This window comes from Melanotaenia boesemani, chromosome 18, assembly GCF_017639745.1.
Source record: "Melanotaenia boesemani isolate fMelBoe1 chromosome 18, fMelBoe1.pri, whole genome shotgun sequence".
NCBI lineage: Eukaryota > Metazoa > Chordata > Actinopteri > Atheriniformes > Melanotaeniidae > Melanotaenia > Melanotaenia boesemani.
Genome location: NC_055699.1, coordinates 26,404,560 through 26,476,648, shown reverse-complemented (window position 1 = coordinate 26,476,648; position 72,089 = coordinate 26,404,560). Strand labels below are relative to the sequence as shown.

General features: G+C 41.4%; 1 protein-coding gene across 1 annotated transcript; it reads right to left on the bottom strand.

Annotated features, from left to right (window-relative positions):
* Positions 1–25,604: 25,604 nt before the first annotated feature.
* On the bottom strand, positions 25,605–58,546 carry LOC121629264 (vegetative cell wall protein gp1-like). The gene is made up of 2 exons (XM_041968897.1): positions 58,402–58,546; positions 25,605–26,098 (listed from the first exon to the last, which is right to left on the bottom strand). Exons 1-2 carry the CDS (start codon positions 58,544–58,546, stop codon positions 25,605–25,607), a joined length of 639 nt encoding a protein of 212 aa, XP_041824831.1.
* Between the last annotated feature and the right edge of the window lie 13,543 nt (positions 58,547–72,089).

Genomic DNA, 72,089 nt, shown 5'->3' with positions numbered 1-72,089 from the left:
TTTAGTTTTACTGTCCTGTAGGTTCATTGTCTTGTCTGGTTTCCTGTTTTATTTTTTAGTTCCTTCCCTGGTGTGTTGCATTCTGTTTTACTTTCCTGTTCAACCTGGTTTGATTTGCTTGTTAGGTTCACCTGCTCACGGTTAGTTCATCTCTGTGTATATATATCTTGGTTTCACTTATATCCTTCCAGTTCAATATAGTCTTTATGTTGTTATTCTTCTTGTATTGTACCTGTCATGTTTCCCGTGTTCTCCAGTGCTTCGTTATTAACTTATCTTCTGCACCGGTCTGCCTTCTGTCTCTTCGTCTGCCTCAACCCATGACAGATTCAAACTATCGTGGCACTGATGCTACGATGGGGCATTCTTCCTAAAGCTCAGGCTAGGTTGAATCGAATTTATCTGATAGAATTCAGTTTGTTTATGTTAATGATGAGTTTTCCTTACATACCAGAGTAAGTCTAACTCTTCCTCAGGGATCTGTACTTGGACCAATAATTTTCACATTATATGTGTTTCCCTTTGGTCAGGGGTCTGTAGCTTTTACAGTCCAAAGAGCCATTTTCCCCTCAGCCCAGCTAAATAAAACTTGTTTAGAGCTGCAAATGTTACAAGACCTTTTGAAAAAATTTATAAATTTTGATAAATATCTACTACAGGACATTTGTTGTCATTTTTGAAGAACCACATTTTTATTTCTATTTTCAGGTTTTAAAATGAAGAAAAACATAAAACTTTTGCAAAAAGAGGATAGACAGACTTTCTTCTATCGGATGCAGATATTTCTGGAAAATTATGTAAAAAAAAAAGAAAAAAAGCCCATATTTCCAATATTTCCTAATGACAAGAAAAACAGATAAAATATATTACTGATACTTTTAGTATCATTATGTTGTGGAAATTCAATGCAATTAATCCATTAAAAAAATAAAAATATTACTAAAAAATCATTATTTGTTATTATTTCTATATTTAAAACATTAGTTTTTTAATAGAATAGAATTTAGGATTCTTCTCTTTTCCTCACATATAAAACTCTTAGTGACCAAGATGTTCTGGAAAGAGCTCAGAGTTCCAGATTTTCCCATCAGATCTTTACTCTCAGATTGCAGGTTTACTGGTGGTTCCTGGAGGTTCTAAAAGTAGAATAGGAAGCAGAACCTCCAGTTATCAAACCCCTCTTGGTGGAACCAGCTCCCAGTTCGGCTCCAGGAAGTAGAACCTCCAGTTATCAAACCCCTCTTGGTGGAACCAGCTCCCAGTTCGGGTCCAGGAAGCAGACCCTTCAGTTACCAGACCCCTCTCAGTGGAATCAGCTCATTGTTTGCCTTTAAGATGCAGACCCCCTCTCTACCTTCTGAAACTTTCGTTCCAGATAAATCTTATAGCAGGTCTTGTTTGGTGACCCTGATCCATCCTTTAGTCCTGCTGCTTTAGGCCGAGGCTGCTGGAAGATGTCCCATGATGCACTGGGCTCCTCTCTGCTCTCTTTACTCTCATATAGAAATGTTGTCATTCATCTGTGTTTTTCTTCTTCTTTCTCAGAAGGAATCTGGATTACAGTTGTGCTGCTGGTTGACCCTTCTTTCCTGTCCTCTCCACCCCTAACCGGTCCAGAAAGATGGTATTCCTTCCTGGTTCTGGTCCTTATGGAGGTTTTCTTTCCTGACTGTGGTCCTGATGGTGGTTTTCCTTCCTGGTCCTGATAGTGGTTTTCCTTCCTGGTTTTAGTCCTGATGGTGGTTTTCCTTTCTGGTTGTGGTCCTGATGGAGGTTTTCCTTCCTGGTCCTGATAGTGGTTTTCCTTCCTGGTTTTAGTCCTGACGGTGGTTTTCCTTCCTGATTGTGGTCCTGATGGAGGTTTTTCTTTCTGGCCCTGATGAAGGCTTTCCTGTGCCTGTAAAAGTGTCTTGAGACTTTGTTGTAAACTGGTGCAGTATAAATAAAGCTGAACCGAATTGAAAAGATATTTTGTTGATGCTGGTGGACGTTGCTGAAACTTTGGTCTCAAGTCCGTTAAATTCACATGCTGGAGGAAGTTGTTTTACTTGTGATCCCCATCGAACCCACCCTGTGCTCTGTGGATGGGGGCAGAAAAGCTTCCATCAGGGAAGAAAATTTCATTGCGGGATAAAGGTGATCTCTCAGAGCAGCTTTCAATTGATTTGCAGTGACCCCCTCCCTTTAAGAGGATCCAAACTATGCCAGAAAAATGTCTCTGCACCATAACAGAACACTGCAGAGGTCAAACACTCAGGATTTTCTTTAACTTGCCACCAGTCCGTATGTCTTAAGCAATAGAATGTATATTCATGTCCAAGCCTCGGAGTTTATCTCCTCTAATACTTCTCCCATGTTTTTGTTTTCTGTGGGATATAATTTGTCTGCGGTCCATTTCCAGCCCTCTGAGGTCAATAGATAAAGGCTGCACCTACACACACATATTATTTATCCCATGTGGCCGCCCCCCTCCCGCTCGTGGCTGTCGCTGCCTGAGCCAGATGGCATTTCTCAACACAAGCAAACCCGCCGACGAACGCACCGCCATAACACGACAGAGAGAAAATACTGACCGTCCCAGTGTGATGTCTCTGAATAAATCATGGGCGAGAGAACAAAGACTTCCAGCAGTTTGATCAACAAAGCTCATTTAAATCTCTTTTTAATGCGCTGAGACCTGCAGAAGGCAACAACCTGGCTGCATTAAACTCAGCTTAACATTTACAATGACGGGGACTTTGTCTCAGGGAGCTCTTAATTCCTCATTTATTCTCTGGAAAAGGACACTCTCTAAGGTGTGCTGACTTAATCTTTATTAGTTGATGACACTGGGTTTTTCTCTTGTATTTATCTGACTACAGACTAGTGATGCAGGTAGCAAGGCTTTCATCTGAATTTTACATTTTAGCCTAAAAGGAGGCACATGCGGTGAAATATGGAGAAAATACTAGAGGAGATCATGCCCAAGTCTAAAGCCCAAAGGTACAAACACCTAGACAGGAAGGTGGTGCTTAAACTGATCAGCTAAAAAGAATAAGTAGAATATTGAAATTTTAATTAACTAAATAATACTGACCTGAAACTGGTGGCAGGAAAGCAGAATCCTGGATCTTCTGGTGAAGACCTGAAACAAGACGAGTGATCCTTGAATTTTCTTAAAAGCACCATGCAGTGGAGGTTGTTATAAGTTAAGGCCTTGAGGATTATCTGACTGATTGGCTTAAAATTTGATGCTAAATGATTAAATATCCTGCTAATGAATTCCTCTATGCTAATTAATAAATGCTATCATGCTAACATGCTAAACTTAAACAGGCTCTTTTTGAAACTACGTAGAATACTAACAGTATGTACTGGTTTGGTAAAAAATAGTAAGCATGGATGTTCATTTCATTTCAAGATGGCGCGGTATGAGTAGACGCAGGAGACGGAAAGCAGTTTCAGACAAACAAGGTGACGATGGAGATCATGATTCTGTTCATGTTTTAGAAAGAGACATAAAAAGAGGCAGCGCAGGTGACGGTGGTGGTCTGTGAGGACATTAAATACATCACAGCTTCTTCATTTCTTTCACAGGCCACATATCAGTTATACTGCTCCAAACTGCCCCCACAGTTTCCAGTGGTGCTGCTCTGTTTGCTCTGCCAGGGAACAAGGGTCCCAAAATCAGACCAAATTATGCAGGTAAATGATGCAGAAGATGGACGAAATGCTCCATATTCGTCTGCAGTGTAGAGCATAAATGGGCCTTAAGGCTAGTTTGAAAAAAAACATCAGATTTGGATCAGATTTAGGACCCAGATAAAAGTCATCCGAAAAAGTCTGATTTGTGCTGCCCAGAGTGTCATGATGAGCCAGATATGGGTCACATATATACAAAAAACTGGATTTGGTTCACTTTCACCTGCAGTGTTGATGTAGTCAAAAAAATTCATCATTTTTTCTATCCAACGAAATTCAGCATCTCTGTCTGGGCTGAGTTCTCCTCCGGTAACAACTATAGAACACAAGCGAGGATATGAACAACAACACAGATGATGGAGCTGATTGGCTACGAGAACACAAGGTTAAAAAGGAAGTTCATTCTTGTCTTTATTACTTTTTATTTATTCATTTTGTTCTTATTTGACAGGATGGTTACTCTTCTAGATGTTCAGTCAAGCCTCACCCCTCTGTCACAAAAGTAAATATTATTGTTTTATGATACAGATTAACATATGTAATATTTCACCTTTAAACATTAAAGCTAAACACAACAATGCTATTTTTATATCTGATTTTATAAACAGGAAGCTGGCAGAAAATGCCAAAGCATGCTACGAAATGAGACGCTTATTAGCTTGCGTCCTACTTGCTAGCAACAAAGTGGTAAGCAGCATGTACTGAAGACTGTTTACTACCCACTATGCATTAGGGGAGGGAAACTTCTGACACATCATCATCCGATTCAGACGACCGCATTGCGATTAGAAAACTATTATTGATGCATCTTTTCTGCCAGTGTGACTATTTTACTACTAGTTTTTGCTATTTACCACATTAGAGTAAAACATGGAGCTGCATCTGATCCTAGCAGTCCTGGGTGGATGATTTATATCAGAACTTTCCTTGTCCCCACGTCTGCTCGAAAGACATTTCACTGTCCAGAGCCGCCTGTAGAGCTCAATCATCCTCCAACTGGAGGGCTGGCGGTCTGAATCCGGGCATCTCAAAAGCTCTGTCAAAGTGGTAATTAGCAGGTGGTTGTCAAACATAAGCGCAGCATGTTTACAGTCAGAGGTGCGTCAAAATGTTAAATAGGCCATTTAACTGATGGCTGCATCTTTTCTAATTCCACAGCCTCCATTTGTTATTTCAGGTGTGATTATTGTGACTTGTCGTTCGTTCTGCTGGCATCCTGAAATCTGCAGTACAGGTGAAAGTTAAGCAGTCGTGAGATTAATGAAGTTGGCCTTCATCTTTTCAGAGCTGCACGGTCTGACTCGCATCGACTCTTCTTTCTGTTTAATCAGCTCTTTTCTGACAAAGGTCATCCGGAAACATCCAGACTGCACCACAAATATCAGCCCACATGTATTGAAGCCCCTTCCTGCCACTTGTAACTTAAAAATCCTTACAAATCTATCAAAATTATGAGATTTAAAATCAAAATTATTACATAAATTAAGCAGATTTTCTGTATTTCCTCTAGATGGGTAACGTAATTTGACTTGGACATCACTACCAATATTATCTTATAACTATGAATTTGTATCTCACAATTACTGCTTTCAATCTCATAATTATGATTTTTAATCTTATATTTATGACTTTGAATCTCATAATTGTTATTTTTTATCCCATAATTATGATTTTGAATCTCAGTATTATGAGATATTTTTAATTGAAAAGTGATGGAAATGAGCTTCCATACATTTGTGGTCAGACAGTCCTCATCCTAAACATTTTTTTACTTTTTGCAATCAGCCGTCGACCTTTTCAAGAACTGAATCTGAATTTGACAAACTGAGGCCGGGGATCATGTTTTCAGGAAAACCGGGCTCAGAGATGTGGAAATCTGGGTCAGGTCCAGTCTGCCAGACCGTTAGTGCTTATTATTGAACGCTTCCTTCCTCTGACTGTCTCTCGTTCTACCAGCGGATCCTCTCTCATATTGACTGCATGCATTACAGGGCTCGTGGAACATGGCTACAGAAGTCCCTCATTAGAAGTTTGGGTTTCTGTGAGCATAATGGGAGGAGGTGCAGTATTGATTCCTGCAAGATAGCTAACTGGAAAACACTTCCCATCGGAGCCGACTGAAGCCCCTAGGACGGGTGCTGCTGCCAAGCTGGAGAGTATTTCACATCTGGTTATTGGACCCGGGGCAGCAGTGAATACAGTGTGTTTCTCCTGCAGTCAGGAAACTCTGGGAAATCTATATGTGGTAATCACAAATTCACGCCACCACTGTGAAAACTGAAGACTTGGCATCATTATAAAGTAATGGATGCATTAGAGGGAAGTTTGCAGCGATGATTTCCTCCTCGTACCAGTATCTTCAGCACAAATCTAATATTATCCTCTCACATGACAAAATGGATGCTTCTCTGAATTAAAAAAAACAACAAAACTAAACAAAACAAAAAAATAGTATATATGTCCAGAACTGGAAGACAGCACCAGAGATATTTTACTGGGGTCAAAGTAATTCTTGTACTTTGCTTACCAAGCTCATTACCTCAAGGAAGCTTTTTATGTCTCCCCCACAATAGCCTATTTGTACATGAGAATGTAAAATATGCTACGACTTGCACCCATTCTCTCCATGTGTAATCTAATTACCTCACAAGCTGTAACTCCCACTATGATTTCATAAATATTCATGCAAATCCAGCAATTCACAAGTGGCACATATTCTCTATCAAGTCTGAAGTGGCATGTGTGCTTTATGGGAAGAAATATCCTGACTCCATGTTTGATATTGGACATGAATGGCTGTGCTATTCCCACTGCTGACAGGGTGAGACAATGGATATAGGTCATGAAGAATGAGGTCCACTTAAAAAGTGCTCATCGTACTGGAAGGCACACTCATTATTTTTCAGCAGTGGGCATCGAGATGAAAGGCCAGCATCAGCTTTCATAGAGAGCATTTTTACAAATCTTCTCCAGCCTATTTTACCATCATTGACGGCCTTTAATCAATGATGGTCCCGTGTCTGCCTGTTTGAAAGGAAGCAGTGTTTTCATTTGTCATTAAGGATATCGCTGCAGACTTTGTTTTCCAAACATGAAAGCATCTCTGTTTCTTCTGTCGCCGTGAAGACAGACATGCAGAAACGCTCAGATAAACAAACTGTCGTTTACATCACTGTTCTCACCACATTTCGCTGCAGTTAAATAGTCACGACTCGACTGGGAGACTGAACACGGGGAAGAAATCATTTCCACCACCTTGTGTTGTTATTCTCCAACTATTGAAGAATCTGTGTCCCTGGCAGAAATAACAAAAACATAAAAACATTTTTTGATTTTGCAACACTTACTTGACACCAAAAGGAATTTCTAAAAAAAAAAATAAAAAATCAATTATTGTTTTTATTATATAAAGTTTTGTTTTGTATGACATATTTTTGCTATGTTTCCTTTGCCCTGAGCCAGAGTTTGTTTTTTCCAAAGACACAAAAATGCCTCATTTTTATTAAATGTATCACATGTTTGCAAGATATTTGAGTATTTTATGTATTTGTCACAAAAAAAGCACCTGTCTCATGGTGTCGCTGTAATTTCCACCAAACACCACAAATGTAAAACATGTTTGCATACTTGCAACCACAGGAAGGGTCATGTGACACAACAGAGTTAGCTTCATGGATGACGGCGAAACAGAAACAAAAATCAAGGTAAATCTTTGTAATATTGGTCATATTTTCCAAACAGCTGTTATTTAAATTAAATGTACAAACAATAAGAAAAAATACCATTTTTAACTGTGTATTGTGTGTATATTTAATGCTAAGTATAAAACTGAGATTAGCATGCTAACGTGGTGGAAAAGACAAAGCAGATGTTCCATAAACACACGTGTGTTTACGTTTACTTATAAAAACTTGAAGACATGGTTAAAAGTTATCTATTGCTTGGTAATTTATTGTCACATGTGTTTTCCACCCCTTAATGTAAACTCCAACACATGTTGCACAAAATTCATACAAAATACAACATTCACTAATAATATTTTAAAATTTAGAAAGCAAAGCATTTATGGTCAGAATTTATTTTTGTATGATTGCATCATAAGAACTTGACTGAAAGGCTTAAATAAAACAATTAAATTGTCATCTAAACAACTGGAAACTATTATCTTCAAAATGCTTAAAAAATATGTTATATGTACATTTGATTAAAAACACGGATTATGTTTGTAATTTTCTTTAAAAAAGACTTTTTATATGCTGAGATGTAAGTGACGCTTCCTTTTAAAATAATAATGTATTTATATATACATATATATATATATATATATATATATATATAATTGCAATAACTTTGTTATAACCACAATCAGAAAGTTTTTTACACAAGTAAAATATTTAAAAATATTTATAAAAATAATATTTAGATTTTCTCAACCAAATTTGACATAGTTGGAGAATGACCTGTAATTTAATGCTATGAAGTCGACTAGCATTTGTTAGCATGTATGAGCCACCTCTTCCTTCTGCTGCTGGTCCTTTCTATCCATCCTGCAACACTGCATACGAATTGAGACTCAGTCATGTGGAAATGAGGAAGGAGGGAGGTGACTGGATGGTATTTGTTCTGGCCATGCTCCATGAAGCTGCTAATTGTCCTTGGCCATGTAAAGCAAACCACCACGTCCTCTTCTTTTCTTCAGCATCACTGCTATGCCGTCTCTTTTTTTTTTTTACCAACCCACCTCCACAGCAAAAGGCCACTGATGAAACAGACTTCACAGAAAGGGAGCTCTTTGTGTCTGACTTTGAGAATGAATGCAGTGGTATTGGCAGTGATATGCTCTTACAGCACCTTCTGTTACACACAACTGGTCATTCAATCTTGGGAATAAAGCTTTTATATAAACATGTTGTCCTTATAGTGTAAAGGAAAGTTATGTCTGACCTCTTCTCTCCTTGGGCAATGGACGTCCAACTGTTTATTTCTCTTTCTGTAACTGGTATGAAGTCCTTTGTACAGCCACTAACATCTGGCATCTGGCTTTCGGATAAAGTAAAGGTTTAATCAGTATTTCACAGATATACCTTTGCAGGCTGCAAAAGTGGGCACAGCTCAGGTTTCCTTTACAGAAATACACTTTCACCAACTGTATTGTCTCACATGTAGGCTGTAAAACCAACAGCTGCAACCCAAGTCATCCTTGTTAGAAAGTTAGAAACCTTGTCTCCTGTGATGGAGTTGTAGTTTTTGGATGGGTTCTGAAAACATTAATGGTAAACCAAACTTTAAATGAGACATTAAAGATGCATATCTGTCTACTGGATGGCTGTGGCTCAGGAGGAAGAGCCTGACAACCTGAAAGTCGGTGGATCGACTCCAGGGAAGAACTGAACCCCACGTTGCCTCCTGATGTGCCTTTTGGGGTGTGACCGTGTAAGATATGAGCACTCTATAATAGAAGTGCTGTACAAGTGTGTGCATAAATGGATTAATGTGACATGCGGTGTAAAGCGCTTTGAGTGGTCATGATGTCCATTACAGTCCATTTATAAAATGATAGGAGAAAAAGAAAAATATAGAGGGAGGATACAGCCTTCTCCAGCACATCCCAAAGACTCTCCATGGGGTTCAGGTCTGGAATCTGTGGTGGCCAATCCATGTGCAAAAATGATGCCTCCTGTTCCCTGAACCACTCTTTCACAGTTGTACAGTAGCACTAGGCATGATGGCTGCATCCCCTCATCTGCCTCTCTTCTTACCCTGATGCTCCCATCACTCTGGAACAGGGTAAATCTGGACTCATCAGACCACATGACCTTCTTCCATTGCTCCAGAGTCCAGTCTTTATGCTCCCTAGCAACCTGAAGCCTTTTTCTCCTGTTAGCCTCACTGATGAGTGGTTTTCTTATGGCTACACAGCTGTTCAGTCCCAATCCCTTGAGTTCCTTCATATCGTTCATGTGGAAATGTTCTTACTTTCACTATTAAACATAGTCCTGACTTCTATTGTTGTTTTTTTTCCATCTGATTTCACCAAACGTTTAAGTGATCACCGGTCACTATCATTCAGGATGTTTTTCTGACCACATTTCTTCCTGGAAGACGATCAGTTGGGGTTGAATAACTCGTTAAAGCTAAAACATAATCACCCTCCAGGAATTATTCAATATGAGGCTCCTAAAAGACTTCTAAAAACCATCAACCTGCTGCTAAATTAGCAAAGTGTAAGATAAAAATTGATGCCATAGAAGTAAGAGAAGCCTGTATATTAATACACTCCTCTGACCCATGCACCAAAACCACTCTGTCCATTAACCCCTGACTGATAAGCCAGTAAAAGTCTAAGAATTTCTGGCCTTAGCCCCTATGCTGGAATATTCTTTAGCTCTAGCTTAATCTGTACTTTGACTGTGGGACGTGACAGATACAGGTGCAGCTTATTTAAAATTTCCTACAGAATATTTTGGCTGCACCAGCAGATTAAGGCTCACATTTAGCATGATGTGCACTAATGCATAGCGTAGTGAAAATGTCTAAATCTGACGGCATCACTGGCGCCCTTCATTTTTCAGTCTAATGGCTGTAGCATTAACAGCTGCTAGTCGTTGTCTTACAGTCATTTATTACCACCCATGTTATCCTAGTCTGCCATTTTACTACCATAGAGCTATAAATCAGGGGGCAAGGGGGCCAGCACCCCCATCCATGACTGCCTGAGGAGAGAAATATGGAGTCATGTGAAAGCTGTGCACCTCAAACTGAAGTGGATATAACATCTGAAAAGTAGCATTAAAAGTCAGTCATGGATTTTATTTTGCCTTCTGGTCAAATACTTTGCATTACACAACGATCTGTGTGGAACTACTCTGATATTATTGGGCTAATGTTACCTCAGTGTGATGATTAATCATGTTGAATAGGCTCAATTGGCTGGAGATGGATTTATTATATGAGCTACTTTTCTAGTATTCAAAAATAAGTCAATCTATCTTTCCAGAGAGGTCAATTTGCCTGTAAATACTGGGGGGCACTGGAAATGTTCTGGCTACAACAGCTCAGGTAAATATATCCCTGTTTGGGCTGTTTGCTGCTGTGTGGCATGCCAGCACACTGCATTTAATTTACTAGTGGCTCGACTAAATCTACCAGGGGAGGCTCTCCATAATTCATGAAGAAAGAGAAAGGGAGGTAAAAAAGGGACATGATGAATTTATGTTTGCTATAATTCATGTATCCTCCCTCCTGAAATTTCAGTTGTTAATGGGTGGAGACAAAAGACGAAAAAGAAGGCTGAGATACAGATCTGAGGTTGTAGCTGCAAGGTGGATGTGTTTGTGTGGAGCAAATGTAAAGAAATCCACAGCATGAGGAAGAGAAAGTCCTTACGTTACATTAATCACCAGCTGCTCTGTTCCTGACCAGTTTCTTATCTCCATAATTAAGTAATTAACTGTTCTTGGTGACAGTTAGCGCCACAGGAACAGGAACACCGAATCACTCAACTTAAACCAGGACAGTCAAGCTCATTTCAGTTTAGGGCTCGGACCAGTTAAATAACAGCATGATAACCTAGAAAGAATAAAAACTCCACAGTTTTCCTGTTTTAGTACATTATCATCATGTTTACATTTAATGAACAAGTTTAAGGAGGAAAAATTGTGTTTTTCAACAATATTTTGCTTAAGTTACACATTTCCATCCATCCATCCATCCATCCATCCATCCATCCATCCATCCTTCCATCCATCCATCCATCCATCCATTCATCCATCCATCCATCCATCCATCCATCCATCCAACCAACCATCCATCCTTCCATCCATCCATCCATCCAACCAACCATCCATCCATCCATCCATCCATCCATCCATCCAACCAACCATCCATCCATCCTTCCATCCATCCATCCTTCCATCCATTCATCCATCCATCCATCCATCCATCCATCCATCCATCCATCCATCCATCCATCCATCCATCCAACCAACCATCCATCCTTCCATCCATCCATCCTTCCATCCATCCATCCATCCTTCCATCCATCCATCCATCCATCCATCCATCCATCCTTCCATCCATCCATCCATCCATCCATCCATCCATCCATCCATCCAACCAACCATCCATCCATCCATCCATCCATCCTTCCATCCATCCATCCATCCATCCATCCATCCATCCTTCCATCCATCCATCCATCCATCCATCCTTCCATCCATCCATCCTTCCATCCATCCATCCATCCATCCTTCCATCCATCCATCCATCCATCCATCCATCCTTCCATCCATCCATCCATCCATCCATCCATCCATCCATCCATCCATCCATCCATCCAACCAACCATCCATCCATCCATCCATCCATCCATCCATCCATCCATCCAACCAACCATCCATCCATCCATCCATCCATCCATCCATCCATCATCCATCCATCCTTCCATCCATCCATCCATCCATCCATCCTTCCATCCATCCATCCATCCATCCATCCATCCATCCAAAAGACAAAAGCAGAAATGTGAACAAAGGACAATCTCCTTATTGAAAACTGCGTGCAGTGCTGTAGGAATTTCTTCCTTCCTCACCTCCTGATGTTCCCATCTGTTGGGCCACAAATTCTCATCCACATCACAACAAATATCTTCTGTTGCGATGCAGCGTGGAAAGACTCTTTTAGCTTCTTATCTGCCACGAAGCCTCACTCCTCCTCTTCTTCTCTGGCTGTTGAACCCATCCAACTCCTCGTCCTTCCAGTGTCAGACATTCTAACATTGTATTGTGCTCCAGCTATAAGTTGATGGATCTATTTCAGAAACCTGGTTGATCATTTGTTAATTTAATGCTTCACACATTTCCCTTCATTGGAGAAATTCAAGAAAATATAAGCCTATTGGAAATGTGAAGAATGACAACTTGTTAAACCATTCAGCATGTAAAGACTCATCCGATGAACTGAGGCGTAAATGATGTGAGACTATTCTACACGGACACATTAAAATGCATTTTGATCAACATGACATGAGCAACTGATGATGTAGGATACAGCAGAGAATTTGCATGTATTTCCCAAAGCATACGTAGCTGTAGCTCAGGAGTAAGAGCAGAAAGTCAGTGGCTCGATTCCAGGCTTGCCCTGACTGTATGCCTAAGTGTCCTTGAGCAAGACACTGAACTCTGCATTGCCTCCTCATGTATCTATCTGGGTGTGAGTGTGTGTGAATGGGTGAATGTGACATGCAATGTGAAGGGCTTTGAGTGGTCAAGCTGGTGAGAAAAGTGCTGTATAAGTACAGTCAATTCACCATTTACCAGAGAACTTGCCTGGATGTCCCAGTGCATTTGCAGCTTGTTCAAAGAACAGAGAAACGGATTGGAGAAAAACTGTAAATGTACACACGTGTACATTTCCACATGTGTGTAGCAATCCTGACCACCTGAACTGACTCACCTCATCGTACAAACTGAAGCCACATCTATGAAGTCAGAAAGATGGAAAAGATGGAACAAGTTCTCCTCCTGACCTGGAAATGTTTTACATTTACAAAGAAAAATGAAACCTCACCTGGAAACATTAGAGATTACAGTTACTTTTATCATATTACAGTTACTTCTATTAAAATATTACAGTTATATCTCCTGTATTATATTCATATTTACCACATTCATCCTTGGGCCTGATTGGACCCTCTGGAGGGCCTGTTTTGGCCCCCTGGCCGTATGTTTGACACTGGAAACTGCGTGATGGTAATAAAGGATTAAAAGTAGAAAGCGGAGAAACAGATATATGAAGAAATCTTCTCACACTCCTGCATGCACACACATGCACACTCTAACAAACACAAACTAATCTCAGAGATGAAAAATGACCAGAGGCATTTTCACACACTCTGCATGCCGACACCTGCGTTCATGCCCCCCCTCCCCACACACACACACCACACACACACACACACACCACACACACGCGCAGACCTGACCTGTAAATCAACACTTGACAGGAAGAAATTTATTACAGATCTTTGCATTTTTTGGCCCCACATGGGAATGCCTTCAAATGCTACGGTGTTGTGGTGATATATGGCCGAGGCTTTACCCCACGTTTATGACAAACACTGAGTCAAGTAAAGGAGACAGTAAAAGATGGAAGTCAGTTAAAGCTGAGGTGGAATTAATGTTTGTTTTAGGAAAGAAATCAGTAAATCCTTATGTGTTTGTTTCCTGAGCTGCTTGTGTGGGTATTCTCTAGGTGGAATAAGCTGATTTGCAGAATGTGCATTTGGTTTGTATCTGACTCAACTTAATGGCTAATTTAAAGTTTTCTGATCTAACATGATTGCTGTGAGTTTTGATAAAGTGGCTCCTCTGAAGGTCGGCTAACACTAGTTCCAGTTAACAAGGAAAATGATGAGAGTTCAAATGTGATGTAAATCAAACAGTGACAATGGGAACAAATCCAGATGAAAGATGGGCAGAATTTTACCAATCTGAGACAAACTGAATCTAAAAAATAGAGAAAAAAAGACTGAATATCCACCTTCTACAGTGTAGAATATAATCTGAAGATTCTCTGTGTGCTTAGGACAAGGCTGGATGTTGGTGATCTTCTGCATTAAAAGCAGACATGATTCTCTACTGGAAGCCACTGACCAAAACTCTTTTAAAATGGTCTGAGGCAAAGTGGAAACCTGGATGAAAATGTGAACTAGTTTTTGGAAAGCATGGACGGCGTGTCCTGCAGACTAAAGAGGAGAGGGAGCATCCAGCTTGTTATCAGTGGACAGGTGAAAAGCTGCATCTCTGATGGGATGGGGCTGCATTAGTGCCTATGACGTGAGCAGCTTCCACATCTGTGAAGCTCCATCAATGCTGAAAAGTACATGGAGGTTTTAGAGCAACATCTGCTCCCATCCAGACAACGTCTCTTTCAGGGAAGATCTTGCATATTTCAGCAAGACAATGCTGAACCACATCCTGCATCCATCACAACAGCATGACTTCACAGGAGAAGAGTCCGGCTGCTGAACTGGCCTGCCTGCAGTCCAGATCTTTCACCAATACTAAACATCTGGAGCATCATGGAAGCAGAAATCCAGCAACCAAAGTCCAGGACTGTAGAGCAGCTAGAATCCTGCATCAGACCAGAATGGAACAAAATTCCTCTCCTAAAACTCCAGCAACTGGTCTCCTCACTTCCCAGACGTTTCCAGACATGTTAGAAGAAGAAGAGATGCTACATCATGCTGAACATCACCCTGGAACTACTTCAGGGATTAGGGTTGTAAATTTCTGTGATATTTTTTTCCCCTCATCTAAACAATCTAGGAGCGGTGTGGCTCAGTGGGTAGAGCGGTCCTCTTTTAGCCTGAGGGTTCGACCCTGTGAGCCTGTGGCATGGTTAGCGCCTTGCATGGCGCCATCAATGGGTGAATGTGATGTATAATGTAAAGCGCCTTGTGTATCATTCCAGGTACAATGAAGCACTATATAAATACAGACCATTTACCATTTAAAACACTCCTGTGACTTCACTGCCATCTCTCCATGCGAAGCTCCTTTCACCTCACAGTGATGCAGTTTAGAGTAATTTATGATCTTACACAAATCTATAAAAGTTTACATCTATAAATGTTTACCAGCTTGCTGTTAAACCAGGTGTTGACATTTATAAGGTCTCTGTGTCCCTCTATGTTGCACAGAGAGTCCATGATGCATCGGTCATCCTAGGACCAGGTCTTTTCTTTGATCTGTTAAAGCTGTTAATAATGATTCTCTATTAGTGGCGCAGTCCATACCTTTTCCCGTGGGAGTGATGCACACCCACAAACAGGCTCTTCATTCCCATCACGAGCCGAACGTCCTGTAGATTAAAACACATCTCAGTGGGCTGGTCCTGGAGCTGCAGCCTTTGTCATGTAACTGTAGAGATGGTTTATTCCAGTGTGCTGCTAGACAACGTAGCCGAGCATGTCCTCTGATTTGGAGGCCTTGTTCTAATCTGGCTCCAATCGACGAGTTTCTGCTGATTTTCTCACCTCAGATGAGCGATCGCTGGGAGACAGCCGGACATGCCTGCCAAGCCTGGATCACACGTGTTGAAAAATCACACCAGCTCACGCTGAAATGACCAACTGTGTGTGTTTCTGTGTGTGATGCCAAGCTGCGATGGTAGATGTAAATGTTCACACCGACCTGCAGTTTCAGGAGAGTTTGCAGGTTGTACGGTACACATTCACACACACAGATGCTCTCAGGTTCTGCAGCGCTGTGATATTATGTCGTTTGAAGTGGGCGTCTCATAAGACGACATAAAACCGCTGCAGTGGGAAGAACAACCTGCTGCTTCCATTGAAGTGCACCTGTCAATGGCGACCTGCCAGATCAAAACAACCACAGAGCCACCCCCGTGGCTTGTAAACCTTTGTCGTTTCCTTTAGAAGACACATTGTTAGACATTCAAAAGGGAAGTGGAAGAGGTTATTACTTTGTCAGGGAATATTTCTAGCTGACAACAGATGAGAAATATTCTTCTGCTCCCAGTAGCAAGCCAGCCGAAGTGTGAGAGGGAGAGTGTAACCTTGGTGGTTGGCGCTGCACTGACCTGGGTCACTTTGTCTGATGTATGATGCACCATCACGGGACATACGGCACATTTATTAGACTGCGTAATGATAAAAAGATAGCTGGGAAAATGGATGATGGTTGAATTGGAGCCCAAGCATAGAGACGAGGCTGCTACTTGCAGTCTCCTGGCGGTAATATCATAAAGCAGACGAGAAAAGAGGCTCCTCGGGAATACAAATGCTGCCTTTAAGGTGGAAAAGTGTGGCCTGAGATGTGCCACCATATTGAAGGAGGGGTGAGGAGGGGGATTTAACTCTTTAGCCGATTAATCTTTGCCATCATTTTGGCATTGTGGAGAAGCAATTTAGATGGTAAATACAGTTTGTATTCCATATATCATTTGGCTGGTGTCGTGGCATGCTCAAGTTTGGCTGCACATTTAGGGCCTAAGCAGGATTTATGCAAAATAAATGGTCCCATGTGTCATTGAGATTTTATATTTCTTGTTATGGCATCAAGAGGAAGATTTTACAACTACACATTAACATTTCATCACCTGTAGAAAAAGTTGAACGTGTGGGACAAACTGCCTTTATATGTTAGCAGAGGGAGGAAGGAGGTGAAGTATGCAGGGAAAACAGGAATGGATCAACAAAATAAATGTTTAGTTAATTTTATAGACAATGCAAAGACTTTGAACGTGGCATGGTTGTTGGTCGGAGTATTTACTGGGATTTTTTCCCACAACCATCTCCAGGGTTTCCAGAGAATGGTCTGAAGAAGAGAAAATGTCCAGTGAGCAGCAGTTGTCTGGATCCAGTGTTGTGGTAGTTACTCTATAAAAGGAATTAGTTACTAGTTACTCATTACTTCTGTAAATTGTAATGAAATTACTTTACTCGTTACTGCATTTGAAAAGTAACTACACTACTTATTACTTTACTTTACCATTTCTTAATTCACCTTGTAGACATGGACAAACATCTTAGCCGAGTCATCACCGCCTGTCTGCATAGTGTTTACTGTATACTTTAAACAAAATGACTTTAAAACCGTAACAACAACATCCCTGTCTGTGGGAAGAAATGGACACACTTGTCTTATAATCATTTTATCTAGTATTTTTTAAACCTGGGCGATTCAATAGTCGACAGGGGCAGCATGTCTCCTACAATAAATCTGCAACTAGCTTGTTTTACTGGCTGCAGCGCTCCAGGAAATGTTGAAAAAAAACTTAGCTTGTTTAGGCGGGTCGGCTGCTTGTTTAGGCGGGTCGGCTGCTTGTTTAGGCAGGTCGGCTGCTGAAGAACTCCTTCCACTGACCAGCGAGCAGGATTTATCGCCACAAGTTTGGACTGAAACTGGGCTAAACTGAAAATAATGCGAATATCGCCACTGACCAAAAGCCCGTATCTCCAGTTCTCCAGCTTATTTTTTTCTCTATTTAGTTGGCGCAAATCAGCTAAGTCATGCAAATCGATCTCTATAGCAACGTGTCCAGGCAAGCACAAGCAGCAGCATGCGCGCACCACTTAAAACAGATCAGAACTTTACACATTGGCAAATATGGCTAGAGCAACGCAGAAAAACACGTTACTATAGTCCAGTAAAGTCATTTCGTTACCAATATTTTAAGTGTAACGCACTACTTTACTCCGTTACCCTAAAAAATAATATCGTTACTGTAACGCGTTACTCCCAACACTGTGTGGACCAGGATGCAGCAGAAGACCACACCGGGTGCCTCCTGTCAGCTAAGAACAGGAAACTGGGGCTACAACTCACACAGACTCACCAACACTGGACAATAAAAGATGGAGAAACGTTGCTGGTCTGATGAGTCTCCATTTCAGCTCCACATTAAGATGCTAGGCTCAGAATTTGGTGGAAACATCATGAAAACATGGATCCATCCTGCCTTGGATCAACAGTTAACCACCACAGCCTACCTGAGTATTGTTGCTGACCTTGTCCATCCCTTTATGACCACAGTGGAGCATCTTCTGATGCTACTTCCAGCAGGATAATACACCATGTCACAAAGCTCAGATCATCTCCACCTGCTTTTTAGAACATGACAATGAGTTCACTGGACTCCAACGGCCTCCACAGTCACCTGATCTCAGTCCAGTAGAGCAGCTTTGGGATGTGGTGGAACGAGAGATTCTCATCATGGATGCAGCCGACAAACCTGCAGCAACTGTGCGATGCTGTCATGTCTATATGGAGCAAAACCTCTGAGGAAGGTTTCCACCACCTGTTTCCATCTATCACACCAAGAATTTAACATGGCCGACCCGGTACCAGAAGGTGGACCTGATGAGGAGGATTTTACTGTAAGTTTAAAATGATCTGTGATGTTTTCTCTAGTAGAGCTCTGTCTCTGACTAATGTCTACATAACTAAACTGAAGGCTACACAGCATGACACCATGATGCCTATTAGTCTTTCAACATATGTCATAACCACCTTCACAGAACTGCACTGGGAGGATTTTTCTCCGAGCCGCTACAGCCCGTCTGGCTTTCCTCACATCTTACTTTTAATGAGCAAAATATTTCTGGAGTCCATCCAAACAGTGAAGCTGCTTCAGTGCAGTCCTCTGGAATGAGATGATCTATCCATGAGCTGCTGAAGACTGTGGGAAGAGGCTTGTATGGAAATTACCAAGCAGTCCTACCTCTCCCTCGACTGTAATGTATGAGATCTACTGCCTTAATATCTCTGTTTAAAAACCATAAAGTCTGCCTCTTTATAAGTCTTGAGAAAACTCCTGCTTCACTTCACTGGCCCGGTGACAGGAGAGGCTTGATACGGAAGGCGTGTTTCATATTCAGTAGTCAATGGGGTGAGTAGTGAATTATGCTCCAGTCTGGCAGCAAAGCATACAGATCGTCCCTCTGTGTGCATAACAAATGCAAAACAATTTTACATACGGTATTCATATGACATCTGGAGCTAATGGAAAAGATATAAAACACAGTTTCACACTGGGTGATGGGATTTTAAATGGTGTTCCACACATGAACGCCTCCGAGGGTGACCATCCGACCCCAGACGCACCTCTATGGTAAATACAGAACATGGAGGATTTTTGGGGCAAAACTGCAAGAAAAACAGAAAATGAAAGAAATAGAAATGAAGTTTTCCTTGTGTTGTTTTTTCTTTCTTCATCCATGTTATCCCCAGATACCAAGAGGGTGATGTCATCTTCAGACGGCACATACATTGACCTTAGATCCCTGCAGCCGAGTGAAGCCCAAACTGGAGTGAGCACAGCTTCGGATAATTGACACTAGAGCAGCTTTGAAATGCTGATTAGGCACAACCTGCCCCCCGAAGCCCCCCTCAGACTGAAAGCTCTGCATGTGGAGGAGGAGGCTTTTGACATGGAGTTACAGTATCACCGCGCATCAGAATTCAGGGCCGCTTCTCCGGAGATGCTCATGTAAAAGGAGGAAGATGTGAAGAGCATTTATTAGGGCATCAGCGCTTCATTAAAACCTCCTTTCTGGGTTAATATTTCCTGGGTAGCTGCGTGGGATTCCTGTCACACTGCTGCAGCTGCTGCTATCAGCACTGAGATAGCACTGCTCGCCCAGATTAGGATCGCATTTGGAATTAAAATTTCAGGCCTCATTAATTTTTAAATCAGCCTTTACACGCCGGCATGTGTTAACACGATCAGGACAGTTTACAAATTTAAAAAAACTTCAATCAAACAACATGGACGCAGATTTTTTTAATTTATTACCCTCTCACGTCATTAGAGGACAAAAAAGACCTCTCTTGAAAACTGCTGTAAAAAAATGACACAGTAATATTTTTTTTGTGTTTTTTTTGCTTTGATCTGTCAGTCAACTCCAGTTGTTATGAAAACAACCAAATATGAAATTATTCAAATTATTTTAACCCTTTAGATGCAAGTTTGATAACTTGATGTTCCTGTTTTTATAAGAGAAAAACAAAAAAATGCATTATTTTACATATAGAATTCATGTGGCTGGTGATTTTATTTAAAGATTAATATTAAATGTATTATAAATTAGAACAAAATTAATTTTGATGTGTTGTTAGCTTTATTTTAAAGACAATGGACAAATAAACCCTCTCTCCAAAACTGCTATGAAAAAAAAATCACAAATTGATATATTTTAGTTGTTCTTTGCTCATATCACTCAGTTAGTTTTCATCCTAATCAGTGTCAAATGTAATTATTTAAATTATTTTGAAATCAAGTTTAATGATAAAATGTCACCAATGGTGTGGAAAAGAAATCAAGTAATCAAATGAGCAATTAAAGATTAAAATAATTTGAATAAAAGTTTTGATAATATTTATCAGGACATAAGTTGATTCAATTAAGTCCAATTAAGCTTTTTTGATTGAGCACAAATTCACAGCAAAAGCATCTCAAGGCACTTTTACAGGCATAACCAAATCAAGCCAATTCATCGTGTTCCAATTCAAACTGATCCACATTAGTTCAATTTATAACCGTGTTCAAATCAGCAGTTAGAGGGAAAAAAGTGGAAAAAAATATTCATCTGTTATGGTTTTATAGCAGTTTTTGGGAAAGGACGTTTTTGTCCTCTAATGACCTTAAATGGTAGTAAATTTGCTCCACCCTTACAGAAAAATCCAAATGTTACCCACATGCTATAAAAAATACACATGTGGATCGCATGTGTTTTAAATGTGGAAACATGGAGTCATGTTTTTTTTAAATACTTTTACATGTGTGTCATGTGATCCAGATGTGGTCACGTTTAAAGCACTAGTAGAAATATGGTTTTGGGACATGTGGATCACATCCACATGTGAAGGACATGTGAAAACATTTCTTTTTTTTTTTCTAGATTGTCAGTGTCCTGTTGAGCTTAAAGAAAAACTGAAATTGGAATATTAAAGTTCTTTAAGAGAAACTCTTTCTTAGAAAAAATTCTATGTTATGACGCAACCAGACTGGAGGGAAAACTGAGCGAAAAAGTCCACAAGGGTTAAGGAATGTAGTTCAGTCAAATACAGCAAAGTCACTGCTCCGGAGGACATTTGTCCCCCTTCAGCCATCAACACATGATGAGAAATATTGACCAGGAAGCTGGGAGGAACCAGGGAAGTGTCAAAGCAGAACTTTTTCACTCTGACATATAAGCGAGGCAGAACAGTGAGAGGATTAAAGGACTGGGCGCTATCACTCAGGATGAAGGATTGGGAGGTTACTCCACGGCTATTTGCGCTCAACCTTTTTTTTCCGGGTATATAGTCAGTGGCAACAGACTGGAAACCCATAGGTCAACTTCTACTCAACAAAAACGATGACTTACCCTCGTTTTGTCTCACTCGGGGGATGGACAAATTTGTCCTCTGGGAGCAGAGAGACCTTCTAACATAACTCAGTCTTTTGACCTTTCAACCTAAATGGGGCCTTTCCAGCTGTGATGGATGGCTTTTTGTCCATCTTGTATGATTTACAGAGAGCTGCAATCATTGACTTTTTTCCCCCTCTTCCTCATCTTCATCTCTGCTTTTAATGGAAGCAGCTCTCCTCATTCACATGTTCATCTTTTCTTATCAAGTAGCTTCTTTCCAGAGGAGGCTGTGACGCTATATGAGGCAGCCTGACGTGGGGTTACAGATGGATATGGTAATCATGACAGAAGCTCCCCCTCTCGCTGATGTTTCTTCACCGGGTAATTTTTCACTTTTTTAATATCCATGTGCCAGAATGTACGTTTAATGGCTTCCCCGGGGCTGCAGGCTCAAATGTATTTTGTGTCAAAGTGCTGTACCCCAAGTGTCATGGGAAACTCCCATGGTGAGGTAACCTTTCCATTAGGGATATGAATAGCCTGTCTATCTGTCTTAGTTTTGACACAAACCCTAAACTCTTGTTCCATCAGACTAGGTCGATCTATCCAGAAGCTGATGTAGCTGGTCAGTATCCAGCAGGTAAAGAGGGGACTGATCCCCAAGCTACTAATCCACTGGGTTTATATTATGTAGACCTCAGCAGTCAGTGAGAGCCGCTTTAAAAATTATTCAACAATTTATAGAATAAAATGTCATTTTTCTGCAGTGAAGGAACTTTTACTGATTTACTTTTGCTGTTGGGATTCTCAGTTTTTAACCTCTGGGTGCTCGCAGCCAGAATCAGAGATCATGTCTTATGCTGTTTTATGGAAGACTACTTTTTTCATTTTTACTCATTTCTAGGATTACTTTACAGATTTAACCTTTGACTGGATCAAAAGCGTTCCATGCTAACGCATCTATCGTCTCACTTAGTCCCGCCTTCATCAACTGCCACCCTGGAGGACTCTGGGGAGTCCTGAGACGATCACCTGTAGATCTCTGCAGGTTCTCCAGTCTCAAAAAAAAAATAAAAATAAAAATAAAAATTAGGAAACAAACTTTCTCTCGTCTTAATGAACTTATTGTAAGCATAGCAGCTAGTTGCCGGTAACCATGGTAACCAGATCTAAAAGGCCTGCATGATTTTATCAGTTTGAAGCAGTTTTTGATGATGTGAAACACAATTGTTATTTCCTGGTGTAGATTACACAATCCACAAGCCACACCATTAAATGAGCCCGTTGATCTCTAAATTCATATAAATATGATCATATTTGATAGATAGGATTTCCCCTTAAACATAGCAGCATGCTAGCTGTGGGAGTTAAGCACCTGGGTGATGAAGATGAAGAACCATACGCTGTTCTCCTTTGCAGCATTTTTTTTTTTGTTCTCTTTTCTTTTGCTTTAGCTCATTTTTCTCCCTTCATGAAAACATGTTGTCTGAAAAATACTAAATTTGGATACAGTTCGGCTCCAATAATGTCAGCTCTCTTCGTCCTCATGCTGTTTCAGCCGCAGCCTGAGATGTTTTTCTGTTTTCTGTTTCATATCCTGTCAGTTTCTCCTGCAGTCACAGGTAACCCATGAGCTGCATGGGCTGGGTGGAAAAGTACAGGCAGGAATAGTGTATGGGGTGAAGTAGGCCAATGTGTTACATAATAAACTGACAGGTTAGAACAGTGCAAGCAGCTACCTGCAGATCAGTGACCCAGAAATATAAGCAGCAGGTTTATGGCACATACTATGTTACATACAGTAGAGTTCTCACTTTCACGCTGGCAGGCTGGCTGGCTTCCTGCCTCTCCGCTGCACGCACTGCCTGTTCCCGCCAAGAATGCAAACCGTCTTTAGCGAAGGCACATTTTTAACTGTTACATCGACTTGTGGTAGAAAGTTGGCAAAAATTCATTATTTAAAACTCTTTTTTTCATCCTTTTAATTTAAAGGTTGCACTGAAAAATGCATGGATCTTAATATTTCTGGAGGGATTCCAGTAGATGTGTTCCACATTTTCTTTCCTGCACACATTGTTCATGTCCACAGAAGCAGGTCAACACTTCTTAGACTAGGAGCACATTCACACCAGCCTTTTTAATTCCAGTCCTGGTTCGTTTGCTGGGAAAGTCGCTTTGTTTGGGGGATTATGAATGCACAAACAAACTGATTCAGATAAAAAAAGCTTTTGATGCTTAAAATTTCAACAAATCCCACCATCATTACAGCCGTATTGGTTGGTCACAGCCTTAAATATGACCTTAAATATAAGGGAGAAGCAGCAGGAGGAACATATGACTCACACAGGAGATAGTCACTCTCAGTTTTTACTTTAATGAGCCATAACATCCTTACTTTGTGCCAGATGACGTGATATGCACCACACTTTTAATCCGTCCTGTCTGCAGATTCATGATCAACATGAAGACAGTTCGCCTTCATTGATGCATTTTCTGGTTGTTATGGTTACGTGTAAACACAACAGACTATGATCAAATTTTACCAGTTGGTCAGGAAGCAAGTTTGATAAAGACCATCACAACAGTCACCATCATGGACTTTAATAAATGTTCTATAAATATACAGAAAGGGGGGGAAAAAAAAAACTCAGGACGAATCTGAATGAAGTCAAATCTCAAACAAACCATCAGTGACTCCCAACTGAAATCCTTGCTTCCAGCAGTCTGTAATGTTCATAATTTTGACTTGTTTTTATTTATCCACACACACAAAGGTTTTCCCATGAACTATCAAGATACAGAAGCAGGAAAAGAGGAAAGAAAACAGAATAATTAGAGCGATCAGAGAAGGAGATCCGTTGCTGGAGGTCATGCGACTGATAAACGATGCGCTCGCCTGCTATGCATGTTAAATGAGCATTGCTGTAATTATCCGTCCTGCATCCGTACCAATGTGTGTAATGTCACGGCCTTTCTTCCCTCGCTTGCCTCAGGCATTGTCCTTTCTCGTCAGACATCCACTGAAGGTCACTTGACCAACAAAAAAAAAAAAAGGTCAAGGGCAGGACGGGGTCCACGGCGAACCGATCGGCCCACTGCCACTGGATGAGGAATTTAATTAAGATTGAGAGTGACATTTTCTTCTCTCATCTCTTCGTTCCTGCCTCCCAGTGAGCGAGGTTCTGATTATCAATTTTTCTGAAAGAATAAGCCCTTCAATCAAATGAGGAGGGAACCTCCTGAGGGGATGTATGAAGATTTATAGGCTTATTTTTTTCTCTTTTTGAGCTGAAACTTTCAGGAAAATCACTCACCAGATATTCTCTTTCTACCTCATCGTGGAGGTTGAGAAGTTCATGTGTAACACAGGGCTTAGAAATGTGTGCATAATCTTCATTAAAACATCAAAAACCTTCTCCAGGATCCAGGCAGCGACTCATCCGAGGCAGACCTTCGTCTACAACGAGGAGGAGTCGCTGCCATGACAGTCTGTGCTTGCTTTGCAGATTCTCTGCAACCGATGGGGGGCCGAGTGCAATAAAAAAGAGGCCTTCCTGAAGGTTTGGCGGCATGTTTCTGTGGGCGACATGCAGGAGATCAAGGCAGCGAGAGAACTGACTGGGCAGGCCTGGAGCCGCCTCCCTCTCCAGGGACGCCTTGCTTTAATCACAGTGCAGAAAGCAAAGTGATGGTGAACTCCACATGCCTTTGGTCTCCCTCTACTCTCCTCAGTTTTCTCTGTCCTCACCTCCCCCTGCTCACTCCGTAAAGTTCTACCCTCAAGGATTTGGTTGTAAATAAAAAAATAATAATAAAAAAAAAAACTGCAGCTGACAAGCATTTCTTTATATTACCACCACAAAGTAAATACACAATGTTCCAGAGAGGTGTTAATCATGGGAAGAAAAGTTGCTGCTAAGCAGGGAAGATGGTCTCCAGCAGCTCTTATTGAGGCGTGGACGTGTCCCTGGTCGGAGAGCCTCTGGAGGACAGCTGCCATAAAACCAGTGCTGGGAGTCATTACTGCTCAGGGAAACATATGGTGTCAGGTAGCTTCAAACTGATCTGGAGGGATGGAAAGATGGAGGGATGGGGAGCTTGAGGGATGGGGGGCTGAAGGAATGTGGAGATGGAGGGGCAGGGAGATGTAAGGACGGGGGCTGAAGGGCTGTGGAGATGGAAAGACAGGGAGCTGGTAAGGAAGGGGGCTGGAGGGATGGAAAGTTGGAGTTGGAGCTTGAGGGACGGGGGGGCTGAAGGGATGTGGAGATGGAGGGACAGGGAGATGGAAACATGTGGAGCTGGAAAGGAAGGAGGCTGGAGGGATGGTGAGATTGAAGGACAGGGGAGCTGGAAGGATGGGGGCTGGAGGGACAGGGGGCTGGAAGGACGGGGAGCTGGCAGGATGGGGGCTGGAGGGACAGGGGGCTGGAAGGACGGGGGGATGGAAGGATGGGGGCCAGGGGCACATGGAGCTGGAAGGTTGGGGAGCTGGAAGGAGGGGCAGCTGGAGGGATGGGGGGTTGGAGAAGCGGGGAGCTGGAGGAACAGGAAGCAAATTATTTTATTTATTTAATATATTTATTCATTCAATTGTTCATGTATTAACACTTTTAATTAATATGTATTTAATAATAAATTTTAATTTTATAATGGTATTTATACCTGTGTGAAACTTTTTGTACCACATATTTTATTTACAGTCTCGGTTCCCGTAGATTGATCTCACCTCCACTTTGGTCGTTGCTGCCCTGCTTTACCTCCTCATTCGAGCTGCCCTTTGCTCATCCAGCAGCAGGTAAACAAAGTATGATCCATCATGCAACAGAGTTGATGGGAAATGTAGTGAATGAACTGATGGATAAAGAACTGAAATAATTTGATTCCTTTCTGACCTTCTGAACTGGACAGCAATAGACCTGAATCCATCATCGTATGCATCTTCATCAAACGATGGTCACCATGTTGGTCCAAACTGAAAGGTTTTACAAATTGTTGAACTTCATGTTCCTCAGAGGATAAATCCTAATAAGTTTTCTAGCTGTCTAACCCCACTTTGGTTTGGCTTACTATTTCAGCTGGGCTTGAGCTGAAAAAGGTGTAAAATATGAATAATTGCAGCTTTGAACAGATTTCCTCAGTGTAGCTTCGTCTTTGTGAGAACTGTGCCCAAGGAATATGGAAGCTGCCTCGTACTTTATGTTTAGAGATGCTAAAACCTTCATGCCTGATTCACTTTCATTTCCTCCTACAACACCCAATTATTTCCCAGAATTGTGCAGCTCTGAATTTAACCGGGCCCAGAAATTGAAAGTGTTCACTCTGCAGATCCTCAGCTGCGTTTCACTTCCCAGCATGACTCTCACACAGCAGGACTCCCTGCTGCAGCCACATTCCTGTCAGAGTTGGCCCTGAGCTCCTGGCAGCATCTTCACATTCCCAGAATGTTTCTTAAGGCGAATCTGTAAAGTGAGAGCAAGTGAAGGGTTCGTTCCTCTACAACAGCACAGATTTGGGCTAGAGTACATGTATCAGTGCTTTCATAATACGTTTTCATTGTTTGTGGTGAGTTATGAAGCATTAGCATCTTAGCGCCTAGCCTTCCTGTTCTGTAAAATGCTGCAGAAAATAAAATTGTCAGTCAGTCCTTATCTGGTCTCTGATGCCTCTGTTGCTGTGCAGACGTCAAAAACAAATAAGGGCTGAAACGGCGTCTCTATTTTGAAACTCATTTCCTCATCTGTGTGCGGGGGGAGGAGAGGAATGTTACTAAGGTTACTATGGTGATTCAATTTCACCAACCCTCCCCCTCCTCCATCCCCCAGCTTCCCTCTGCCTCTCTCTCTCTTTCATTTCCTCGCTAGGAGAAAAAAAAGTTAATCTTTCTGAGAGGAATTCCCTCAGAAGCAGCAACGGGTTTCACCCACTGGTCAGACCAAGGTTCGGTGAATTGCAGCTTACGTAACAGCCTTCTTCTCTGGAAATTTAAGCCAAATTTCAGCCTGGAAAAGAAGAAGTTGGTGTTTTCTGTAGATCTGTAAGAATTTTTGGATCAAAAAAGGTCATTTTACTCATATAATTTAACGGTGAATCTGACGGAAGCAACATGTCTGGAAAAAGTTGGAACAGGAGCAACAAAAGGCTGGAAAAGTAACTGGTACAAATTAGAAACACCAAGAGGAGCATTTGAGAACTAATCAGGTTAACTGACAACAGGTCAGTAACATGACTGGATATAAAAGGAGCATTTCAGAGAGGCAGAGTCTCTCAGATGGAAAGATGGACAGAGATTCACCAATGTGAGACAAACTGGTTCTAAAACTGTGGAACAATTTCTCAGAAATGTTCCTCAGACTTTGAAGATCCACCATCTACAATGTAGAATATCTTCAGAAGATTCAGAGAATCAGGAGGAATCTCTGTGTGCATAGGACAAGGCTGGATGCTGGTGATCTTTTGCATTAAAAGCAGACATGATTCTGGAAACCACTGCATGGACTCAGGAAGCAGAAACCACTCTCTGTGAACACAGTTCACCCTGAAATCCACAAATGCAGGTTAAAGCTCCATCATGCAAAGAAGAAGCCAGATGTGAACAGGATCCAGAAACCTAAAACTCCAGCAACTGTTCTCCTCACTTCCCAGATGTTTTCCCCTATCATCTCATATTTTCCATCAGATGATGAAATGTCTCATTTTCATCATCTGAGATGTTGTTGATCTAATGGGAATAAAACATGAGTTGATGATGTTCTGGTTTTATTTCTTTATTTTTAACATGGCTTCCTGACTCTTTTGGAACTGGGATTGTAACCCCTTAAACAAATCACTGGTGTAAAGGCAGATACATGTTAACAGCTGTTTGAGGAGGTTGAGGAGTTTCAGGAGAAGCTCCACTGGATGTGTGAGCTTGTTTTTTATTTCATGTCTAACCTCTCCTGTCTTCAGTTTAACCCTCTGACTGTCTCATTCTCCATCTGGCATGTTGGAAACCTGCCCTCAAACGGAGAGCTGAAAGCTGACTGGAGATCTGAACATATACTGGACCTCTCCATATTCCATCTCTTTAGAAGGGGGTCAGTGATCGTGCTGGCCTGTAAATCAGATTTCATAAATTATAAATTTATGTTTGAAGTCCAGTCTGGCAAGGAGCCATGTAACCCATGTCCGTGGTTTTCCTAAGCTGATGCTAGCGTAGCGGGGTAATCAGATCCGCCACATGTTGGGGTGGGAGTGAAAGAGTAGGAGGAGTGGGGGGAAGCCCCACAGCTATGCCAGGGAAGCTTGACAGTAATCTACATGACTCTGTGGTTGTCACTGGTCCGAAGAGGGAATCCCTTCCTGTTTCCCCTGTTTGGTTGGTGTGTTGGCATAGCAACAGTGTGTTTACTGTACAGACTCAACTGGCAACCGCTCAGCAGCGAGTGGATGACGGTCTCGCAGGGTGGCGTCTATTTATAAGTTTCAGCTGTGGCTGTGAGCGGGAAGACTACAGCTGCTGGTCAGATGACGAATAACAAGTTTAAATGAAGAAGGAGAGAAATGTCAGAGTCATGAGGAAACTAAGTTGGCATGGCAACGGTATCATAACAGACTGTTTAACCCTTAAACTGACCTAGATCACAGGCAGAATCTCTTCTACCATCAATAATCTCTCAGGAGCAGTAGTGTGTAGCTCTGTGGGGTAAACTGTGATGGATATTTTACCTTTTAGGTGATCTACGGAAGTTTTCCAGGCATTTCTATCCCATCCAGGAGGTTTACAATCCAGCCACTAAATGTAGTTTTATTCAAAGACTCTATCTGGTAAATCCACAATGATCCATGGTAACAACATTATTTATCACATTTCATCATAAAAAGATCACTATCACTACTATGTTGCTAAGAGACCTCTATTTAGACCTGGACATGACGATGAAGCCACTTCCTGTCAAACTTTCCACCAATCAGAGAGCTTAAATGGATGGAAAGGTTGAGATTCTACAGGCTGGCTTAGATAAAGAAAAAAGGAAAAATAGAAAGAAATGTTTTGGAGTTTTGACCTTTACGATTCATGAAAGCTGAGTAAGATCTTCAGGTTTTTCTTTGGGGAAACATGAATTAGTCATTTTTTTTTTTTTTTTCTTTCAATCAAAATCTAAAATAATGAGAGATATTCCTGCCACTAGTGAAAAGGACCACCAGATAGTAAAGCTCTGTAGAGCTCAATTAGAAGTCATCTCTATCATTAACTCAACCTATAAACTATTAATGCTCTCCAGTCATTTTTCATAATAAGGATCCCACATCTGAAAAATCCTCATTAAGTCCTAAATTAGGGAGCTCTGGTAGATCAAATAAGGTCTCATCTGTTTTTTAAAAATTCCTAAATAAAGATTTAATGACATTCCTCCATATATTTCTTTCATTTCACTGCCTTTGCACAAATATGTATCTGTATATCAGGATGTGTATGAATAGAAAGGTGTCCTTTAATGAATGCATACAAAGCAGTCATTAACTATAAACCTAATTCCTAAAAAGCCGGAACATAAAGAAAATAAAAATAGAATCCAATGAATTGCAAATCTCATGAATCCATCCTCAAACACAGTCCTGGACCTTGGTTGCTGGATTTCTGCTTCCATGATGCTCCAGATGTTTAGTATTGGTGAAAGGTCTGGACTGCAGGCAGGCCAGTTCAGCAGCCGGACTCTTCTCCTGTGAAGCCATGCTGCTGTGATGGATGCAGGATGTGGTTCAGCATTGTCTTGCTGAAATCTGCAAGGTCTTCCCTGAAAGAGACGTTGTCTGGATGGGAGCAGATGTTGCTCTAAAACCTCCATGTACTTTTCAGCATTGATGGAGCTTCACAGATGTGGAAGCTGCCCACGTCATAGACACTAATGCAGCCCCATCCCATCAGAGATGCAGCTTTTCACCTGTCCACTGATAACAAGCTGGATGCTCCCTCTCCTCTTTAGTCTGCAGGACACGCCGTCCATGCTTTCCAGAAACTAGTTCACATTTTCATCCAGGTTTCCACTTTGCCTCAGACCATTTTAAATAAGCTTTGGTCCAGAGAAGACGACGCTGTTTCTGGATCCTGTTCACATCTGGCTTCTTCTTTACATGATGGAGCTTTAACCTGCATTTGTGGATTTCAGGGTGAACTGTGTTCACAGACAGAGATTTCCATGGAGACAGAGAGTCCATGGAGTGGTTTCCAGTAGAGAATCATGTATGCTTTCATCAGCATCCAGCCTTGTCCTATGCACACAGAGATTCCTCCTGATTCTCTGAATCTTCTGATGATATTCTACATTGTAGATGGTGGATCTTCAAAGTCTGAGGAATTGGTGAACCTCTGTCCATCTTTCCATCTGAGAGACTCTCCCTCTCTGAAATGCTCCTGTTATACTCAGTCATGTTACTGAACCTGTTGCCGTTAAACGTGATTAGTTGTCAAATGCTCCTCCAGGTGTTTCTGATTTGTACCAGTTACATTTCCAGCCTTTTGTTGCTCCTGTTCCAACTTTTTCCAGATGTGTTGCTGCCATCAGATTCGCTATCAACTCATATTTTCCATTACATGGTAAAATGTCTCTGTTTCATCATCTGATATATTGTTTATCTTCTACTGGGAGTAAAATGTGAGTTGATGGGAATTATGAATCATCACATTCTGGGTTCACTTACAATTTACACAACATCCCAGTTTATTTGGAATTGGGGTGATATGAGCTCATAAAGTCGACGCTGGACATGTTCTCTTCCTGTTTTACCTTCAGTTTTGTACAGAATACATAACATTTTCTCTCCTAAAAAATCAGATTTTTCCATCAGAACATTAGTGTGGATATATAGAAAAATCTGCCACCTTTCCCTGAAATTTAAGCAGCTCCATAGGAATAAAATGAAAGCGATGTAAAAATTAATATTACATTTCCGTGACTTCCCATCCTGTTTAAAAAGTAATGAGAGTGAATAAAAAAGCACTCAAGTTAATAGCCTTGAAATAAAGTGCCCCTGACATTTCATCTGCATTTCCAGGAAGCAGACTGTGTTGAAACAGTCGCCAATAAGTGGCCTTTTACATAAAACTTGTGTCCCTTTCATAACTTAATTGTTGGCTGCATTAGGAGGAAGCTTTTAAAAGTATTCAGGCAAGCAACTGGAGGATGACCAGGAGACGTCTGAAAGTTGACAAATATTAGCCAAACAGAGTTTTTAGAAGCAGAGAATATAAACAGAAAGCTGCAGACGGTGAGATAATCCTGAGTGTATGCACACTCCCATCTCAAACACACTAAACTCCCCCCTTCATCCTTTGGAGGAGGACGAGTGGGGATATCCCTCCATGGTTTCCAGAGGTCTGAATCACAGCCAGTGTCAGGAACACTCTGTCCTCCCTGAGGAAGCTTTCTGAGAGGAAACGCCTTCAGCAAGTTCACTGCAAACATTTTACACACAGTGACTTCACTTCAACAGCTTTTCTGAGATCGTGCTTTACTAAAAATGCATGTAGCTGCAGCAGCAACTTTGGTAACCCGTTTAATCCCAGTATAAACCAATCTGTAGCAGCTGAAGGTTTGAATGCCAGTATAAACCAGTCTGTAGCAGCTGAAGCTTTTAATCCCAGTATAAACCAGTCTGTAGCAACTGAAGCGTATAATTCCAGTATAAACCAGTCTGAAGTAGCTGAAGCTTTTAATCCCAGTATAAACCAGTCTGTAGCAGCTGATTATGAGGCTAAAATGATGTAAAATGAATGTATGAATAGATTTAGCAGCATAAAGGGCGACCAGAAGAAGAAAACAGAATTTATTACTAACAGAACTTTGTAGAAATAACACACAGATCAACAGTGACCAAGTCTTCTCTCATCTGCATCATTCTCTCAAGTCTTGGCTTTCAGGAGACAAAATATTCACATTGAAACAAAACTACAACAGAAACTACTTCCATGTTTCCACTTTTTCCTCATTTCCTCTTCTGCACCATACAGCAGTAGCCTGCAACAAGAACAGATTAATCAATTGATCAGTTATTTGACACATGGCCATGGTGAAAATGGCATGAAATTAAGATTTTCCATGAGGAAAGGTGGTGGTGGTGGTGGGGGTGGGGGCATCCCCTTAGTTCGCTTCTGTCTCTGCCAATCTGGAGCAAAGGTTTATCTAATTTTAGTCAGTGGCTTTGTGATGGACTGGAAACCCTCACTCACCAGCAACCCTGCCAATGTCTCTTAAATTCTCTTTCTTCCTCATTCTGATTCTCTCTCTTTGAAGCCATGTCTACATCACAACACACTGCCATGTGATTGGCTGGTTAGGTTTTTGTGTTAACAGGAAATTAGGTGTAGCAAATGATGAGGATGCTCAGTTTGAATCACATACTGCAGAATATTAATGAGATTATTTCTTTTGTATTTAAACTGCCTGCAAACAGTCAGTTTCTGTTATTTCTGGAGCTCCACATCTTTACTGCAGCAACAAACCAAAGGCTGGATTTCTGTAACTGAAACATCTGGATGTAATTTAGACCTTTTTGGTCCCGTAATCATGAAAACCATAACAAGTTATCTGCTCAATTACATGAAGAGAAAAAAAGATCTTCTGTTGTGGTTGGAAACACAAAGCAGACAACACTTCTGTCATCACCCACCAGTAAAGTCATCACATTCTGGGTTTAACAGAAGAAACCGGGGCATGTACCCGATTCTTTATTACAGATAAATATGCATCAAAGCAAAGAGAAATACTGGAAATTTGGAGTTATGAAATGAAAAAGTATTTAAGAAATGTTGCATCACCTGCAGGCCTTGAACCAGGGCCAGACTCTGAAGGATTAAATTGCATCTGACAGCTTGTTAGACCCAGAAAAGCAACACAGTGGGGATCAGAAAATGAAAATAAATGAGCTTTTAAAGCCTAATGAAGGATTTAACCTAAATGAAGCACAGGTGGCTGGTAATAGGTGCTGCTTTCACATCCACTGCAGCAAGATTTTGAGGCATTTCCACTCACCATGTCTCCCCCCCTTGCCCCCTCCAACCTCCAGCCCCCTCCCAGCTTCAGTATTTACTCATGCGTTTCCTGGGGTCGTGGTGTCACCAGGCTTAACTGATGAGAACGTGCCGTTTTCCAGTGTTTTCTCTGGCTGGGGAGAACATGGGAAACAAAGTCGGGCATCCTCTGTGGTCCCAACCCGATCAGAAGACACCCCCCCCCCCCCACCCCCCGCACTTATTCTGAAGTTAGTCTTACCACATTTAACCCCATTCATTCTGCACATAAAGAAATAATGGAAATGATGATGTCAGAAAGACTAGGCTTGACCTTTGCAGCCCTGTTTCATGGGAAGAACTTTAAAGCAAAGTGACAAAGTTTCCTCCTGGGTTGGAATTGCAGAGGAATTTAGGCACTAATGTCAATTACACCAAGAGTTCACCAACTATTTTATCTGGGAAATGTTACTCTGACATGAAAGAGGAAAAGACTACAAACCCAAATCCTAAAAAACGTTGGGACGTTGTGTGAAATTTAACTACAAACAGAATCCATTGATTTTCAAATCCCATCAACTCGTATTTTATTCCCAGAAGAAGACAAACAACATATCAGATGATGAAACTGAAACATTTTCAGCAACATGAACAATAAAAGGCTGGAAAAGTAAATCAGAAACACCTGGAGGAGCATTTGAAAACTAATCAGTTTAATTGGCAGATTTCAGCAAGACGATGCTGAACCACATCCTGCATCCATCACAGCATCATGGCCTCACAGGAGAAGAGTCCGGCTGCTGAACTGGCCTGCCTGCAGTCCAGACCTTTCACCAATACTAAACATCTGGATTCATTACCAGCTCATATTTTCCGTCTGATGCTAACATGTTTCAGTTTCATCATCTGATATGTTGTTTATCTTCTACTGGGAACAAAATGTGGGTTGAGATTTAGAAATCATTTAATTCTGTTTTTATTAACTTTTTTATGCTGCATCCAGACTTTACAAACCAGGTTGTTTATTGGTAGTTTGTGCAGAACAATAGTTTCAAATCCTCCTTTGGATGATTTAGTGAAGCACCATAAGGCTGTGTAAGAAAAACAGGGCTTGTTTTATGATTAAACAGCTACATGATCAAAATTATCCAGATCAAAGAAACTCCCAGAGTTAAAACTGCATAAAAAATTACTCAGTGGAATTAATTTATTTTCTATTTTCTCTGTTAACACGTAGTACTTTGCATTTGGCATTAGGGAGCCGGCGCTTTAACAAATTGCTTTTCCCCTTTTTTTATTTCCACTTAGTTTATACATTTGTAATCAAGAAATTAGCAGCTGATGTGTGGATGTTGCCCAGAAAGGTCTCAGACTCATTTATAGCCTGTGATTTCACTGTCACTTCCCATGGAAGTCGGGCATTTCACACTGTCAGCAGAAATAAAAAAGAAAAATGTGTCTTTGGTTACATAACCAACATATACAGGAAGTTAGAGCATATATGTATTTATCTGCACAGTGTTCTTGGAAGTGCGCACAGGAAAAACTAAATATAATGTATCATGAGTTCCTCTGGAAACAGCATGCTGCATTATAAATGAGTGGAGCGATAATTACTGTGTGCTCTGTCCTTTATATTTACTATGTAATTGCTTTCAATTTATCATAAAAAAACACCTTCATTTATTTTTCCACAATTCTGTTCACTAGCAAGAAAAGGATCCAAGTAATTAATTATTTAAAAGTTTCATTATAATGAGGTAAAGCAAATAAACAGGCAGTAGTCAAACCTGCTGATTAAAGCTGAAAGAATCCATCATGAACAACTAATAGTTTCCTTCTGTGTGTTATTACATTCATACATGTCATCCGTCTGTAATGTTGGTTCATCTTTGGTCTGAGCCGTCCTCTGCTGCTTCCGACCCCGGTGTTACCTCAGCCTTCGGCTCGTTCTGCTTTCTGCGTTCACCAGCCGGACGGCGGAGGCTCCATCTACAGCATGAAAGCTAAATGAGAAGAATTACGTCTCTAGATTCATCTTAATTACTGCTTAAAAGGGTCCAAAATGGAATGTACACGTTTCTGCTGTAACCAAGCACATTCTTAAAGTTACTGACCAATTAGACAGGGAAGGAATATAAACAGGATGACAAGCTTTTCAAAATAAAACACACTCCACAAAGACTAAAATATGCTGACTGACAGTGTTAAAACCCGTGCCACTGCTCTAAGGAGAGCGGAGGCCTTGTGGTTACATGACATTTCTCAATTTTATTTTATTTTATTTTATTTTATTTTATTTTATTTTATTTTATTTTATTTATTAAATCTTGCTGATGAATGAACATGAGACAATTATTTTCTTTTCAAGGTGAAATAGACCAGCTGACTTCAAATCAAGTCAAATGATTTAAATATGGGAAATGAGCCATTTTCATTTTATGTGTTGTTACACTAATTAAGCCATAAAGTTTCATACCAAAAAGAAATGTTTATTTATTTATTTATTTTGATTTTTTTTTTTATTTAATATGGGCCAAATTAATAGGAGAGTTAATATAAAATGTGTAGTCTTTAATTCATTTTTAATGTTTCTTAAAACTTTAATAATGTTATTTACTGTACGATTATTGTTTGTACAGCACTTTGGTCCACTGTGGTTGTTTTAAAGTGCTTTATAAATAAAGTTGGGTTGGATTGAAAATCTTAGCATTAAATCTGAATCTAAATCTGGGATCACTCTGAGATACGACGAAATAGATTACAGTCACAAAAAGAGGCATCTTGTCCTGCTCCAAGCTGTTGGTTTGGGTCCAGAACGTAGAAGTCGGATCCATTCCATGATTGGTTGAATGACTGTTGGGAATTCTGGATCTTCCAGTCTGCTGCTGAATAAATGACTGAATAAATTAAAATAAATAAAAGGGACTGATCCAGCAAAAAGTTCATTGTATGTGAAAAGTGTAAGTCTGTAATCTTTTGTTCCTGAAGTCAACCCTGTTTCTGCTCTCTTCTGATCAGTTTTACACTTAAAGACAAGAAGTGTATTTCAAATCATGTGTATTTAGCTTTGAGAGAATTACCAAAAGAAACTTTGTTATGTGAATGCGTAATGACAAGAAAGACTTCTCGAGTCTTGAATCTTAAACAAGCTACAGAAGCTCTGCTGGACCATATTCCCCTCCTGCAGCTCCTGCAGACCGAGTGAATAATAATAAAATGTATCTGCGAGGCCTGCATTAAAGATGAGTCATTCATGAAAGATGGACAGGAGGGAGAGGGTTCCTCTTTGCTTGTAATTTAACCTGTTATGGCTTACCACCAGCACTTTAAACCAAACCCAAGCTTGGCTCTCAGAACACGTTGGACTCGGCTCTGACTCGGAGCATGACTTATTCCCAGCTCAAAGGAGACTGGCAGAGAGCTGGGAGGAAACCCAGGAAGGAACCAGGGAGGGAAACTGGGAGAAAACCAGAGAGGAAACCAAGAAGGAAACCATTGGAGTAAAACTGGGGGAGAAATTGTAGAGAAAACCAGGAAGGAAACCGGAAAGGAAACCAGAGAGAAAAACTGAGAGAAAACCAGGGAGGAAACTAAGGAGAAAAACTTTGAGGGAAACTGGGAGGAAACCAGGGGGGAAATCAGAACGTAAACTAAGAAGGAAAACTTTGACGGAAATTGGGTGGAAACCCGGGAGGAAAATTAGGAGGGAACCTGGGAAAACCAGGAAGGAAACCAGAGAGGAAACCTGTGGAATTGGTTTGTCTGGGCATGACTCAGCAGGTGGCCACGCCTCTCATCAGGTGGCCACGCCTCTCATCAGGTGGCCACGCCTCTCAGCAGGTGGTCACACCTTTCAGCAGGTGGTCACACCTCTCAGCAGGTACTCCGCTCATCACAGAAGGTTGAAGGTAAAGGGAAAAACAGGTTGGAGGGATCAGAACAGACCTCCTCAGATCATAACGCCTTTTTACATTTAATAAAAAGGGAATTAACAGTCTGATTTAGGAGAACAAATACTTCAATAAAAAATTTTATTAAAGGGAAACAGTTTCATTTCCTAAAGTTTGGTCATTTATAATCATATTGTGTGTTATAGAATATTTTATTTTCCATCTGTATCCACAGATCTGCTGATCCTCCTCAGGTTTAGCATCAACAGCTACCAGTCGGTTTGTTTATGAGGACGAGAGGAATAAATGTGGAGGTAAATCTTTCAAATTATACATGTGAGTGTGAACAGGGCCTGATGGAGAATAATAGGGCAGAGATTGATTTAAAGAACAGGGAACGGGCTGAAATGGACAAGAAGACCACTGGACTACGGTCATGACACCAGAATTAGAGAAATAGAGTTTGACATCATTGGAGGATGCAGGACGTGAAGAAAGTACATATCTGAGCTGGAAATCACTTCAAGTGGAAGACAAAAGAACAAACCCGTCCAGTTTTGTCCTCTTTATAGCTGGGGTCTCCGTCCCCTCCCCGGCCTCCACCCCAGCCCTGTGGGCAGGAAGTGGGCAGACATTCAATTTATCCCTCTATTGATCTCCCTTTTCTCAGCAGTGTCATTTATTTGCAGGGTGATATAAGTGGGAGTGATTAGAACAAGGAGCCTGATTGATTTGTGCACACATGCAGCGCGACAAGCAGGAGAAAATCCGACCTGGCGGGAAGGAGGAACATTCATCTGAGCTTGGGCCAGCTCCATCATGCCAGAAAACATTATCCTCTGTGTGTGAGTGATTGCAGGACATGCAGGAGCTTTAAATCAACCTAAAAAGCTTTGGAGGGAAAAAGCAAACAAATGCAATTTGCATCCCAATTTGTTAACAAAAAAAGGAGAAAAAAAGATACACTGTCAGATGATGAGATTAATGATGGTGGCGCCTTTTCGGAGAGCTCTTCCTCCATCCAGACGCTGACCCCTGCAGCAAAGCTCCATTATGAACATCTCCAACGTCCTTGTTTCCACATTATGTAGAACTCAGTAAATAATAATCATCTCTCTCTTCTGGTGAACGGAGGAATTAAACCAAGAAGCTTAAAACCTTGTGTGCTTCATGTGTCGGCCATCTTTGTTTTTAATATTTAAATTTTTATTGTGCTTTTCCGAGTTATAAACACAACAGGGTGAGCATCTCTCTTTCTTTCAGTTAGCTTCGTTAAAATTTTCTTTAATTAACAAGAGTTCAGTTAAAAGTCAAACCCAATCCAAACATGCAGGACACCTGGACACATGCTCCCAATTTCCTTAAAAGCGAGGGATGTTCTTGTAAACAAGTTCTCCTGCTGAACATGTCATCATTCAAACGGCATCCTCTTGGTGTTATGGCCTCCTTAATGAAAACGAAGCAGGATGGGAAACATCAGCCAAGGTTTCACAAGAAGCTTCTTCTCTCTAATGTCTGCGGAAGCTAGGCTGGCGGGGCTCAAAAAGTAAAAATCCTGCAGTCTGTCTGCTTGATTACGTCCACGATGAGTCAGTTAAGTGCACCTTTCCTCACCCCGCAGACAAACCTTAACTGTAAATGCCACAGTGATATTTCTACATTGCAGACCCCCCCTCCCCCTGCTATTTCCAGCTGAGCTTTGGTTTGACCCCGTCTATTGATGAGTGCAGACTGATCCGGACCCTGCGGGGGGACCATTTTGTCTTCCAAGCAGCAGATGCTATCATCATTAAATATCTGCTTACAAGTACAAGTGTTTCAACTGCAGTTAGTTTGCATTCCTGCAGAGAAGTCAGAATCCTGCAAATTATGGAGCTATTTTTACTGGTTTGGTTGCAAACTGTAGTCATTCATTTATTTAAATTTCATATTCTAATGCAAGTTAAATGAAATTCATACTGACATCTAGTATGCTGTAAAATGAAGTCCGACAAACCTACAGGGTCTCAATTAGAGCAGAGCTGTCTTTACCTTTGCAGCCCTGCGTTGTAATGAAGTCCGGTGGGATGGATTTGGAACATAAATGATGCTCGTTGCTCCTTTTAATTGATCACGTTACCATGTGGGGGGATTGTTTTATAAAATCTTGGCCCTCAGTGATGATTGTTTTGGTTGCATAATGCTGAACTCCTCTCTGAGGCATCGGTCCTCTGACATGTCGTTGGCTTTTCTGGCATTGGATAATAATTCCACAGGCAAACAAGTGCATGAAGAATACTGCTGATTCTCTAACAGTCTGTTTATTTATGCAGCCCTTTGTCAAGAGTTTGTCTCCGAGCACTTTGCAAAGAATACACCCGACTAATCAGCAGTCTATCATAGCAGTAAACAGTGAAATCTGCAGCAGTGCGAAAGCTGAGACATTAATTCACATCAAAGATGTGAAACTAACAGTACGGCTGGGCTTCTGATTCAGACATGTTTTTTTTTTAAATAAAAAAGCTTGTTACTACACAGTTTTTGCCACTGTTGGAGTTTGGAGATGAACTTTGCATGCATGCTTGTGCAACCTCATACGCTGGATACCGTCTACTAAAATGATGTGTCATGTGCAGGAGGTGAGTCTCTGAGATCCGATTCTTTGGAGAGAATCAGAAGAGTCGACTCTCAGGTTTTTCCTTTCACTGCTTTGCGCTCATAGAGCTCAGTAGTGATGCGTTATTCATAAACTAACCGACTCTAAGAGCCGATTCTTTGTAATGAACCAGAAGAATCTTTAAAAGGGGCGGGACTTTATTTTGATGGACACACCATGCGGTCAGTTCCATTACATTACAATTACTCAGCCCTCTAAAATCCACCAGCTTTCCTTCAAGAGCCTTCAGCAGTGACAAAGGACAGGAAGGTGTCTCCTTTCTGATTAAACAGCTTGATTCGTCTTCATCCAATCAGATGGAACAAGGGTAATGATGTTTGCAGAAGAACTTCTATTTTTTCTTTACAGATTTAAATCTTTTTTACAAGCGTGCCTTTTCTACAAATTCACAAACTGAAGTTTTTCAGGCAGATTTTTTTTTCACAATGTGAAAAAACTTGATTTACAAACACAAACTCTGAAATTTTGCAAACATTCATTTACAACTGCAACATCTTTATAGCTTCATACTGAGCCCATAGACTCAGTTATGTCCCATTCCTGCCGATGTGCAGCCGATGCTGGAAACAGCCTTCTTGCTAACAGCACTAACCAAGCTAAACAAACAAAATGGCTACATAGCTAATTTTGATCCACCAGTTTTACTACTGACAATAACCTAATATCCTATGCTTAATCTGGGACATGTTCACACTAGCACTGTTTGATCCATGTTAAATTAACCCTGGTCCGGTTCCACGGGTGGTCCGGTCCGTTTGGAGCAGTTGTTGTAATTGCATGATGTCGTCTAGGTGGTTTAGCCCGCTTGAGTAAAGAGTGTGACAGCAAACCAAACCAAACCAAAATGTTTGGAAGTCCTGCCTAATCGAACAGAATCCCTTGAACTACCCTGGTATGAGTGCATCCTCAGTAGCAGGTAGCTACCCGAAAACTACCCCCAGCCGTAACTAACACTACCACAATAATTACAACAACAATTCTGCTACTACTACTACTACTACTACTACTAAAAATAATAATAATAATAATAATAATAATAATAATAATAATAATAATAATAATTATTATTATAATAATAACAATATTAATATTAATGTGACCCATAAAGCAATTCCCCTCAAACAGAAATTCGGACTTCATGACTCCAGCTTGGAGCCGCTGGGCAGCGGCCACACAGACAACAGGTTAAGCATGGAGGCTTAAAAAGCTCTTTGGCCTATAATCTGGATGGTTCCAGTTCTAACAGCTGATGTATGAAAATCCTAAGTAGTGGTTTAGAAAAGGATGAAACTTTAGTGCCAGTAATGTTGCTTCTACCTGATTCAGAGTCAGGATGAATCAGGCCAAACTCTGCCTTTCTGGCTGGAAGAAAAGCTCTGAGTCTGCATCTTCTCAGTGATTGATCTTGAATGTGGAGACTCTAGTTTGTCCCCAGTCCTTAAATCTGGTTTATCGGCCTTTTTTCCATCCCCCGTCTGTCTCTGCTGACCTCGTGTATCCCTCTACATGCATATTAACAAAATGTGCCTCCTTCCTGAAAGTCGTTTATCCTAATGTGGGAGGAAGTTGCAGCTTTAACCGCCTTCCTCATGACTTATTCACAATAATGTGCGACAGTGACACTCTAATGGCATCCTGTTGGAGAGCCGGCCTAGTGTCCACCTAGAGTCAGATTAATAAGTGGTGGCAATCGATGGACCCCCCGGGGGGCACCCTTGGGGAGGAAATGGGACAACAGTATACACAGCATGTACATAATGGACCATATGTTTGACCAGCTGAATGCATGTGTGTTTGCAGTCTCCAGGGTAACTTCTGATGAATGAACAGATAAGAGTCTTACTGGTGGATAGAAATGGTTTTTTATAGCTTTTAGCTCCCAGTGATGAGCTGCTTTTGGATTCATTCATTTGTGAGTATTTTGAATATGAAAAGAATTTTCAGTCTGGAGTCAAGATGACCCCTTTTTCCTTAAAGTGCTTCTCCTCTTGCTGCTTCCTCTGTAAACCGTTCCCTCCTTAACATATTGACCCTGCAAAAAGCAAAACACACACAAGTGCTGCAATTTGGTGGTCAGAGGGAAACCATGAGAGGCAGAGCCCGGAGAGGAACGGAAACATCCCTGTAGTATTCCTGTTTTCTAATTCACTCCTGTTTCTTTTCCCAGTACACTCCCCAACGATGACAAGCCAATTAACCTGCATCATTAGTTAGAGAAGAAGCTCTTTTAAATGAAACCAGGAAGCAGAACTTTAGGTAGGTTTTGCATTATTGATCTAATGTCAGGGCTGGAAGCAGCGGTTGTCATTGGGGAGTTGACGCAGGCTGGAGCGAATTACTGTAATGGCTATCTGTGCCATCTGAAAATCAGCTATCATTGTTAACCACTAATGGGCTGTAACATACTGTTAGTGTGCTAGCTAATGCATTGCAGATTAGCTGGATTTGGTTTCTTCCTCTTCATCTGTTTCTAGGAGAAATTTAAAGGGCATTGTTTCGATGTGGATTTTACATTAAAGAACTGTTGTCACCACTTTTAAGAGCAAGTTGCTCATGAAGACACAAAGAAAAATATTTTTTTTCATCTAAACCAGTCTGTAGAAGCTGGAGCTTTTCATCCGAGTATAAACCAGTCAGCATCAGACATGATGTTTCTCAGCTTCAGATTATGAGGCTAAAATGATGTAAAATGAATGTATGAATAGATATAGCAGCATTAAGGCCGACCAGAAGAAGAAAACAGAATTTATTACTAACAGAACTTTGTAGAAATAACACACAGATCAACAGTGACCAAACCTTTTCTCATCTGCATCATTCTCTCAAGTCTTGGCTTTCAGGAGAAAAAATAATGGCACTGAAACAAACAACAGAAACTATTTCCACTGTTTCCACTTTTTCCTCATTTCCAGTTTTTTCTGCTACTATTTACCTGCTATCCTCACTAAACCAACTCCAGTTCAGCTGCTTTGTGGCGCCACCGTGCATCAGAAACGTCTTCTTGGCTTCATTCCAGCCATAGAGGAGCTTTATTTTTCTTCTTTTCAGACACACATAGAACTTTCTGCTCACTGGTTGATCTTTGGCTGCTCCTGATTGGACGTTACCGTCAATCTAAGCTCTCTGATTGGTGGAAAGTTTGACAGGAAGTGGCTTCATCATCATGTCCAGGTCTGAATAGAGGTCTCTTAGCAACACAGTAGTGACAGTGATTTTTTTTATGATGAAATGTGATAAATAATGCTGTTACCATGAATCATTGTGGATTTACCAGATAGAGTCTCTGAATAAAACTACATTTAGTGGCTGGATTGTAAACCTCCTGGACAGGATAGAAATGCCTGGAAAACTTCTGTAGATCACCTAAAGGGTAAAATATCCATCATAGTTTACCCCACAGAGCTACACACTGCTGTTCCAGAGACGCTGGTGATGGTAGAAGAGATGGACGTCCTAGATCGAGCCAAATTTTAAGGATTGATTAGTTTTTGTTTTTGTTGTTTATGTTTTGTAAAAGAAATATCTACCAGGACACACTGGGTTGCATCATCATTGATGTCCTGGGGTCATCGTGTGTTTCAGACATCATGAAATCAGCTCCAGCAGGGGTCGGTCAAGAATCAAATGGCACCAGTTTGAACATAAATCTTTTTTTTTACCACACCACTGTGATCTGGCAGCAGACTGCATGATGTGGGATTTTATGATGACCTTGCAACATCATCGTCCTGCACAACACTCCTCAACTTGTACTTCTTACTCTTCTTTTGGAAGGCTGTAGCTCAGAAGGATGGAACACATGTTGAAGTGTCCTCAAAAAGAAAGTAAACAGACTAATAGGCATCATGGTGTCATGCTGTGGAGCCTTCAGTTTAGTTATGCAGACATTAGTCAGAGACAGAGCTCCACTACAGAAAACATCACAGATCATTTTAAACTTACAGTAAAATCCTCCTCATCAGGTCCACCTTCTGGTACCCGGTCGGCCATGTTTAATTCTTGGTGTGATAGATGGAACCAGGTGGTGGAAACCTTTTGCTCCATATTGACATGACAGCATCACACAGTTGCTGCAGGTTTGTCGGCTGCATCCATGATGAGAATCTCCCGTTGCACCACATCCCAAAGCTGCTCTACTGGACTGAGATCTGGTGACTGAGAAGGCCGTTGGAGTCCAGAGAACTCATCGTCATGTTCTAGAAAGCAGGTGGAGATGATCTGAGCTTTGTGACATGGTGCATTATCCTGCTGGAAGTAGCCATCAGGAATGGACATTACCTTAATTTAAATATGAGAAAATAATTGAATTTTTGTGTTTAAAAAAACGCAGAATCACCTTCAGCTGCCTGATTTATGGTTTAGCTCTAGGTCAGCTCTGATGGGGATCAATAATAACCAGGATTATACATCCACATATGATAAATAAATAATCAGTGAAGTTTCAAACTCTCTCACATGCATTTTTCATGATCCCTTCATCATTTTTACTACCAAAAACCTTGCTGATAAGCATTGCATTTCCACATCCTTCATCATACTCTGAGGGGTTTTGTGAGATACAATGAAAATATTATTTTAATGGAATATTAACGACCAGAAAGAAGATTCGCTAATATCTCATCACCCATAAAAAAGCCTGAATAATGGTGAGTTTAAATTTCTCATTGCAGCAGAGAGCAGTGGTGTACTTTTTAATAGGATGAAGAGTTATATTGAATTTAAGCTGGTGAAGACGGAAAAAAGGTGAATTTCACCCAGTTTAGATTTAGTTCAGAGAGTCATGAACTCAGACAGAAAGTTTCCTCCACCTTTTTCCCCCACATTGCTTTCTTTAAAAGACCCAGGCTTGATGGAGGTTCGTTAGAAATGCAGGCGTGCTTCAGTAAAGTGATATGTAAGCAGGAAAGAAAGCCAGTGGAGAACAAGCCGCTTTGCCATGGCACCGCCTCTCTGTGCCATGAGCATGCCTCATTACCTTCAAAGAGCATTTTCAAGCAGCGTTTCGGGAGGCTCGCCAACGTTTCTTTTTTCCTCAGGAAATTTTCAAAACAATTTGGTTTTGCCATCTTTATTTTTGTGATTTGAGCGTTGAATAATTGATGTTCTCTCTGCTTTGCCTCATCAGGCTCGGCACAGGGCTTGGTGCACCATCCCTCCCTCCACCCATCCTTCCCTCCACCCATCCTTCCATCCCTCCCTCCCTCCACCATTCTGGCTGATTGTCAATGTTAAAGAAAGAGGGATCATAAATATAAAGATATCATTGTACACAGGTGTAATGTTCAAAGATGAGGACTGCGAGTAATAACCAATAAAGGGCGAGTCATTAGCCCCAAGCGGTCACACGTACAAGAAATAACATATTGAGTATCATTGACTGAATTAATCAATTTTACAGCTTCTTGCTTGCTTTTTATTTGCTTGTGCAGGTCAGACGTTTTAGCATCCCTGAGCTGCAAGAAAGACAGAAGCATTCAGCACTTTTTTTTCTCTAACATATATAACTCCTGGGGTTATTCTTCTCAAAGGGCTTTAAAATGAAGAGTGAGGCAAACCTGCTCAACCAGACGTAACTCAATTTGCTTAAATATTCTCTGACTTTGTGGCATTATCAGCTAGCTCAGGCCTCTAGTTATTTTTCCCTCTGCTTCATAGAAGAGATGCAATTATAGATGCTCTGTTATATGTAGAGGATGTGTTTGTATTTACACGCATGCATGCACATGTGCGACGGGTGGGCAGGCAGGATTTGAACATGGTGGACTGAGCACAATGAGCTGTAGCACTCATTCTTCTGCCTCTTGACTGCCTGCAGGCAGAGCTCACCTGGAATCCCCCTCATGACCTTTCACCTCCTCGGAAAATCCTGGACCAGTGATGTCTTTTACTGCGAGGGACGAATTTAAATGAATTTGGGAACTTCACAAATAGGGAAGCAACAAAATGTTGGGACGCTGCAAAACGTAAATATAAACAGAATCTCATCAGGTCATATTTTATTACCAGTAGAAGATAATCAACACATCAGATGATGAAACTGAGACATTTTACCATGGGATGGAAAATATGAGCTGAGTGTTAATCTGATGGCAATAACATGTCTAAAAATTTGGAACATCCTCTGTTGCCCCAACCAGATCAGAAGACACCCCCCCACCCCCCGCGCTTATTCTGAAGTTAGTCTTACCACATTTAACCCCATTCATTCTGCACATAAAGAAATAATGGAAATGATGATGTCAGAAAGACTAGGCTTGACCTTTGCAGCCCTGTTTCATGGGAAGAACTTTAAAACAAAGTGACAAAGTTTCCTCCTGGGTTGGAATTGCAGAGGAATTTAGGCACTAATATCAATTACACCAAGAGCTCACCAACTATTTTATCTGGGAAATGTTACTCTGACATGAAAGAGGAAAAGACTACAAACCCAAATCCTAAAAAACGTTGGGACGTTGTGTGAAATTTAACTACAAACAGAATCCATTGATTTTCAAATCCCATCAACTCATATTTTATTCCCAGTAGAAGATAAACAACATATCAGATGATGAAACTGAAACATTTTCAGCAACATGAACAATAAAAGGCTGGAAAAGTAAATCAGAAACACCTGGAGGAGCATTTGAAAACTAATCAGTTTAATTGGCAACATGTCAGTAACATGACTGGGTATAAAAGGAGCATTTCAGAGAGGCAGAGTCTCTCAGATGGAAAGATGGACAGAGGTTTGCCAATCTGAGATGAACTGGATCTAAAAATTGTAAAACAAGTTCAGAAAAATGTTCCTCAGACTTTGAAGATCCACCATCTACAGTGTAGAATATCATCAGAAGATTCAGAGAATCAGGAGGAATCTCCGTATGCACGGGAAAACGTTGAAATCCTGGTAATCTTTTGCATTATAAGCAGACATGATTCTCTACTGGAAACCACTGCATGGACTCATGAAGACTTCCAGAACTCACTGTCTGTGAACACAGTTCACCCTGAAATCCACAAATGCAGGTTTAAGCTCCATCATGCAAAGAAGAAGCCAGATGTGAACAGGATCCAAAAACAGTGCCGTCTTCTCTGGACCAAAGCTCATTTAAAATAGTCTGAGGCAAAGTGGAAACCTGGATGAAAATGTGAACTAGTTTCTGGAAAGCATGGACGGCGTGTCCTGCAGACTAAAGAGGAGAGGGAGCATCCAGCTTGTTATCAGTGGACAGGTGAAAAGCTGCATCTCTGATGGGATGGGGCTGCATTAATGTCTATGGCGTGGGCAGCTTCCACATCTGTGAAGCTCCATCAATGCTGAAAAGTACATGGAGGTTTTAGAGCAACATCTGCTCCCATCCAGACGACGTCTCTTTCAGGGAAGACCTTGCAGATTTTAGCAAGACAATGCTGAACCACATCCTGCTTCCATCATAACAGCATGGCTTCACAGGAGAAGAGTCCGGCTGCTGAACTGGCCTGCCTGCAGTCCAGACTTTTCACCAATACTAAACATCTGGAGCATCATGGAAGCAGAAATCCAGCAACCAAGGTCCAGGACTGTAGAGCAGCTAGAATCCTCCTCACTTCCCAGATGTTTCCAGACAGTTGTTAGAAGAAGAGAGGATGCTACACCATGCTGAACATCACCCTGGAACTACTTTTTCCAGACATGTTGCTGCCATCAGATTCACTATCAGCTCATATTTTCCATCACATGGTAAAATGTTTCGGTTTCATCATCTGAGATGTTGTTTATCTTCTACTGGTAGTAAATGTGACCTGATGAGGTTTGGAAATCAGTAAATTCTGTTTATGTTTACATTTTACGCAGCGTCCTTTCAGCACTCTTCTTTTAGAAGCTGCTTATTTGGATTTAAGGTTGTATTTTAACAGTCTGAGGCAGCGTTCTGAAAGCACTCTGTACTTTGCAGATCCTCATTCTGGAGTCTCTCCAGAATAACTAAAAGGAGATCATCTAACATGAATGCCAAGATATATCATTTGCTTTCCAGGCAGACATGACATAAACCATAATAACATTTTGGAAGGGAAAGCGGTTGTTTCATAACCTTACTCTGCATGTCTCTCAGGGAAAAGACTATTCCATCCCTCAAACATATTTTCCTTGTTATGCTGAGTGTTTCTGACGGTCTGGGCTGTAAAATCCAGCAGGGTCTAAAAGACCGACCTTGAACGACTCTGTGATTTTTGTTGGTTTGAAAACATGAGGAGGATCCAGGTTTTTTGTTTAAGCAGCACTCAGAGATGTGCTGCCTGAGTGCTGTCGTCAGCAGATGCCATTGCTCCTACAGATCCACTTATCTGGTTTTCTTCCCAACATTCCCAGTCAAGTGTTTGAGGTCAAGCATGTTGACCCTTCCTGCAGCCACCACTGATGGACCAGTATCTGATAGATGTGGACTACCTCCCTCTTTATCCTGCTCTCTGTCTCTCTTAAGCTCTCTATCTCCAGCAGAGATGAAGAGAGCTGTCCAGGATCCCTAGGGGCCTAAATCAAAGTTGACCCCTCTGGGGCCAGACTCGGGGAGGGGTGGGGCCTGGAGCAGCTTTCAGGTTCAAAGGCCTTTATCACCTCCAGAAGTTGACCACTGTCACCTCCAGTTGAGCCGACTGCCTTTGATTGCCTCCCTGTCCTCTTGCATCTACCCGGGGTTATCCGCCTCCGCTGACACATGCTAAAGGCTGTTAGCTTTGATAGCGACGCTCTGCAGAGGGGAAGCCGCTGAGCTGCTGTCAGACAGGACATATAGATGTCGTAGCTCCAGTGTTTAACTCCACCACATGCCTCCTTCCTTTGATTAATGCTGTCCTTCAGTGTGAGTGTCTCTATCGACACCAGGCTTGTCGTAGTTTAACAAATTCAGATGAAATTTGCCGACACAACCATTTTTTTCTTTTTCTTGGTGTCAGAGTTTGACTGAAACCCCATGTAAATCAAGTTAATGGCAGCAGACTCCGATGGCATTTGATTTTTCCTCCGACAGCGCATCACATTGTGAGGAGGAGGCACATGGAATGTATTCTGAGGAGGCTGGAGGAGGGCAACGTGCCTCATTGGCTTTCCTGTGATGTCCTCCACCACTTTGAAGATGTCCTCCAGCGCCATTCACCTTTGAATTCTTATCACGGCCCAATAGATCAGTAGTGAAATATACCCTCAAAAGTTATGAATTCATGAATTTTACACAGGAATATCTTTCACCAAGTCCGTATCACCAAGGGGAAAGTTTCCTCGCTCAGAGCCAAAGTTGCTGCCTGTTAAAGAAATAAAAAAGGAAAAAAGATGGAGATAGAGGCATTGATATTCAATGCTAACACCTGCATCATGTTTCCTGGAATTAACTTTATGTACGGGAGGGTCTGTGCTTATTTCATATAAAGGTCACCTTTTTATAAGACTGATAAAGGTTGGGATCACGCAGCGTGGAATAAAAATGATGTACCATGCTTCCTGTTGTCTGAGGAGCATTAGGTATGCAGGAAAGACTGACATCGTGCATGTGGAACACAGGATTTATAAACCGAGTACACCAGTTTCTGTGTAACAGTGGGTTCAGATGCACACACACGTCTACGAATGATGAAACAAAAAATATATTTACACACAAATTACAAAAATGTACAAACATTAAATTTACACAGTTTTTTTTGTTACCTTTAGCCTCACACATCCATCAGTTCTGTGTATAAAAAGGTTCCTACAAATAAAAACCGTTATATGTTCATGAATCACTTGACACGCACAGAGATGGTTGGTGACGGACGGACAGACAAATCCCTGGATGTGTGAACGGACCTCTCATGCAGTTTGAACTGATGTGTATGTAAATGCAGTTTGTTCATGCATGTGAGAAGATTCATGCAACAATTCGTTATCGTTAGTCTTTTTTAAACATGAAACTTTTAGATTTGTGGTGTTGCAGGTGAAAAGTTTGTGTATTAAATATTAATGTTTGTACATTTTTGTAAGTGTTTTGCAAATTTATTTTGTGCTTGTGAGTTCCCGCGTGTGTGTGTATGTGTGTGTGTGTGTGTGTGTGTGTGTGCATTTGAACACACATTTGCAAGAATCCGAAATTACGCACAAAAAGGTTTATAAATCCTTTGTTACACATGCAGGATGTCGTTCTTCCTCTGCAGAAATAAAGAACGTGCATGTGGTTACTGGGGGAGCTCTCCTGCAATAACTGAGACTTTGTTATTCCTGATTCCTGCTGCGTGTCGGAGTTCAGATGTGTTCTCTCCGGCTGCTGCTGTGTTTCCTATAACAGTTCCAGCACTGACTCACTTGCAAACAATCACATTTGAACAAGCGTGTGTGCATTAACGCCGCGTCTCAGATGCAGATAAGCAGCTGTGATTTACGCGGCTTTTCCAGCCCTGAAGTGGACTGACTCACATCAAGCCTTGCTTGGTACGGCATGGCACCGCTCAGGCCTGCACGGATTCTGGGAAATGGCCACAGAGAACAGAATAAACAACTGTGATTTACTTCTCTTGTATTCCTCGGTGAATGGAGCCGGGCAGCGGTCACCGGGGGCCTCTGGTCTCTCTGAGAGCAGCAGGGCCGATTGTCCCAGCGGTCGACTGGAACAAGGAAGCAGCTGGAAGTGTGAGAACACACACCGGATTAACAATAGGGAAACACACACTCGCACAGAGCCGACATGCACGGTATTACATCCTCTCTGCTTATCAGGCTGCATCTGTTTCCTGGAGCTCACAGCGGCTGACCAACAGCATGGAGCATAGCGGCAGGAACACGGGTCCGAATGCTCCTCATCGCTCGTCTTCCCAGAGCTCAGCTCCCAGATGGACCCACTCATTTATTTCAGTAAACACACAGGATGTTCAGCATGTCCTCATTAAAGTGGACAGTGTTGACATGTTAACATAGACGAGGTGACGGAAACTATGAGTTTACTTTGTTTATCTGGGAATCAAACCAGTGATGGAAGAGTTTCTGTCTGTAATACCTTTAACCACAGCATAGTTCCAACATGACAGATGGTAAAATCAACTCAGAATCCTTTCAAATCCACATATTTGATTTAAAAATGTTCCATAACTGGCTCTGCTATACATTACGTCTCACTGCTTTTGCTTTCTAGCCTCCTGGATGGTGTAACCGCCTCCTTGTTGGTGTTCCAGCAGCATCTCTAAAGCTCTTCTGTTCCCAGAGCTACTTCAGCGTTTTCTTCTTCATTTATGTTTTAAAAATCCACTTACATACTGTATGAACAAACCTAGTTGCCTTATTGTTGATCAGGTTCTTTTTCTATTTTATCATTTACCTCAAGTGTAACAAATAAAATGAGTAAAAGAAAAAAGGAGAGTGGGAGAATTTGTTTGACTCTGCTTCGAGCACTTCAGACTGTAAAGCAGACCGAGGTTGTGATGAAGCCGCGTGTTTTGCACCCAGCACGATGCACCACAGGATGTAAATGAGACCTTGATTGCGTTAGTAACCATTTTCTCCCCCAATGCACGGCACACACAGATGTTAGGGATCCTTGAACCGGCCTGCAGGGGTTAAGCATGGTGAAGCTGTGCAGCTGTGAGAGATTTCCCTCTCCACCCACCTTCTGTCCCTGCACAGCTTCATCTTTCCTTCCCACACAGCAGCATCGCTCGCCTCCAGCTGACCTGCACCGTACGGGCTGCAAAAACTTTTGCTGCCATAACCCAGCTGGATTTATCAGCATGTGTGTTTGGAGGCAAAAAATTCCGTCATGCTTCACTCCTTCCACTTCACAATGCGAACACACAAAGGATGGGGTTGTGAATTAAAGAGGAGCAGACATGGGGAACAATGACACCAACAAAATGTCTGAGTCTGTTCAGACACATCTAAATCCTTCCTCTTATCTTGGGTTCCCCGCTGATGATTCATTATCACTGCTCCAAACAAAATCCCTCTGAATGGAGAGTATCAGAGTGGCGATAGGACATGAACAAAACCGACCCGACAGGAGCCCCGCTACAACCACTCAGCATAGTATCTGCATAGTAAAAAAACAAATCTTTAACAGTGAATAGAATCCTCCATCTTTGCTGTTTTATAGCCCCCACTCTGCCCCCCTCTCTGATCTTCTTGTAAAACGTTTTGTTTTCGCCTTCATCAGTTTTCTCATTTACAAAGTGAAGCTAAGTGACCCAATTACAGGAGAATCCAGGGATCGCCCCCACATTCACCTTAGAACCACCATGAGGATCCAAAAAGAAGTGAAGCCCAAGACAGACTATGATAGGAAGAGTCAATCCTTCACTATAAAAGCTCCTTCATCTCCATGGAAACCAGCAGGACCTTCATGATTCATTTCAAACAAAAGCAGAGTCATGGGAGAACATTAGCAGAGTTTTTAGAGCTGGAATCAAACATTTCACCACAAAACAGCAACAGTAAGACATTCTTTCTGGTTCAGGCTGCTAGCTCCAGAGTTTCTGTCCCACAGTGATGAAACAGACGTCTTTGTAACCAGCAGAGTCTCGGCTTTCACGCGACTCCTTGTTTGTGTGGAGAAATTAGCAGAATCTCTAAAGTGGATGGAGATGTTCTCACGGTTTTCTACATTCTCATGCTTGGGGTTTGAACTGTGTTCAGTTTGGATGTCAGTGCTTGGTAAAGCCTTTTAGCTGAGTTTCTCCTGTCATGTTGCTATGCTACATGTTAGCATTGCTGCTTCCTGGTGGCTGCTAACATCTTCTGTACTGTAGGATTTGTGCAGGGAGATCTCATCAAGAAGAGGTAAGAAATCTAAGCAAAACTGGGTCCTGCTGCTGAAGCACCATCAGGAAGCCACTTAACATGTGCATTTCTGAGCCTGCTCCAACCCTTCTCTCCCACCCCTTCCAATCTGTCTACAGACACATCACAGCTCTGCGGAGGCAGCAAAAAAGATCAATGACCTGCTTCTGCCAGTTCAAGCCAAGACTGTGAGCTCTTTGCCGTAATCTGCGCTCCATCGACGATAAAACCCACAAAGCAGACAGGTTCTCTGCAGGTCTGTAAACACACGTTGTGCTTTATTTGTTTTCAACCTCTGCTTGGCTGCTGCTTTTGGCAGTTACTGTCAAAAACAGCAGCCGTTCACATACAGACGAGCAAATGATTCATTCTGGGGTTTAATGCTGGTCCATAAAGTAACACGACTGCTGTGCGTCAAGTCAGATGTTTGGCCCTTGAGCTATAGACCATTCACAGGAAAAAAAAGTGCAAGAACAAGACCTGCCGGCAGCCAGCTGCTTCATACCAGGAACCTGATTCCAGTACTGGATCTGACCGAGCAACGGGACTAATATGACAAATACTTGGAGCGGCCTGCTTGCCAAAAGCCCTCACGGTTAATGACAGGAGATGGCGGTTAATCACATCCTCATGCAGAGATCAGGGTGCAGCTCAGGGGAGCGAAGGTCTCATTGTAACCTGCCAGCACAATTATCTTTTAGCAATTACAGCGATCGCCATTCAGGACACCTCAGCAGAAAGCCGACAACAAAGAGATGTCTGCCAGGCATCACAGTGAGGCGAGGCGGCTTGTAGGTCAAACGCAGGACAGAGGTTACCCTTAAAAAGTTCTTCCTCTCATGTTACATCCAGTCAGAATCAATTTATCACAAACACTCAGAGAAAACAGCTGGAGGAGAAAATGTTCCAGGTCTAAGATTGTCACCGTTTGTTGTCTTTAATCTATCACGAATGTGGGGGCGATCCCTGGATTCTCCTGACTCTGATCATCGGCTGATGGGTTCCTGAGATACTTACCTGCATACATTATCTATTAAAACACCTAGAAAATGGCTCAGGTTCTCCTGTACTAGGACTAAGACAAAAAGTAATCCTCGGGCTATTTTACTCATTCCTAGATGAATTGGGCTGCCATCACTGAAAGTATTTACATTTTCTACTGTGTTGTAGGTGAATTTACTCCGACACGGTAACACATCTTGATTCTGATACTTCTGTAGCACACGTCTCAGCTTTCTGTAGAAACCAGGATTATACATTCAGCCCTGGTAGCTGATAAGATATACTGTACTTATTTTGGATGTCATTTCAGACAGGAGGCAGAATAAAAAGATTTTGTCAAGAAGAGTTTAAACAGCTTAAAATGCTGTCAGTGGTCAGTGTGATGGCTACATGTGTTTTATCCATATGGAAACCAGAGAAACACATGTTGTGGCTGTATTTAGTTCACAGGATCATCTGTCCTATGCAGCCAACATCTGTTAGCCCAACCTACAGTGTGTGAAACAGATTGTGTACAGATGCAGTCATGATAAAAAAAAAAACTCTCTAATGGCCATATGCCCATTGAATCTAAAAGATTTTGCTCCACAGATGCATTTCTGAAATTGCATATAAAAGAAAAGTGGCACAAAAAAGGTGCTCTCAAGCCATGATTGTTTTGAACTAAAAAAAAAACATTCATGTCTTGCTTAATCCCATTTTGAAGCCATAACAGCTTTTACCCCAGTTAATTATTTCCAAATCTTAAACAAATACATAAGGTACAGGCTTCAATTGGATTTCAATGTGCAAGTCAGGCCTCTGGAGGCTGGAACTGCTGCTGTTCTCTATCCATTTTTACTCAAGGTAATCAAATGACTGATAATGTTGGCAGTGCGCTCTCAGAGATGAGGGGAAATGCACCATCTTACAAAGATAAGAAATCTGTTCCTGCTTTTTTTTCTTTTCCTCTTTTTTCTTTTTCTGATTGGATTACATCCGGGGAGGGTAATCCTTCATATTGCTCACTCTGGGAGTCCATGTAGACCAGAAAGCAAATGTGGAAGTGGGGGTGGAGAGAGGGGGCATCTGAATGGAAGAGGATTTGGAGATTTGAATCCCGAGACAAGCTGAGAAAATCTGGGTAGCGTTAGTAAATCAGTAACTCTGTGCTGTATCTCTCAGTAAAGGCTGATGAGGCATCCTGCAGCGTTTAAGGAGATTCCTCCTGTACAGCACTTGTGAATATCTCTCTTAAAATTAATTATGCATTATTACATTTTCAAATATTCTCAAACTAATTCCCTGTGGGGGTTAGCAGACACAAATCAGGTCTTATTAATAACCTTTACCTTCCTTCCTTTGGTGACAGAATGCAGAAAACTGGACGGGATCAAAGCTGACTTTTCCCTGGTGAGTTGGAGGGATGACTCGGTACAGGTGGTTCTGATCAGGTTTTTGGAGTATCATGCAAATTTAAACATCATGTCCTGGTTCGTAAACTCTAAAAGAAATGAATCTATAATCTATAATCTATAATTCACCAAAATAAAGTTAACAGGATAACGTAATTGTCGTGAAATTGGCTGGCTTCATTCTCATTCATGACAGTCTAGCCAAAAAGCTGCTTATTTCTATAAGGATCAAAGTTGGGTACAGACTAATGAACATATGAGTCAAACCAACATGCTAAAACATGTTAATATCAGCACAAGGAAACTGAGGACAGCGGCAAACCAAATATCTGATTATAATTATGCTGACGACATCCAGCTCTATATTATTGATTCACCGGGGGACTCTGGTCCCAAACAAAGCTTCAGTTTGTGTCTCGGTCAAATTTGGATGTTCTAGAATTTTCTTCAGCTAAATAAAAACAAATCTGATATGATTGTCTTTAGAAGCAAAGATGATGGTCCAGTGATTAGTGTCCAGCTTCAGTCAGCTATGTTAAAATTGAGTCAGTACATTTCTATTACTCCATGATGTCTCCTCCATCCATCGGCTGCATGCTGGCTGTATCCTTTCATTCACGAGCTGCTGCCTGAACAAATCCAGAAACAAATACTGTCTTATCTTTTTCTTCTGATCATACACAACACACTGGGTTGTATTTATTTTATTTATTTATCTTATTGTTTATTTGACAGGGACATTGCACAATCACACGACTGTGCCAGAGTTAGCTAAGAGCCAATTAGCATCTGCAGTACCTGGGCAGGTACAACAGGACATTACATAAAACAATATTAGCTATAAAATACAATATTACACTATAGTAGTGAATATAAATAGTATTAAAAGGCCCCAGTTTATTTATAGCAGCTTTAAAATGTATACAATGTGCTGTATTAATAAACTTGTTTTGCCTCATGTGTTAATAAATATCAGACTTCAAACAATTTCATCAGTACTTCGGTTTAGCCTTGATCAACCCTTTAATTATGTATGCATCATATCTGATACAGTTTCAGAGACCTTTTGCATCCCTTTATGGTAAAAACTTTGTTCAAAACCCTGGTGGATACCCATGCACTAGAATAATTTTGACATCTTGTACAGTAATAAACTGTAAATACACAAATTTATTTTTGTTAATTATTTTTTTACAGTTTGTTAAGGGGCCAAATAAAGACTTCAGATTAGAATAATTTTCTCCCCATTTTTTTCTAGAGTTGGGCTTTAAAGGGTTAATTCATTTAATGGGTTTATCTTCCATCTCCTCTCAGAACCAGCTCTGCCTGTTTCTAAAAGCGATTGGCTGTTTGTGGGCGACGTTACCGTCCTCTGGCCTGAGGTCTTTGCAGTGTTTGGAGCAGCTGTCTGTCTGACTGATTGACCTCTGGGGACATGAGTTTGACTACAACCGCAGTGGTGGACTCAGAGAATGAAAGGCATTAGATGCAGCTGACAGATAGTCACCTTTCTTGTCTCCTGTGAACAAGACAACCATCACTTTCTCTTAATGCCTGAGAGGTGGAAGAAATGTGAGGAACTGTTTCCAGAATTGTTGCACTGCAGAAGGAAAGGCAGCAGCAACAATAAATCAAGCTAAACTAAAATAGGAAAAGAATTGAGTTTAAAGACATGACTAGCTCTTAATCTGAAAGCTTCTTTTCTGCTAAATGTTTGTCTTTGTGCTCTTTTCTGTCAAAAAGCAAACACTTGTCAGCGAGGCAGATCTTGTCTTCTAGCAGTCCTCAGACAGTAGGTCAGATTGGAAGAGACTTAAAACTTGTTTACATTCTCAGAGACCTTGTCACAAAATCCAGAAACGCCTGAGGTGAAATGAGTCACTCTCTCCTATCAGGTCACACCGTGCAGGTTCGTTCAGACCCTCTTGGTATGCAGCCTGTACAGACCTGCTCAGTTCCCTCTCTGAGCACAGACGTAAAATTAATACGACCCCATATTTTCAACACATCATCATTACTTTGCAAGACAAACATTTAATCTCACTGCAATACCACACTGAGCAAATGATCTCGGGTCTCATCCTATCAGCCCATAAATGAGATGATATTGAATTAGATTAGACGAGAAAATGAGGTGTTCACGCCAATTGAAAGCAATCAAGGTGGCTGAATCAAAGGATAATGAAAGCCTCTGAAGCTAATCCAAGCCTGCAAAGGGCTCTTTGACCAATAGTGGCTGTTTGTCAAGTGAATAATAATAAAAACAACAAACAATAAAGAGGAACAGCATTACACAGTAAAGAGGTTAATGGCTTAACAACATTTGGGTTGAAAACAATATGGAGTTCACCAACTGTGTTAGAGAATAGAAGGAGCTATCACTGTCGAAACCGGAGACTGGAACGGATCTAATTTTAGTATAATTTATGCCAAGGTAGATTACAAGCATCCAGTAGTGTTAACCTGGGTAATGAAAGTCAGAACAGCAAACAAGCAAATATAAAATATGTGTCAAACATCTCATAGTCTGACTTTGTTCACGAGAAATCAGAAAAGGTGACCATGCACCATGCACATCAAAATTCTATATAAATACTCCCCTCCACGTCATCAGCTCCACCTGTTCAGCTTGCTGTTAATGCTCACATCTAACCAGCCAGTCACAGGGCAGCATGTAGTCATGTAGACGTGGTGAAGACGACTTGCTGAAGTTCAACCTGAGCATCAGAATGAGAAAGAAAGAAGATTTAAGTGACTCTGAATGTGGCATGATTGTTGGTCTGAGTATTTACTGGGATTTTCAAACACAACCATCTCTAAGGTTTCCAGAGAATGGTCTGAAGAAGAAAAAATATCCAGTAAGCAGCAGTTGTCCGGACCAGAATGCAGCAGGAGACCACACCGGGTATTTCCATTTCAGCTCCACATTCAGATGGTGGGCTCAGAATTTGGTGGAAACATCATGAAAACATGGATCCATCCTGCCTTGGATCAACAGTTAACCACCACAGCCTACCTGAGTATTGTTGCTGACCATGTCCATCCCTTTATGACCACAGTGTAGCATCTTCTAAATGCTACTTCCAGCAGGATAATGCACCATGTTACAAAGATCATCAGATCATCTCCACCTGCTTTCTAGAGTAAGTTCACTGACAGAACTCCAGGTCCATGATGGAGCAGAACTCCAGGTCCACAATGGAGCGGAACTCCAGGTCCACAATGGAGCGGAACTCCAGGTCCACAATGGAGCGGAACTCCAGGCCCATTGTCCATTGGCCCATACGTGGCGTTGACTCCATGCGAGTATGGCTACCAGAATTCAGTCACATGACCTCATACTTGGACCACAACAGGCCCACATTACATTTGCTGTAATCCACATCCAAGCCTAAAACTGATGTCTGGACCTCATCTGGCCCACAAGACGTTTACTGTTACCTATGTCCCAGCTAAAAGCTGATGTGTGGACCTCATCTGGACTAAAAGCTGCTTACTCTATTCTGTGTCCAAGACAAAATCTGACACCTGGACCACATCTGGCCCACAAAACACTTACTGTAACCTTTGTCCCAGCCTAAAATTGACATCTGGCCCACAGGACGGTTACTATAACCTATTTGCCCCAGACAAAAACTGACATCAGGACCACATCTGGCCCACAAGATTCTCACTTAAACCTATTTCCCAGCTAAAAACTGATATCTGGACCACATCTGGAAAACAAGATGCTTACTGTTTCCTGTGTTCAAGAAAAAATCTGACATCTGGACAACATCTGGCCCACAAAATGTTTACTGTAACCTATGTCCCAGCCTAAAACTGACATCTGGACCACATCTGGTCTACACAATGCTTGCCTCTGCCGTAACTGAGCTATAAGTCCCAAAACTAGCCCAGAATAAGCCCAAATGTACCTTCTATTTGGGATAGCATGTTATTTAGAAAATGTTAAGGTAATAAGAAAAGGAAGGTGGTTGGGAGACACTGACAGGAACAAAATGGGGACATTTCTATCCAAAAAAGGTATAAAAAAAAAAAAAAAAGTCAGATAAGAAAAATGTTGTATTTAGAGCAACGTGTCAGTGCTTGCAAACAGCCTGAATCGCCATGTGATCTGTAGACAAACCTAGCCTTCGCTTGGAGCCTGTAAATCAGCTCAGATTGAATTCAGCAGTCCAGTGCTGTTACATAAGATGAGCTTCCCTCAGAGATAAATGCACAATAAAGGGTGCCCGTCTGCTCACAGTGGAGAGGGAGTTCCGTTGCAGAGCATTGACCGATAGCATTGCTGTCCTATGAACAGCTCAGAGAGGCAGCTGGTTTATGTCTCACTCTGTTCTGCATGGGAAGAAGGATAAATCAGGTCTGCAGACTCCTCTTCAAACTCATTCCAACTCACTGAAAGGGACATTCCTACAAAACCACCAAGTTAAGAAAAGAAAAAAAAAAACCTTTCCACACGCCCGGTGTTTACCACCATCTTCAACATATTTAGCCCTTCTGTACAAAATTGGCCACAGCAATCTCAGCCATCCCAGGAATTTACTCTAAATGAGTGTTTTGCTCCTGCTCCTTTTGAGTGTGTGTTACATTATACATATGTGTGTGGGCGTGTATCTGCATGCATGGCTGCAGGCTAAGGAGTAGTGAGGGAGTTCCCCCACATCTGTTCACCATAAGAGCTAGTTGACAGCAGCTCTCAGTTCAGCCTTCCTTTGGATTCTGCTGCTGCCCATCATCCAGTTTTCAGAGTTGACCGCCTAACTGGAAAGAAGCTGATAAGGTCTCTAGAGGTTACTACACAACAAAGATTTTTCTCTCTTCAATCATGTGAATCTGTCAAAAGATTCTCAATGTACCGTACAGTCTCAGTTCCAAAGAAGTTAAGACACTGTGCAGGATGTGAATATAAACAGAATCTTATCAGGTCATATTTTATTCACAGTAGAAGATAAACAACATATAAGATGATGAAACTGAGACATTTTACTATGTGGTGGAAAATATGAGCTGTTATTGTATTTGATAGCAGCAACACGTCTGGAAAAAGTTGGAACAGCAGCAACAAAAGGCTGGAAAAGTAACTGGTACAAATCAGAAACACCTGGAGGAGCATTTGACAACTAATCAGGTTAATTGGCAACATGTCAGTAACATGACTGGGTATAAAAGGAGCATTTCAGAGAAGCAGAGTCTCTCAGATGGAAAGATGGACAGAGGTTCACCAATCTGAGATGAACTGGATCTAAAAATTGTAAAACAAGTTCAGAAAAATGTTCCTCAGACTTTGAAGATCCACCATCTACAGTGTAGAATATCATCAGAAGATTCAGAGAATCAGGAGGAATCTCTGTATGCATGGGAAAACGTTGAAATCCTGGTGATCTTATGCATTATAAGCAGACACGATTCTCTACTGAAAACCACTGCATGGACTCAGGAAGACTTCCAGAAACCACTGTCTGTGAACACAGTTCACCCTGAAACCCACAAATACAGGTTAAATCTCCATCATGCAAAGAATAAGCAAGATGTGAACAGGATCCAGAAACAGTGCCGTCTTCTCTGGACCAAAGCTCATTTAAAATGGTCTGAGGCAAAGTGGAAACCTGGATGAAAATGTAAACTAGTTTCTGGAAAGCATGGACGGCAGACGTGTTGCTGCCATCAGATGAGCTCATATTTTCTATCACATGGTAAAATGTCTCAGCTTAATCTGAGATGTTGTTTATTTTCTACAGGGAATAAGATATGACCTGAAGACATCATGCTTTATTTAGATTTTACACAGAGTCTTAATGTTAATGGAACTGTGGTTGTAGTTAAACTTGATTAAAATTAAATAAATACAGTTGTTTTTTCTTTTTTAATTATTTTTGTTTTGATTACAACAAAATCTAAAAGTCTGTTTGGCTCAGAGGAAGATTTTTAATGGAATAGATGGGAAAATGAATGATTCATCCTCCAAGCAGCAGAAAGTCTGTGTGATACAAAGACAAGGACGACTCAAACACAAGCCTCTAAGTAGCAATCTGAAGTTAGTACCAGCGTGTTTGTGTGGGAGGATTGAAAGCCACCCAAGCCTGTAATTGGGAAAAGGGCCATTTGGAGCATCAGCGTTGTCCATTTGTTTTTAAAAGGGAGAAGCGATCGATGGGCAGCATTAGAGAGATCTGTGAGAGATCTAAATGCTTCTTTACTTCCTGCTCCAGAGATACTGGCCCTTTAATGATTGGACGAGACCCAGAGATAGAAACGGACCAATCAGATTGGGCCGATATTGCATAACGACACCTACATATTGACCCCGAGTCCCCCCTTTTCTTCAGAGGTGCTGCAAGTTAAGATCTCCCATCAGCCTGAGTCATATCCACACACATCAACAACAAGCCGGTGGTTTGATAACACGACTGCTCGCCCAGCTTTGATCGCGCCGCTAATTAGCTTCCATATAACCACTTTCAGAGGAAAGGTGTAATTGGAGTTCTTGGGTTCAACTATGTCCCCTCAGGTTTTGTGGGCATGTCAAAGCTGGTGTTGGATCTAGTAATTTCACATCTGTTGTCAGAGCTCAGCCTGCAACTCAAAGTGTATTGATCTGCTCCGACTCTGTACATGCACAGTATTGACAGGTTGTTCGCCAAGACGCTGTGAAGACCTGTGGGTGGGAATGGCTCGGCAGGAAAAGGAAATATCAGAAACTTGTCCATGCCTTAAGGAAATCTTGTATAGTGTCATCCTGAAAGTGGAATTAAGGTGAAATCCAGAAAGGATGCACATCAGCTCTAACAGAAACAGCTGGAGCTGTACAAATGGGTCCTCAGAGGCCTTCTCCATGTCTGTCCTCTCCTTCAGAGTAGAACGCTTTCCAACAGCTGGGAGACAATAAAAAACTGGGAGCACTCGAGCTGTGATTTAAAAAGCCTTCCAGAGGTTTTATGGGATGGGAAAAATAACGGGAAGTTAAGACTGCCGTTTAGAGCTGTACGGTGACTGACCTGGGTCATTTATGAATCATTTCCACAGCAGCCAATTAATCAGCAGTCGTCACTTTCATTGCAGCCATTTTTTACTGCGTGGACAATTTTCACTCTGCAGCCATTTAATGTCTTTACACTGTAATTCCTGCTCTCTTACAGGTTAATGGAAGGATCTACCGTTCCTGCACAAGCAGCACGGACACAACCCAGCAGCTCCAATACGAGTTTTTCCTCAGGTACAACAGTTTTCCTTTTTTTGATTCAGAAATCATGACAAATATTACAATGATGTATGACTGGAAAATGTGGACTAGTCAAACACCAAAACATGGCTGTCCTCATAAAACAAATCAGTATAAATTAGTGCTGGGCAACAATTAAAACGTTTAACTGCAATTATTGGAATTCTGCAATTTTTGCAGAAAAATCATGTATTAGTTAAACAGAAATTTAAAATTAGTCATTTTCTGCATAAAGATGCGATAAATCACAATTAATCAGGGAAAAATCATACAACTACCTCAAAGAAAAGTCCTGCAATTAATCATGATGTGTCGGAGCAGGGAAACATCTAAAACCTGCAGGAAAGCAGTCGTCGTGGACTGGAGGATAAAGACAGATACAGAAGCTTCCGTTTGTCTCATCCATCTTTACATGTGCAGTTTGGTTTGTTCTGGAGGCTTGTGGACACTTACCCCGATGCAGAAAACTGAACAGTATCACCGGAAACCATGGTATGAATAGTACAGCTAACATGTGACCAGTGAAAGAAACAAAGAAGTAGTGGTGCATTTAATGGCTGCACAGACCACCGCCATCTACTGCGCTGCCTCTTTTTATGTCTTCATCTGAGAATAATCACCATCCTGATGTCCTCATTGTCATCATCTTATTTTTTTTCTGAAACTGACGTCAGAACTCGGAAGTGAACTCTGAACTCTGCACTGCCCTCTGGTGGATGTGGTGGCTAACAACCAGGACAATGTAAAGGATGTATGGTAGTATGAGGGCAGGGATGAATGTAACGGATGTACCTTTTTACGTTGGAAGGAAAAACGAGCCGATATAAGTTCTACTCAGTCCCTGTGCGACCGGTGCGACAGGTACCAGAGCTCAGTCCACATTCGGATCCGTTTCCGGTGAGGACTGGTCTCTATCAGGGCTGCTTTTTGTCACCTATTCTGTTTAGGATTTTGTAGGTGCAGCCGTAATTTAAAGGATATAAATTCTAAACCAGACTTGGTGTTACTGCAGGCAGATCAACAATGAGCTGAATCTTAGCATGATGCTAACAGTACGCTGTACTGGACAATTTTATAAAAGTGAAAAAAAATCAGTGCAACAGAATTTTTAATGTCGTTGATTACTAACACGCTATTTTTTTTTATTATTTTTTATATTTTCACATGTTAAATAAAACTGAGAAAAAACTACAAACAAAATAAGTTAGTAAATTCAGAAAAACATTCAGAAAAGTTGCTGTTTTTTTTCCAAGTGAACGTCTTCTGTATTAAGTTGCCCATGACTGCATATTGTTTTACTAAGTAATGACCATTTGGAGGAGTTCTGCAGGTTTGTGGCCCCAGCAGGCACCCGTACTCTGTACTCTGTAAAGAAAAATGTAGATTTTTTTTCAGTCTGACCTAATTTGCAATGGAAATGAAGAGAATCATTCAGACGGCTTAATGCACATCCAGCATGTTTTTTAGTTGTTGCAGAGAATCGAAACAAACTGAGGGAAAGTAAATCCACCAGGAGCCACGGTCTTTGTCAGATAAATCTTTCTCATACGGCACAGTTTAAATTTTCCAAAAGTCTGCATGGAGGCCCGAAACGAAACCTTTTTTCGTATTCATGGCCTCGTGCGCTCCAGCCTCTCGGCCATCCCTCGTCTCCAGACGAGTCTCGCTTCTCCTCGCCTCTTTGTACTTTCTAAAAGTGCTCGTCTTCCTCTGAAGCCGCCACTGTTGCTGCGCCTTTGATGTGAGTCTGGGAGACGGCAGTGAGTTCTCACCTGTCAGCTCTCATGGCTCCCTGAAGGTTGACTTTGAGCCGGTGTCTGTTAAATTGGGATTGATCGCAACAACAGGAGTCACACATTCCCCACGCACTCCAGGGGGGTGGGGGGTGTTTCCTGACAGACACACCGGTGTTACTACCGTATGCTAAAGAGCAACCGTTTTTCATGGTGGAAGAGGTGGTTTGATGTGACCAGGAAAGTCATTTGTTTGCAGAGGAGGAATTATTAATATCTATACCAATTAATGGAATTAAAGTGTTTTTCAGGTGGAGGATGATGAAAACCTCATTTCATCTGGAGACCCGGTGATCAAACATCCCATGCTACCCACTGAGACGTCCTACCTAGGGGTTAATTTAGACCAGGATGCATCATGAGATCTTAATTAAACTTTACTCATGATCAGAATGATTAAAATAATATTTATAAGAATTACAACAAATAAACATCCTTGTGGTTCTAAAATACCAGATAGGAAGAGCTGGTCCACCTCAGAGCTCTGATTAAAACTCTGATGATTAGAGATTCTAGAGCAGATTTACCCTTTTTCCTTTAGTTTCTCTCTATTATCCAAGCAGGTCGGCTGCATCTGAACCAGTTACAGGGAGGACAGGAAAATAAAAGCAGAAGTGTGATGTACTGAAAAGTGGAGCTTTAACGAGTGACTGCATCAAATCTGCAGAAAACTTCATTAACCCAAAAAACTCCACCAGATCCCCCCAAACGGCATGCTTTCTATCATCAATAATCTCTCAGGAAGGATAGAGTGTAAATCTGTGGGGTAAATTGTGATGGATAGTTTACCCTTTAGCTGCTTGTTTCAATGCCAATATTTTTTTTCTCCTGAAAGCCAAGACTTGAGAGAATGATGCAGATGAGAAAAGACTTGGCCACTGTTGATCTGTGTGTTATTTCTACAAAGTTCTGTTAGTAATAAATTCTGCTTTCTTCTTCTGGTCGGCCTTTATGCTGCTATATCTATTCATACAGTCATTTACATCATTTTAGCCTCATAATCTGAAGCTGAGGCTGGAAACATCATGTCTGCTGCTGACTGGGATTCAAAGCTTCAGCTGCTACAGACTGGGTTAGATAAAATAAATAAATAAACAGGCAGACCAAAACAGGCCCCAGAAAAAGTTTACTTTATTATTAAACTACATTTAGTGGCTGGATTGTAAACCTCCTGGACAGGATAGAAATGCCTGGAAAACTTCCATAGATCATCTAAAGGGTAAAATATCCATCACAGTTTACCCCACAGAGCTACACACTACCACTCCTGAGATGCTGGTGATGGTAGATGAGGAGCTGGTGGAGATTTAAGAGAGAAAATAAAAAACTGAATTGTATGAAAAATACATTCATAATTCCTTCCTGATGTGGTAGCACAAACAGATAAAACTGTAACTTCAGCCTTCGGTGGGATGTCTGACAGAAGACCGGATCTGGATCTGGGGCTCCTCTTCCTATTTCTGCCTCCTAACACCAAAATGTCAACCTTCATGTTGTGGCTGCCAGACCACATGTTCATGAGGAGAAGCCATGTTTGCTGACGCTTCAGCTGAAGACAATAAGTAAGGATGACAGAGGCGAGCCGACTGGCCCACAGGGAACAGGAACATAAACAATCCCCGGGTTGCTTCTAAAGCCATCATTGATCAGGAGAGAAATTTCTTTGGCTGAGGAATCTCAGATACAGCCTTCCTATCTGCAGTCATACATGTGGTACTGGGAGCTAGAGGAGGAGAGAGAGGCCATTAAAAAAGGAGAAAAGGAGAGAGCCCTTCCACGGATGCTCCTGTCAGCTGTGGGAACCCAGATGAAAGTGGTGCAGTCAGATTCCAGCGCTCTTTGATCGCGCCTTTGTGTGATAAACATCTCTCCATGCCAGCCGAGCTCGCTGCTCGCTGCCAGGCCGGCTGTGAAGGTGAAGGGCTTTGAGTGGGAATCTAGCTCTTCTCAGCTCAGGACCAGTTTCTATCTTACTTTTCCTTATATTTCCCTTTTTCTCTGCACCCCCTCCCTACCCTGGAGACTCCAGCTGTGGGGCGTGGGTCCTATTTGAACCAATAATCATCAAGTGTTCAGAATTAAAAAAAGTGTGCAGGGAGAGTTTTTTCCCCTCGTCTCACTGTGTTGTAACAGTAATACTGAAAATGAATATTTCATATCTGCCGCTGCTTTGAAACGGTGCAGGTTTGCCATGTTAGGTGTAACAAGGGAGGAACGCCGGAGCTGCCTGCATAAATCCTCTCCCCTTCTTCTCTTCTGTGCACAAACCTTTGCAAGCTACACTTTTTCTTTTTTAAGCCAATGGAATTCCGTCTCTCAGCTCCGGCTTGCCGACTGTAACAAAGCCACATGGTGATTTTGATTCACTGCAAAGAGACGAGGATTACTCTGCTCTCTGCTTGGCTGTGTATGTTTGGAGGCTGGAGAAGTGGGAGCTGCTGTAGGAGGAGGAGAGGGGGGAGGAATGAGTGCCATGCATGTGTGGGAAGTGGTTTTGGCAGAGTTGGAAATTAATGATCTCAACATGTGCTGTAGTTGGGAATCATCTGAAAGAAAAGTGCAGACAAAAGCAGTTACAGTACAGCCATGCAGGGGCCACAGATGGAGAAACCGCGAGGGCTGCGAGACAGAAGCTGCTCAGAAAAAACTTTCTTTAAAAAAATGTTCTTTTATTGGAAAATGTCAACTTCAGGGCTGGAAAAGTGGAAAACCCAGCAGTCATCTGAGGACACGCTGGCTCCCAACAGCCAAGCAATCCACTTTTTTAACAATCATCCCATCTCCGTGGCAACGTGCTACACGTGGGAGGCTCAGACACATGCTAATGACACCTTCCAGCCGCCCCCCACCCCCACCACCGCCGCATGGCCGATGCAACATTGCTTAAGTGATGCATATTTCACGCATATGAGCAGTTTGTGAATGTGTGGCCTCGGGTTGATGATGCGTGGTGGAGCGGCGATAAATGAGCCCCTGCAGGATAAACACACATTTTATTGGCCTGAGGGGGATAAGGGGTGGTGGTGGTCCATGTCAAGGTAACACACCACAAATACGTGTTAAATTCTGAAAAACTCTTTGACAGATTTAAAAATTTTCTTCTGGTGGCATAAAGTCTTGTTATAGAATGTCGTGATTTTCCTGTTTCAGCCTCAGATTGCAGCTCGGTGTGAGAATGCCTTTAATTGGACGGCAGAAGTTACACATGCAATGACTTTTATCTGACATTTGGCTAACTCACCATTAAAAAAGGGGGATTTCAGCAGAATGGATTAAAGAGATGCTTTTCCTGCTCAACATACAGATGGTTTCAATTAGACTGACTCGTTTCGCTGATAAAATACCACAGATGCCACAACTGACAAATATGGATTTATTTATAACTGCATGCAGATCCACTGTTTAGTTTTTCTACATATGGAACAAACAGCACAATTAACAGGCAAGAAGAAGTATTACTTAAAATATACAGCTAGTATTTAACAAATTTCTGCTGCGGTGCAAGAATCAGCGCATCTTTAAGAAAATTGGAAACAGTGAATGAGATATCAAGTGTGTCAAAGTGTGAGGAGGGTTGTCAGAGCCCACTGAGCGTATCCAACATTGTCATTGCAGCTCGCCTGTCTGCCTGTGGAGAACATCCACCGCTGACAAGAGGTGAGAGCCGGCTCCTCTCTGCATCAGTTTTGGATCACTACTCTCAATCAAAGCCAGGAGAGGAGGGCCTGCATAATGTGACAGAGCCTGTCTCTCTCTTTGCCTTTTGATGCCTGAGGAAGGCTCAATGAGAGCAACCCCTGTCAGAAACCTGCCCACGGGCCTAGACACAAAGAGATCTAGGAATGTGAGGAGGTAGATAAACAGGCAGACAGAAAACTTGCAGACACACAGACAAACAAAAGAGCAGTAAAGAGGCCAAAAAAAAAAAACTGTGAGGGGTGAGATAAACAGGGAGGATGCAGAGTGCAATGATGAAGCAGGTAGATGCATCAAAGCTGTAACATATCCAGCTTCTACAAATGCTGTCAAGCGCGTGATGAGAATGCACTTTTTATTAAACAGCCCCTGCAGAGCAGCTAAGTGTATTTACAAATAATGGCAGTCAGATTTAATGACATTATGAGCCATTAAAGAGGAAGAAAAAAAAGTGACTGATCTTATCATCTCCTTGTTTCACATTGATTGCTGGATGTGATATCTTGTTTCATATCTCTGCACATCTAATGCACTAACAGCTGTGGAAATCTGAGCTGATGTGCATTGTTAACTGTGTTTATTGTGGTTGTGTAATTACAAACTGTATAATGCACAATTTAATTTATTAGATTAGTGAAAGGATTGTAAATCAGTAATTGTGAGATGGCGCATTTGCTCTGCTGTTTGGCTGATGTTGCCGTTGTAAACAGTGCCATCTAGTGCACTCTGATTGGTTGCATTAAAGACTTGGTGTTATTGTAAATCTAAACCATCCTGTAGAAGCTGGAGCTTTTAATCCCAGTCAACCTGCAGACATGATGTTTCCAGTTCAGCCTCATTTTCAGATTATGAGGCTAAAATGATGTAAAATGAATGTATGAATAGATATAGCAGCATAAAGGCCGACCAGAAGAAGAAAGCAGAATTTATTACTAACAGAACTTTGTAGAAATAACACACAGATCAACAGTGACCAAGTCTTTTCTCATCTGCATCATTCTCCCAAGTCTTGGCTTTCAGGAGACAAAAATTTGACACTGAAACAAACACAACAGAAACTATTTCCATGTTTCCACTTTTTCCTCATTTCCAGTTATTCCTGCTACTATTTACCTGCTATCCTCACTAAACCAACTCCAGCTCAGCTGCTTTGTGGCGCCACCGTGCATCAGAAACGTCTTCTTGGCTTCATTCCAGCCATAGAGGAGCTTTATTTTTCTTCTTTTCAGACACACATAGAACTTTCTGCTCACTGGTTGATCTTTGGCTGCTCCTGATTGGACATTACCGTCAATCTAAGCTCTCTGATTGGTGGAAAGTTTAACAGGAAGTGGCTTCATCATCATTTCCAGGTCTAAATGAGCACCGTTTGCACCAATGGGTCCAGGGGCCATTGGTGAAAAAATAACGCACAAAAACTTCCAGATTTATAGAAGAGAGTGCACGCACGTCCCACGTCTGTTTCCGTTTATAAATCTGAACTAACTCTAAAGTTGGTGCACAAGAGGGAGCAGAAGTGGCTTTTTTTTGGAATGTGAGATGGTGATCCTGATGGAACACGTTGAAAAACTAGAAAAGGTTTTATCTGGTGGGGACAACGTGGTCATCACCAGGGTCAGAAAGGCAGAGGAGGGCAGCAGGTGGCAGATGCTGTCAACACCGTGTTATTTTCATTTAGTAATACTGGTAGCAGTTTATTTAATGCATTGATTACATGCATAATTTGGTCTGTTTTCAGGGAGCTTAGCTATCCGTCGCTTGACACAGAAGACAGAGCAATACCACCAGAAACCACGGGGGGCAGTGCTGAGCAGAATAGCTGACATGTCACCAGGGAAAGGAACAAACCAGAGAAGAAGAGAATTAGTAAGGGGGGCAAAAAAGCAGAAGAAGAATAAAGATCCAACCATCAATGTTCTGAACAGCTACAGGTTGGAAACACCTCGACTGTAGCCTGACTGATGAGCATGTTTCCATGGTGACCATGTTATTTTTTTAATAGTAATACTTATTAATCTGTCTGGCACATGCTGGCAGCAAACTGTTACCTCATTTAGCCTGAATAGATCTTATAACACGGAAGTTTTGTTTCAGAATAAAAGGACATGTTTTACTGGTTGAGCTTCTGATTAATAACAAACATCTGTTTCTCTTTTACATCCTGATTTCTTTTATTTCTGAGCATGCACTTTTAGGAGTATTAATACCATTATTCATTTTTACAAATAGTTTTAATATAAACTATGTGATGACAAAGTTTATATAGGATTTTGAACAAATGTCTCATATTTCACATCATCTCCTTGATTTTATTCTGGACCGTTGGTGTCGCAGGGTCAGCATAGCCGTGGAGGTAGGAACATTCTCCCTCCAAGTTTGGTTTTTATTAAATCTCAAAAGTTGGCTAGAATTTCCGTAAACCGGTTTTTGACGAGTCATTGTGCAAACTTAATAGGCTGTTGGATCTATTTCATTTGAGTCATGTGTGTTGAAGCAGGAAACAATGGAAAATCTGCAGAACATTGGGCACCCCTTATTTAGATGTTGATTAGAAAATGATTTCACACATACACAAAACAAAATCTCAGTGTCCGTCTGGCGGTCCAGCAGCTCCATAACCAGCAAAAATACCAGAATTACTGCATCCACCTACGATGGGAAACCAGTTCAGTCTACTGGAATCCTGCAAAGATGTCAAATGTCCCTCCTTTTCCACAAAATAAAATGCTGACAATAAAGAATAAATTATTTTACATTGTAATAACTGTGAGACTAAAATATGCCGCTTTAATGGAAGTCAAAAAGACAGTTTTGGTCATGAAGGTCCACAGAGGGATTATCGGACACTACATAAAAATATTAATGACATCAAAATAAGTTTTGCTGCTTATCTTTAACATATCCAAGACTTTAACCTATTCCCCAAAAACGTCATTATTAAATGAATAATTAACAATTAAACTGGCATTAAAAGGGTTTAAAGTCTTACAATGATTTAGCAGGTTTCAAGGCTTATGATTTATTAAAAAAATAATACTGATGCATGATCATTTACAGCACTTTTTGGTTTGGAACACTTTTGGCTAAAAAGGTCACCAGAGGGTACAAAATTCATTAACATAGTATAAAAGGCATGTGATAGAAAAATACACTGGATTTAAAAAAACGTGCCTAAAAAGAAAAGTTATAATAAAAATTCATGCTGCCAGCTGCAGCACAGCCAAAATGATCACCAAGTAAAATACAAAAGTTGAGAAAAATGAACAAAAATATGTGAGGAGGGCATAAGGGTTAACATTTTATACATCCCTTTGGGAAGCTTTATGAGTTTTAGGGCATGTTAATAACCCAAAAACTTGATTTACTTGTGAGGAGGAGAAATATTAAAAGGAATCTCTTGCATTTCGGCCATCGAAGCTCAGGTCATTCGCCATCAGCAGGCGGGCCGGGTCATATGAGGATACGTTTAACCAGAAGGATGTAGAAGAGTTGGAAACTCCCGCTCATGTCATCACAGCACATTCCTCTGCTTTTATACCACGGAAAAGAAAGCATTACACTAAATTTACCACCCAATCATACCAGCACCAGTCCAGAATCTGAAATTACCTGAACCAGATGCAGATTGCGGCTCTTTAAGCTATTTCTTCTTCTGTCGTGGCAACATATCAAGGAAAATATTAGTCAAACTCGCTACTGGTGTGTAAATGAGATCAAGATGGATTAGGATCTCTGGTTTCTATTTGAGGCCTTATGAACCACAAGATTTTCACCCACAGTCGAAAACCAGCAGAGACACAGATGAGAGGAGCAGAGCCGGGGCAAGTTTGAATGTGATTTTCTGTTCTAAGCCTATCGTGTAGGTAAAGGCATTATAGGGATCAAACCTCTTAGCCCTCCTACTTGTGGGATTTGATGTGCATTACAGACAGTGAGAAATGGGCTGCATGAAACACAATATCTCACGTCAGTGCAAGATGGAGAAGAGAGTGGGAGTGTTGAGGAAGCATGTGGGAAGTTCTGGCCAATGACGGTAAATATCCAACATGATGGCTGTTGTTAGGGACTTCACGGGAAGACAACAGAGACAATCTGTTAAATTAAGATGAAACTACTGATTGCAAGTAAGAA

Excerpts from the sequence above, each read along its gene's own strand:
- LOC121629264 (XM_041968897.1), bottom strand. The coding sequence starts at position 58,546 with ATGGAGTCAACGCCACGTATGGGCCAATGGACAATGGGCCTGGAGTTC. Across the intron at positions 26,099-58,401 it reads CATCATGGACCTGGAGTTCT|CTCCCCGCTTCTCCAACCCC; the intron begins GTCAGTGAACTT and ends CTGTTCCTCCAG.